Consider the following 72,089-nt stretch of genomic DNA (forward strand, 5'->3'; position numbering starts at 1 on the left):
CCAGGCAAGGGAGCCCTCTAAGTGCCTGAACGGGTGGAGCTATGGAGAAAGACTGGCCAAAGAGGCCTTCTGATTGCTGGCTACAAGAGGCTTGAAAAAAGACTCTGATGGGCCATAACCCTGCAGCGGAGACAGTCCATGTGCCTGCACACTTGGTGCTGCCAGGGTCCCCACAAGCCAAGCAGCTGTACCACCTTCACACTCAACTCTCACTGGGGCAGAGCTGCCACAGGGAAAAATAGTCTTGCGTCTATGCACACAGGGTCACTTCGGTCATGTCTGACTCTTTGTGACCCTGTAGACTGTGGCCTGCCAGGCCTCTCTGTCAGGGTGGGGGGTTCTCCAGGCAATACTGGAGCGTATTGGCCAACACTCGTTGTTATACCCTTCTAGAGCACTACACTTCCTGCTGCCCTAGCCGCCAACTCCCCTGAGTACCTGGTGCTGCCAGAACCCCTGCGACCCAAGGAGCTGTACCACCTCCACACCTGGCCCTCACAGGGGCAGACCCAAGTCCTCCAGGGCAGCCTCAGGAGCAAACCCCAGTGGACGACCCACATGCAGAGGTGGAAATAAAACCACAATTGAAAACCAGGGGCAGTGTAGCTAAGGAAGAAGACTTAAAACCATCCCACCAGTTGTACAAGCTACAGACTGAATCCACATGATCAACCAGGCAGACTCTGTGTCTATGGAATATATAAAAGGTCATTGAGAGTGCTCACAAAAGAAATCACACTAGTTCTGATAGCCATGGACATTGGAGGCAAGAACACATAGGAGTAGGACCAGATTAGAATCTGAGCTGCCCCCACAGCAGGTCCAGAGATCAGCAGTGTTGAGGGCATCCTAGGGAGGTGAGGTGGACTGTGACTCCCACCAAGGGAAAGGACCCTGACAGCAGTGACTCAAGAAAAACATTTACTATTCTTATGTTTTGACTTGTTCTGTAGATTCTTTTGGATTTTTTTTCTTTTCCCTCTCGCTCTGTTGTAGTTGTTGATTTTATTGGCACTATGAAATCTAATTAAGCTTTTGAACTTTTTTTTTTCTTTTTCTCAGTCACATTTTTTTATTGTATGCTGGGCTTTTGCAGTTCTGTGGAGTTTTCCTTTTTTTTTTTCTTTTAATTTTTTAAACCTATTTTTTCTACATTTATTCTGTTAGCTTTTCTTACTGTTCTTTTCCCCTTGAGGTTAACCACCTTTAATGTATATAAATCTTTATGTACCTCTTTAACTTTGCATATATATTCTTTTCTTTCCTCTCAACATACTTGATAGTTTTATTTTCATTGCTTTATTCCCCACTTGGCACCTTGCTTTAGTTTTGTTTTCCAGTTTGTGCTTTCGTTATTTTGTTCTTGTAGATATAATTTTTAGTTTCCTTTGTTCACCGGGTCAATCTATTATACTTTTTGTTGGACTCTTTTGTTTATGGGTGTGTAGAGGAGTATATTCAGTCTCTTTCTATTGTTGTTATAAACCTCTGCCTCTTCGTTGGACTTTTGCAGTTCTGTGGAGTTTTCCTTTTTTCTCGTTTTCTCCCGCTTTTTTATAACTTTAACTTTTAATTTTTTTAAACCTATTATATTTTGTCTACAATTATTCGTTTGCTTTTCTTACTGTTCTTTCCCCCTTGCAGTTTAACTTTAATGTATATAAATCTTCTTCATCTACCTCTATTTAACTTTGCATACCTATTCTTTCTTTCCTTTTCTCTCAACATTATTTGTTAGTTTTGTTTTCATTGCTTTATTCCCCACTTGGCACCTTGCTTTAGTTTTGTTTTTCAGTTTGTGCTTTAGTTACTTCTGGTCTTAACTGGTAAATGTAATTTTTGATTTCCTTTGTTTGCTGGGTCAATCTACTGTACTTTTTGTTGGACTGTTTTGACTTTGCTCATGGGTGTATATGAATATGCCATTATTTTAATTATTGTTTGCCTGATTTTGTAATTGCCATTTGTCTGGGGTTCATCTTTGGTTTCTCATTTTTGGATATTTGTTTTAATCTCACTTAATGCCATAACAAACCACTTGTGGAATCTTCATTCCTGACCAGAGATCAAGCCCTGAGCCCTTGGAGTGGGAGCACTGACCCCAAGACCCTAGACTACCAGAGAACTAATCCTAGACAGTATCAAATAGTGAGAACTCACACAAAGGAAACCACGTGAATACAGGACCTGGCATCATCTAACCACCAGAAGCACCTATATGAGTAGGACACCTCATCTAAACAAGAAACAAAACAAAAATAAAAACCCAATCATCAACAGTTGGATTACCACCTCATTCAGTCTTGCCCATCAGAGGAAAAACAAAAACTCAGCACAAATCTCACCCTATATGAAGCTTACACAAAGCACTGCACCAACTTTAGGAAGGCAGAAACCAAAAGGAAGAAAGAATTCAACTTTGAAGCCTGGGAAAAGGAGACCTCAAAAACAATGTTAAAAAAATAATGAAAAGCCAGAGAAATACAACACAAATGAAGGAACAAAGTAGAAACACGGAAGTCCAAATAAATGAAGAAGAAATAGGCAAACTACCTGAAAAAGAATTCAGAATAATGATAGTAAAGATGATCAAAAACCTTGAAAACAACATGGAGAAAATGCAACAATCAATTAACAAAGACCTAGGAGAATTAAAGAACAAACACACAAACACACTTACTGAAATTAAAAATACTCTAGAAGGGATCAACAGCAGAATATCTGAAGCAGAAGAAAGAATCAGTGAGCTGGAGGATAAGAATGGTGAAAATAACTTCTGAAGAACAGAATAAATTAAAAAGAATGAAAAGGACTGAGGATAGCTTCAGAGACCTTTGGGGCAATATCAAATGCACCAACATTCGAATTATAGGGGTCCCAGAAGAAAAAGAGAAACAGAAAGGGTATGAGAAAATTCTTGATGATTATAGTTGAAAATTTCCCCAACATAGAAAAGGAAATAGTCAATCAAGTCCAAGAGGCACAGAGAATCCCATACAGGATAAACTCAAGAGGAAACATGCCAAGACACATACTAATCAAACTAACAAAGACTAAACACAAAGAAAGAATACTAAAAGCAGCAATGGAGAAGCAACAAGTAACATACAAGGGAAACCCCATATGCTTAATAGCTGTTCTTTCAGTAGAAACTCTGCAGACCAGAAGGGAATGGCAGGATATATTTAAAGTACTCAAAGGGAAAAATCTACAACCAAGATTACCCTACCTGGCAAGGATCTCATTCAAAATTGATGGAGAAATAAAGAGCTTTCAGGCAAGCAAAAGTAAAGAGAATTCAGTACTGCCAAATAAGCTTTACAACAAATGTTAAAGGGACTTATATAGTCAAGAAATACAAGAGAAGGAAAAATATCTACAAAATGAATGCTGAACAATTAAGAAATGGAAATAGGAACATGTATATCAATATTACTTGAAATGTAAGTGGATTAAATGCTGCAACCAAAAGTCACAAACTGGCTGAATGGATACAAAAACAAAACTCATATATACGCTGTCTACAAGAAACCCACTTCAGACCTAAAGACACATGCAGACTGAAAGTGAGAAGATGGAAAAATATATTCCATGCAAATGGAAAGCAAAAGTAAGCTGGAGTAGCAATCCTCAGTTCAGTTCAGTTGCTCACTCGTGTCTGACTCTTTGTGACCCCATGGACTGCAGCACACCAGGCCTCCCTGTCCATCGCCAACTCCGAGAGTTTACTCAAACTCATGTCCAATGAGTCGGTGACGCCATCCAACCATCTCATCCTCTGTCGCCCCTTCTGCTCCTGCTTTCAATCTTTCCCAGCATCAGGGTCTTTTCAAATGAGTCAGTTCTTTCCATCAGGTGGCCAAGTATTGGAGTTTCAGCTTCAGCATCAGTCCTTCCAATGAATATTGAGGAATGATTTCCTTTAGGATAGACTAGTTGGATCTCCTTGCAGTCCAAGGGACTCTCAAGAGTCTTCTCCAACACCAAGTTCAACAGCATCAATTCTTTAGCACTCAGCTTTCTTTATAGCCCAACTCTCACATCCATACATGACCACTGGAAAAGCCATAGCTTTACTAGACAGATCTTTATTGGCAAAGTAACATCTCTGCTTTTTAATATGCTGTCTAGGTTGGTCGTAACTTTTCTTCCAAGCAGTGAGCATCTTTTTATTTCATGGCTGCAGTCACCATCTGCAGTGATTTTGGAGCCCCCCAAAATAGTCTGTCTCTGTTTCCACTGTTTCCACATCTATTTGTCATGAAATGATGGGACCAGATGCCATGATCTTAGTTTTCTGAATGTTGTGCTTTAAGCCAACTTTTTCACTCTCCTCTTTCACTTTCATCAAGAGGCTCTTTAGTTTTTCACTTTCTGCATAAGGGTGGTGTCATCTGCATATCTGAGGTAATTGATATTTCTCCCGGCAATCTTGACTCCAGCTTGTGCTTCATCCAGCCCAGCATTTCGCATGATGTACTCTGCATATAAGTTAAATAAGCAGGGTAACAATATACAGCCTTGACATACTCCTTTCCCTATTTGGAACCAGTCTGTTGTTCCATGTCCAGTTCTAACTGTTGCTTCTGGACCTGCATACAGGTTTCTCAAGAGGCAAGTCAGGTGGTCTGGTATTCCCATCTCTTTCAGAATTTTCCAGAGTTTGTTGTGGTCCACATAATCAAAGGCTTTAGCATAGTCAATAAAGCAGAAATAGATGTTTTTCTGGAACTCTCTTGGTTTTTCGATGATCCAGCAGATGTTGGGACTTTGATCTCTGGTTCCTCCTTTTCTAAAACGAGCTTGAACATCTGGAAGTTCACGGTTCACGTATTGCTGAAGCCTGGCTTGGAGAATTTTGAGCATTACTTTACTAGCATGTGAGTGCGATTGTGCGGTAGTTTGAGCATTCTTTGGCATTGCCTTTCTTTGGGACTGGGATGAAAAATGACCTTTCCCAGTCCTGTGGCCAGTGTTGAGTTTTGCAAATTTGCTGGCATACTGAGTGCAGCACTTTCACAGCATCATCTTTTAGGAATGGAAATAGCTCTGCTGGAATTCCATTGCCTCCACTAGCTTTGTTCATAGTGATGTTTCCTAAGGCCCACTTGACTTCGTATTCCAGAATGTCTGGCTCTAGGCTGACGATCACACTATGATTATCTGGGTTGTGAAGATCTTATTTGTATAGCTCTTCTGTGTATTCTTGCCACCTCTTCTTAATATCTTCTGCTTCTGTTAGGTCTGTACCATTTTTGTCCTTTATTGTGCCCATCTTTGCATGAAATGTTCCCTTGGTATCTCTAATGTTCTTGAAGAAATCTCTTAGTCCTTCCCATTCTATTTTTTCCTCTTATTTCTTTGCACTGATCACTGAGGAAAGCTTTCTTATCTCTCCTTGCTATTCTTTGGAAGTCTGCATTCAGATGGGTCTATCTTTCCTTTTTTCCTTTGCCTTTCGCTTCTCTTCTATTCACAGCTAGTGGTAAGGCCTCCTCAGACAACCATTTTGCCTTTTTGCATTTCTTTTTCTTGGGGATGGTCTGGATCTCTGCCTCCTGTACAATGTCATGAACCTCTGTCCATAGTTCATTAGGTATTCTGTCTATCAGATCTAGTCCCTTAAATCTATTTGTCACTTCCACTGTATAATCGTAAGGGATTTGATTTAGGTCATACCTGAATGGTCTGGTGGTTTTCCCTACTTTCTTCAATATAAGTCTGGATTTGGCAATAACACAATGGTCTCTGTTTGGTTCCGAGGCAAACCATTCAATATCACAGAAATCCAAGTCTATGGCTCGACCAGTAATGCTGAAGACGTTGAAGTTGAATGGTTCTATGAAGACCTACAAGTGCTTCTAGAATTAACACCCCCAAATGATGTCCTTTTCATTATAGGGGGCTGGAATGGAAAAGTGGACAGTCAAGAAATACCTGGAGTAACATCAAATTTGGCCTTGGAATGCAGAATGAAGCAGGGCAAAGGCTAATAGAGTTTTGCCAAGAGAACACACTGGTCATAGCAAACAGCCTCTTCCAACAACACAAGAGAAGACTCTACATATAGACATCACCAGATGGTCAATACCGAAATCAGACTGATTATATTCTTTGCAGCCAAAGATGGAGAAGCTCTATACAGTCAGCAAAAACAAGATTGGGAGCTGACTATGGCTCAGATCATGAACTCCTTATTGCTAAATTCAGCAATCCTCATATCAGACAAACTAGACCTTAAAATAAAGATTATAAGAGATAATGAAGCATACTACAAAATGATCACGGGATCATTCCAAGAGGAAGATATAACAATTGTAAATATCTATGGACCCAACATACTAGCACCTCAATACATAAGACAAACACTAACAGATATAAAAGGAGAAATTGACAGTAACACAATAATAGTAAGAGACTTTAACACTCCACTCACACCTATGGACAGTTCATCAAAACAGAAAATTAATAAAAAACCAACATGTCTTAAATGATACATTAGATGAGATTGATCTCATTGATATCTTTAGGACATTCCATCCAAATGCAGAATAAACCTTCTTCTCAAGTGCACATGGAACATTTTCCATGATAGACCACATCTTAGGTCACAAATCAAACCTCAGTAAACTTAAGAAGTGTCAAGCATCTTCTCTGACCACAATGCTATGAGACTAGGTATCAATTACAAGAAAAAAAACTGTAAGAAACACAAACACATGGAGATTAAACAATATGTTTCTAAATAACCAACAGGTTACTGAAGAAATCAAAAGGGAAATAAAAAAAAATCTCGAAAAAATGATAATGAAAACACGACAACTCAAAACCTATGGGATGTAGCAAAAGCAGGTCTAAGAGGGAAGTTTATAGCAATATAATCCCACCTAAGAAACAAGGAAAAACATCAAAGAGACAACCTAACTTCATACCTAAAACAACTGGAAAAAGAAGAACCAAAAAAACCCCAAAATTAGTAGAAGGAAAGAAATAAAGATCCGAGCAGAAGTATCTGAAAAAGAAATAAAAGAAACAATAGTAAAGATAAATAAAACTAAAAGCTAGTTATTTGAGAAGATAAACAGAACTGACAAACCTTTAGCCAGACTCATGAAGAAAAAAGAGAAGAATCAAATCAACAAAATTAGAAATGAAAAAGGAGAGGTTACAACAGACAATGCAGAAATACAAAGGATTATAAGAGACTATTATGAACAAGTATATGGCAATAAAATAGATAACCTGGAAGAAATGGAGAGATTCTTAGAAAAGTTCAATCTTCCAAGACTGAACCAAGAAGAAATAGAAATCATGAACAACCCAACTACAAGCACTGAAATTGAAGCTGTGATCAAAAATCTCCCAAAAAACAAAAGCCCAGGACCAGATGGCTTCATAGGAGAATTCTATCAAACATTTAGAGAAGAGCTAATGCCTATCCTTCTAAAACACTTTCAAAAAATTTTAGAGGAAGGAACACTTCCAGATTCATTCTATGAGGCCACCATCACCCTGACACCAAAACCAGACAAAGACAACATACAAAAAGAAAACTACAGGCCAATATCACTGATGAACATAGATGCAAAAATCTTCAACAAAATTTTAGCAAACAGAATTCAGCAACACATCAAAAAACTCATACCCCATGATCAAGTTGGGTTTAGTCCAGGAATGCAAGGATTCTTCAATATACAGAAATCAGTCAGTGTGATAAACCATATTAACAAACTGAAAGATAAAAACCGTATGATCATCTCTATAGATGCAGAAACCCTTTGACAAAATTCAGCACCCATTTATGATTTAAACTCTTCAAAACATGGGCATAGAAGGAACCTACCTCATCATAGTATCTAGGAATAAACTTAAGGAGACAACAGAAGTGTACACAGAAAAGTATAAGACATTGATGAAAGAAATCAAAGACGACATAAACAGATGGAGAGATATTCCATGTTCCTGGGTAGGAAGAATCAATATTGTGAAAATGACTATACTATCAAATGCCATCTACAGAGTCAATGCAATCCTTATCAAATTACTAATGGCATTTTTCACAGAACTAGAACAAAAAATTTCACAATTCATATGGAAACAAAAAAGACTCTGAATAGCCAAAGCAGCCTTGAGAAAGAAGAATGGAGCTGGAGCAATCAACCTTCCTGACTTCAGATTATACTACAAAGCTACAGTCATAAAGACAGTAGGGTACTGGCACAGAAACAGAAATGTAGACCAATGGAACAAGATAGAAATCCCAGAAATAAACCCATGCACCTGTGGGTACTTTATTTTTGACAAAGGAGGCAAGTATATACAATGGGGCAAAGACAGCCTCTTCAATAAATGGTGCTAGGAAAACTGGACAGCTACATGTAAAAGACTGGAGAAGGGCACTGCAACCTACTCCAGTATTTTTGCCTGGAGAATCCCATGGACAGAGGAGCCTGGTGGGCTACAGTCCATGGGGTTGCAGAGTCAGACATGACTGAAGCGACTTAGCATGCACACACTTACTTGTAAAAGAATGAAATTAGAACACTTCCTAACACCATACACAAAGATAAACTCAAAATGGATTAAAGACCTAAACGTAAGACCAGAAACTCTAAAATTCTTAGAGGAAAACAGGCAGAACACTCAATGACATAAATCAAAGCAAGATCCTCTATGACCCACCTCCCAGAGTAATGGAAATAAAAACAAAATAAACAAGTGGGACCTGATTAAACTTAAAAGTTTTTGCACAGCAAAGGAAACCATAAGCAAGGTGAAAAGACAACCCTCAGAATGGGAGAAAATAATAGCAAACAAAACAACTGACAAAGGATTAATTTTAAAAATATACAAGCAGCTCATACAATTCAATGCCAGTAAAACAAACAACCCAATCAAAAAGTGGGAAAAAGATCTAAACAGACATTTCTCTAAAGAAGACATAAAGATGGCTAACAAACACATGAAAGATGCTCAACACCGCTCATTATTAGAGGAATGCAAAACTACAATGAGATATCACCTCCCACTGGTCAGAATGGCCATCATGAAAAAGTCTACAGACAATAAATGCTGGAGAGGGTGTGGAGAAAAGGGAATGCCCTTACACTGTTGGTGGGAATGTAAATTGATGCAGCTACTATAGAAGACGGTATGGAGATTCCTTAAAAAAACAGGAATAAAAGTGCCAAATGACCCAGCAATCCTACTCCTAGGCATATACCCTGAGGAAACCAAAACTGAAAAAGACACATGTATCACGTTGTTCACTGCAGCACTACTTACAATAGGTAAAACATGGAAGCAACCTAGATGTCCATTGACAGACGAATGGATAAAGAAGTCGTGGTACATATACACAGTGGAATATTACTCAGCCATAAAAAGGAACACATTTGCGTCAGTTCTGATGAGGTAGATGAACCTAGAACCTATCATACAGAGTGAAGTGAGTCAGAAAGAGAAAGATACAGTATTGTAATGCATATTTACGGAATCTAGAAAAATGGCACTGATGAATTTATTTTCAGGGCAGCAGCGGAGAGACATAGAGAATAGACTTACGGACATGGGGAGAGGGGAGGAGAGGGTGAGATATATGGAAAGATAACATGGAAACTTACATTGCCATACATAAAATAGATAGCCAACGGGAATCTGCTGTACGGCTCAGGAAACTTAAACAGGGGCTCTGTATCAATCTAAAGGGGTGAATGGGAGGGAGATGGGAGGGAGGTTCACAAGGGAGGGGATATATGTGTATACCTATGGCTGATTGATGTTGAGGTTTGACAGAAAACAACAAAATTCTATAAAGCAATTATCCTTCAATAAAAAAAAATCAAAAAGGAAAAAAACAATGTAATAAGTTAAAGCACAATAAAAAGACTTACAATGCTATTTTTTTTAAATAAACATTTGCCTGAATCTTGAAAGCCACATTCAGTTGGAACAGAGATCAGAAGAGAAAATAGAGCAGAGGCTCTAAGGGAGTGAATGGCTAAGAGCAAAATGTTCAAGCATACTCCATTTCCTATGTTCTTTTCTAGTAGCTCCTTGGCCAGAGACCTCAGTTCTGCCATCTTCTGACTACAAGTGATGTATTCAATGAAGCTAATGAATTAAGTGAAAGAAATAATTAAGAAAATACAAAGGCAATTTTAAGATCACAAGCTATACCCTCAAGAAGTTGAACTGAACCTCGAGATAGAACTTTCAACAAAATTACAATAGGATAAGTGCAGGAATCAAATCTGTAATCTTCATTTTTCCACACCCCTATCTGAAAAGAACAGAGCAAGGGACACTGTGTGACAAGAGAAAAAAAGATCCATAATTGTTCTGCTTTGTACCAATTTATTCAACAGTGTTTAACATCCATGAAAACCAACAAAACGACCAAATAACTGGAGTGGCCATAAAGAGACATGAAGGGACATTAAATGTACTATTTTCACCACCATAGTAGATAGTCAGTAGAAGACACTCTCTAAGTCTATAAATCGTATAGATGTTTAAGTGTATTATAGAAATATATAAGGTTACTCTCACTGAGTATTAATATAAAAGTGTAAACTCCCAAAATAGTAGAAATAGAATCTAAAACATAAAACATATTAAAAAAAAAAGCCACTTATAGCAAATCTGTGAACATTCCCTGAGATGTGCACTTATGATGTGTTCACTTGTTTTTGCATTAACATTTTAATATAGATTTTACAGAAGAGTATCATTGAATTGGAAAACTCCAAAGTGATTGTTATGTGCCTAAGCAGACACAGTAACATGAACAGAGTAACACTATCTCTTCTTATTGGCTCTAAGGCTGTCATGAACACCGTATTTACAAGTATAGTAGACACCTTCTCTGAAAGGTATGGGGTCAGATGATGTGCACTTAGTTTTTCAGATTTTAGGCAGCTTGTATTATATAACATCCTCAGTGAAGTCTGTGAAATACCACCATAATCACATCATTTCCCTAAATTTCTCTATGAGAAATATACAAGACAGATGAATCAAAACTGTAGAGAACCTCAGTTCAAGTCATACTTGGCCACCAAATGAATTCTGAAATTAAAACACTATCTACAAAACCTTAAAAAACTTCTTATATCTCCAAATTGCAGATAAGGGGGCTTACGCTGTGTAAGTTCAACTTCCAGCTCTCCTTTAAGGCTGACAGGTGACATGAGATGATGTATATGGCAACTGTAAAACATGATGTAAACACAACTTCATATTACCAGTTATTTAAAAGTAAAGCCTGTTTATATTTAACATCTCAAGTACAGAAATAACATTTAAATAGATTTGTGGAGTATCAACATACAACAAAAACGAATCAAAACACAACAGAGTGCAAAACCCTCCCTCATTCCGCAAGGCTTAAAGAGCAGCTATCCAGCTGTAGTCTACTTTCCTAAATTTTTTCAGTTCCTTTTCTTCTGATTTTGACAACTGATGTATAATGTCTTCTTCCAAATCTGTGTTATTTGTATCCTGGATCTTTTCAGTGAAATTATTTTCTTCATCTGAATCATCACTTTCTTTTTCTTCTTCCATATCGACATCATTAGGATTTTCTTCAGCACTTCAACAATAACAGAATAAAATGCAATAACTATTGAAAAAAATTTCTAAATAATAACTTTGTAATTTAAGATACTTATGAAAAAAATCATATGAACAATATTAATGAAAATTCTTGTTACTGAATACACTTTTTTTTTTACACTTTTATTTTATTTGACTTAGTAATTCTATACCCTGTAAATACAGGTTAAAGCTGAAAAAGAAACACAGGGAAAGAATTTCCTGATCAATGATATCACAAACCATCCTGTTTCTCAAAACAGAGTATCTGAACACATCTAATGAACTGCCTTACCTCTTAGTCTCCTTAGACAGCAGCAATGAGTTTACAAACATGGAGCAGAGGAAAGAAGCAGATGGCAGTACATGGGCTGGAGTGCGAAGAAGCTAGAGTAAAACCGAAAAACAGGGTTTCATTTGAAAAGAGGAAATGCCAAGGCTTTTATAGACACCAGGTTCTGTTGATGAAAAACCAAAGAACTCCTACTTTTACGCAAACAACCCCTTCTCCGACCCCATGAGAAATCCTAAATTTTATGCCATTTAGTTTGAGAATTAAAGTTGCACAATATACAAATGATTATCTAAACATTATTTGTTACAGATTGATTATACAAAAATTCCAACTTTAGTTAAAGTGCTTTGCTGCATGTAACCCATGTCCATAGGTACTGTCCATTTCAGTATTATGATAGACTTCTGTGATCAACAATGACTTACTTCACTAAGTGCAGGGACGTTTTCTGTTAAGGGCAGCTGTACCAGCTCCTTCTCCAAAGTTTCATTCAACTTGTCATTCTGTTGCTGCTGCCTGTGCTTTCCCAATAAGAAATAAAATGGGGTTGTTGGAAGACTTTCTTCTGCTAATAGCTGTAAGGGTTTAAGAACAGGGAAATAGTTTCAATAAAAAAGGAGGAACTGCCTCTGATCCAAGTATTACAGTAATAAAATAACACGGATGAAAGGAATTGTAGGTATTATCTTGTATGATTCTTTCACTTCACAAGTAAAGCAACTGAGACTAGTCCATTTACTCTGAGAAAAGCCAACAGTGGACACTTAGATGACAGAACAAAATGGACATCTACCCCTACTTCTTCCCCCAGTCCTACAAAGGGGTTTTCAAAAGGGCATAAATCTACAGCAATAAAGAAACTGGGTGATGTGGAAAGTGGAAAGCAGGCTGAAGGGTGGTAACTAACCTAGTAGACCCAAGAGAACAGGATTCTAAGCTGGTGGTGGAAAAAGCTAAGCACCACCCCAATTTATGCTGTGGTGGTGCTGGTTTAGTCACTAAGTTGTGTCCAACTCTTGTGACCCCTTGACTGTAGCCTGCCAGGCTCCTCTGTCCATGGGATTCTCCAGGTAAGAATACTGGAGTGGGTTGCCATTTCCTTCTCCAAATTTATGCTGTAGAATCTCACAATGCTCAAGAATTGGTACTAATAGTACCTCTGAAAAAAGCTAAAACAAACAAACAAACAAAACAACCAAGAAAACCAGTTAGCCCAGTTAAAGTCTATTTTGAGAGCTCTCAGATTTCCAGATCTCCTCCTCAGCCTCAGCAGAAGGCTGCCAGTTATGTTCCTTGAAGAGTAAAGCAAAGTGTGTCTTTGGACTGGACAGCTTGGTGTGTGGAGCGGTGAGGGTGGCTGCACAGCTGAAGGCAGTTGTGGTCCACAGAGGGTGCTTCTCACAATGCTGGCAGTCAGGTGACATCTTTCAGGCAAGAACTTGGAAGAAGTTTATCTGGGTAATAATGACCAGTCTAAGAGAAAAAGTTCTAAAAATAATGACTTCAGAGATTTTCTACTAATAGCTCAGTCAGCTAGTGGAGACCAGAGGTCAAGTTCCATCCAGGCGAACTTTCAACTGGTGATCTTGCTCACTTTTAATTAAAAGCAGACAGCCAAGAATCATCAGACTCTGATGAAAATCTCCAAAACAGATTGAAAATAAAAAACCTAATGGAAATAAACCATACAAGAGAGACAACAAACAAACCCCAAATATGTGTGTGTGTGTATATATATATACACATTAAGATCAGATGAAAAACAAGAAGAAATCTCTCATACTATAAAAAACGGGAGAAAAAGAATCACTTTCTAAAATACTATATATTTTGCTTAATGTTTATTATCTATACCTTCCTATTAGACTGTAACACTACAAATTTAGAGACTTGACCCTTCCATTCACTGATACCCCAAATGTCTAGAGCATACAGTAATGATCAACAAAAAAATGCTGAAGAATTCAATGAATTTTCAGAGAAAATGAAGTCAGGTTACAGACAAAGTTTAACAGTATCTTCAAAGTTCTAAGACAAAATGATTTTCAACCTAGAATTCTACATAACCAACCAATCAAATGGGAGAGAATAAAAACAAGTCCAAATCTGCAATGTCTTAAATTTACTTCCCATGCACCAACAGGGAGATATTTACCAAAGCAAAGGAGGAACCAAAGCAAGAGATAAACCACAGGATCTATTACAGTAGAGGTGACTGAATCCCCAGAATGGCAGCAAATGCAGATCCTAATATGACTACTATGCAGCAGGTTTTAGGTTTATAATAGGGAAATCAGTTCCGAATAAAGCAGGTCAGAGGCTCTTGAAAATATTTCTTCAAGACTCAGAATACCTAATATGAAAATCATGAGAGGACTTACACAACTAGGATAGAGTCTGGTGGTGAATTAGGTGCCCGCAATGCAGGAGACCTGGGTGTGATCCCTGGGTCGGGAAGATCCCTGGAGAAGGGAATGGCTGCCCACTCCAGTATTCTGGCCTGGAAAATTCCATGGACGGAGGAGCCTGGTGGGCTACAGTCCATGGGGTCGCAAAGAGTTGGACATGACTGAGCGACTAACACTCTCACTTTCACTGGATGAGAATAGGCAACTGAGCAAATGAAAAGATAAGCAATCATAAACTCCAGATAAAAGAAGCTGGTCACAAAAGGAAAAACCACCTGTTTGTTACCGCATGGCTTAGTTATGAATTGTGTTAACATTTTTAAGGAGGAACAGTGATCTAAGATAAATTTAAGATTTATCTATACTGGAAAGATTAGGGACAGAATGTATGTGGGTGTATGTTGTGTATCTGGGGGGAGGGGTGTGAAAGAAATTTCAACTTTAATAGATCACAATTAGAAAATACCAAATCTAATGCCTAGTTCTGAAAAATCCAGAATTAGCAATATAAACATGTTTCTTAGAGACAGGGAGGTAAATAAAAACTTCAACTAAAAAGTTGAGAGTATCTTTGAGGGTAATGGCACTTGGTGGTGAAGTTCAAGTTTTCTCACAAAAGTCTCATAAAATTATCTGATTCTTTGGATCACAAGCACATATTACTGATATTACAAATTAAAACTACATTTTCAAAACCCCTATGACATCAAATGAAGCAAGTAGTTTCTAAGTATATAATTTAAAACTCCACTTCAGGGCAGGTAAAACATTTTGTCATAGCTGAGTTCTGAAAGATCACCTGATCTTTGCAGGGAGGCAACGTGCATGATCTGAGCTACAAGTGAGCAGAACGTACCTGTTTGCTTGTGGGTGTGAGTTTCTCTTCTGGAGACTGTGTACTGAATGTCAACAAACTCTGAAAAGAGAGGTCAGTTAGTGATGCAAAATATAAACTAGATATTAAAGTTAGACAATGATGTCAACTTTTCATGCTGATATATATATGCTCACAGAAAATGTATTTAGTAACTGCTGTGACAGTTCTAAGACAGTTCTGAAAGATCATATATTAAAAAAAAAAATCAATTGATGGATCTAATTTAAGCCACTGATTTCTTTATAGTAAATCAAATACAAAATTTAAAAACAGCCCATTCTAAAAAATACAATTCAAAATACTCTATCTTTTAGATCATATCTTTTTTACTGTCACGGAATGAATGAATACAAGAAGGAGCCTTAAAGGTGGGGGCTAATATACTCCCACCAGTAATATGACTGTACTGAGCATATTAGATGATTTGGCAGTGGGTTGAGGTAGGTAGTGAGAGAAGGGGTAATAATAAAACTATTTCACATACTAAATGACCGCCTTTTCTGAGGTGGATGGTTACCTGTGATTTTGTTAGGAAGTAAAACTGGGATCTGTTCAGCCACTGGTAAGCTTCTGAGGTGAATGATTCAGGGACATCTCGGGGAACAAACACTCCCCACAAGACTTCCTCTCTGCAGATATTCTTTTGAATATACAGTGGCCTTGGCTCGCTAGGTTTAAATACAAACACTAGAGGAAAAAAAACCAGACAATAACATTTTGCCTGCAAAGGTTAGCTCTAGCCTCAGATTGGAGGACCACATTCACCCTGGGACTTACCCCATTGAGTAAATGGCCCAGGTCATGATTATTTTAGGCTTTGATTCAACAAGTATCTATGTGAATGCCTACTATATGTCAAGCAGGTTAGAACGAGGGCTTTGAAGATGAAAAAGAGAAAGAAAAATTCTTATTTCTGAGAGCAGGGCCAACTGCAGAAAACAGACAAAACACTACAGAAGTACTTTGTCTTAAGCTCTAGAACAGAGATCTGTGGAGCTTTAAGATCACAAAGAAGGAATGATTAAAGCTCCTTGGGGGGTTGGGGGTGGTTTGAAAATCCTTCAGAGAAGTGAAATCTCTCTTGGATTTTGAAGACCAAGTAAGAGATGACATGCTGAAAAATGAGGGATGTCCTCAAGTTGGAACTCAAGGAAGAGCAGTGGTCAGGCAAGTGGCTTCTGATCTGAAGTTAAGTTTAACTCAAATTACATTAAAGATGTTAAAAAGAAAATTTAGGTGACAGATTTCTTCTATCAAAGAATGTGTGTACTTACAGTCTGAACCCACAGAAGACTGAGCGATTGCAGCAATATTCTCTGAATTGGGATCAGGTTCCATAACTCTCACATTTAATTTCGTACTCCATTCCACTGGGGGAAAAAGGGATTCACTTCTAAGAAGAGATTTACCAAAAGCTTTCTTAAAGTAGGTACTCAATATTTATTGGGACAATCAATTTTATTATTCTTAGGGAGAGGGATTTTATGCTTCCAGATAATATACAGTCAACATACTGAAATTATCTGTGGAAATCTGCACTAAGACGAGGGGCAGGAAGGAAAAAAACAGAGTATTTCTTCCACATACAATGAAATGGTTATTATTTCAGTGCAACTATGGTCTGATGCTTTTCCACTACTGCTAAATGTGGGCAAAATGTTAACCAGCATCATTGTAGAGAATATAAAAAAGTTATAAACATTCATTACTACTAAGCAACCACTATGCCTTCCAAACATACTTGAATAAGTAAAATGCCACAGAGTCCATGTTTGGTAGGAGGACTGTTAATAGGCTCCATTCAAATTTAATGCTGACAGGGCACTGCAGGTTAATGTGCATTAAGAATTAGAGAAACTTTCCACAAATTGTTATGAGGGTGGAGAATATGGGGGGCAGCAGAGTCATCCACACTGAAGACACTGGGGAAAAAAGCGAGGACAATGGAAGTTGATGTTGAAAACTAGGCAATTTATAAACACAGCTGACCTTGAATAACACGGATTTGAACTGAGCGGGTACACATATACATAGACTTTTAAAACAGCAAATGTTACAGCACTGTTCAGTCCAAGGCTGGTTGACTCCACAGAGGGCTGTCTCTAAGTTATACGTGAATTTTTGATTGTGCAGAGGGTCAATGACCCTAACTCCGCATCACTCAAGAGTCAACTATAATCAAAGTCTATTATTACAGGCATAGCACTCCAAATTTTCCTATGTGCTCTGATATCACTTTATAGCAAAAAATATCTTACATGCACAACTGAGCAGATTCCAACAGCAGAGAATGCCATTTTCAGTGACACCAAGAAGATACTTGGAACAAGTCAATCTCCCAAAGCAAAGGTGCCTAGATTAATACAAAGAAGTTAACAATTTAGTTCTACCACATGGTTACAAAGGACTGCAGACTTCCCACCCTAAATTAAAACAAGGAAGGTAACAAGTTAGTTCTACCATACTCAGTTACAAAGGACTGCTGACTTCTTGCTTTATACTAAAACAAGGAAGGTAACAAGTTAGTTCTACCACACTCAGTTGCAGAAGACTGCAGACTTTCCGCCCTAGATTAAAACAAGGAAGATAACAAGTTAGTTCTACCACACTCAGTTACAAAGGACTGCAGATTTCCTGCACAGTACTAGTTTTGTGCAATGCAGACTTTTAGATACACACATATATTTTTGTTCATAATTATCCTGCAGAAAAAGGGGGTAAGGAGCACAAAAGGAAAGGTTTATACAGCTATTTTTTTTCTTTAGGAAAACAGATTTGACGACCAATTCTTTTCTAATATGCTGTACAGTATAGTAATTGGCACATATAGAGAATATGTATGTGAAACATACCAAGTTACTTAAAACCTTTTATGCTTTTTTTTTTGCCTCAAGAGGCAGATTTGCAATATGAATTGTGAAGTTTTATAAAGTAAATTCAGAATTAGATATGTTAAAATCAGAAACAATTGCCATTCTGTCCTCAAATGCTCAAGTGACCTGAAATAAAATGGAAGATATTATTTTTAATTCCCTTGCCATTATTAAAAATAATGAAGTTTGACCATAACGTTGCTTTTATGAAGATGCAGAGAAAGTAAACACTGTCTGCATCTACTGAGGCTTATGCATGGCATCTATTACTATGTAGTACAACCAAGAAAACTAATGCACATGGCTCATAAACACAGCATTTCGTAGCTTCCCAGTATTTTGATGAGCTGCTGGCACCACTGACACACAGCATGCCTTTGGAGAAAGCATAAATTATTATTAAAGTTTATGTAGAAAGACTTGTTTGAATTTAAAAAAATCCAGTAGTTTATACTCTCCCATTTATTTACCTACCTTATTTTCCCAGCTCGTTGACAAAATGTACATTTAAGTTCCCAAGTCTCTGAATCCCATATTGTAACTATTTCTTCAAAACTAACTGCTAGCAACGAGCCATCTTCAGAGAAACAACAGTTAGTTGCTTGGTATTTATGATAACTACCCACAAAGTCACAGGTCCAGCCAACAGCCTTTTCTGTGGAAATACAGAGCACAGACATAGTATAATGCTAGATAACATTTTAGGGAATTTATTAGACACACAGATTAAAAAACAGAGAAGCAACAAAAAACTTTCCTCCCCCAAATTTAGTTACAAATCATTGACTGATATGAAATTTGTATCCTTTCCAAGAGACCTTGGCCTTCCTCTAGTGGAACAGTAAAGGGAGTAACTGCAAAAGGGAGTAACTTTTTTTTTTTTAAACTCTTCCGTCACAGAACGGAGTAATTACCACACAATTAATCAAGAATGTCATAAAATAAGTAAAGATTTTGGAAAGAAGGAATGTAAAAATTTTATTTCTCAAATCATTTGAAATTAGGCAATGGTGTACAGAATTATAGTTGAAAAAATCCTCCCAGAATGGATATAATTTTCATGAGAGTTAAACATATCAATTCTTAAACTTGTATGCTATATATGCATATACTATATTTAAGCAACTTACTGTATATATCAGAATCATCTGTTAATGTCCACACTTTGAAGTGACCATCTTTACTTGCTGTAACCAACGTGGAGTTTTCAGATTTTTCTGCATTACAGAAACAGAGAGCTGTGATGCGGTCCTCATGTGGCATGTTAACCTTTGTATTAAGAACAAACCTAGTAGGAAGGAAACCAATTTATTTTTATACCAGGACAATATGATATACTATCATTGAGTATTAAGAACTCCTTACAAGTTGCACATTTTCCAATAGAATCTTTAAGAATAGGCAACTTATATATTACCACCCAGAATGACCAACAATTGAGTGCTCTGTCACTAACAGCCAAAAGACGCAAAGAGTTCCAGCACACTACCTCTGGCCTCGTGTAACTTACATTAACATAGATGATTACGTAGTGTCAACTTACTGGTACAGAATGAGTATAAAATAGGGGTCTGTCAAAACATGATACTTGAAAGGTACTACACTGAAGTACAGGAAAACTGTAGAACACATATACCTCACTATTTTGAAGAAAAGCAAAAAAGCAAATGGCTATAAAGCTCCTCCTTGTGGCAAGAAGGTACAGAAACAACCCTATCCATTTCAAACTGCCCTGGTCAGTATTTAATAAGTCACCCAAACTACCTCCCAGAGTTTGTTTCTGCCTCGACAGAACACTGGTGTGAATGAAAGGAACTCATGATAGCACTGTTTTCTAGAGTATCAGGGCAGTGGTCCTGTCTGGCTGACAGATTTTTAAAAAGTCCAGGTTATGCGAGTGGTATGGAGGGACTGTTCCCTCACCTGTAAAATGCAACAGCAGGCTTATCTTGTGAAGATTCATAAGATAACTGGCACAGAGCACTAAGCCTCGTTCTTGACAAGCAAGGACTTGATAAAACAGCTATTACAGCCATACTATGAGAAGCTTATCTAGTCGAACTACACCACACCACACTTCCACCACCTACAACTGTCATTTTCCCAAAGAAGGTAGAATAACATCAATAAAAGAGCCAAGGAATAAAGACAGCTGCATTCTAATCCTGGATTTGCCTGGAATTAGGTGTGTCCTCGGGGGGTGTCACTTCTCCATGTTTCCTCATTTATGCAATGAAGTGACTCATAACTTGGAGGACACCAATGCTTTCTCAGAGCAGAAAGCTTAAAGGCTTTATTAGAGGAGTAACACTTCCTTCATTTCTCTTAATATAAATGCATCAAAAAGACCAATAACTGAAACCACAAGCTAAAAAGTCAAATAATTTTCTGCTCTGAAATCAAACAGCTATATAGGTAATATTACCCTTGTGTTTTCTTATTATACATCCATAGTTTCATTTGCAACTCAAGCTCAGTTTCCTTCTCTTGACGTTGTTCCACCGTTGCAAGCCAATTTCCGTAGCAGCCAAATGCAGCCTTTGTTAGCTCAATTTGGATCAGACCAGAATCATTGATATATTCTTGCTGTATAATATCTAACTGATGGGTTAAAAAAAATCCAAAATTTTTATTAATGTAAATACGTAAATGTTAAAGCATTCAAGGAATATTAATTGACCACATCATAGACACCTTCTGGAATCGACAGTAATAGGCTTTTAGACAAAAATGAACTAACCATTACTTATGATCAAAATTGCCATTAAAAAATGAAGCATATAACAAATTCAGCAGTGATAATTTTTCAATGATCTTGAATTTTAGTAATGATTATGCTCCATTTATAAATTTTAGAACAGAACCTTAGATTACAGTAATGTTTTTCTTTTTGTTTCAAATAGTTTTATATAAAATCTCAAGACTAGATTTCACATCACTAGAAACAAAGAGAGCAAAAATAAAACCTACAATTTTTAATGAGTGAAAAAAGAACAATATGTAAACAGACGAACATTTCTAATTGTTTCCTTTATTCTATTTCCTCATCTACATCTACTTACTAAAAATATATTAAGTGTCTACTATTTCCAGGCATTGTACTAGAAATGTACAAAGATCAATAAGCTTTCTTTCTTTGAGAGGTTAAAAGGTGTTGGAGGGAAAGAGATAAAATGTTAGAGAGGCTGTAATAGAAATCTATAAAGGGTACTGTGGGGCACAAAAGAACAAGTGGAAAGTCGGGACTGCATTTATCAGCATTACAGAAAGTGTTGCTCTTTAATCTACCCTGAAAATTTTACCTTCAGTATGCACATATGACACTGTTTTGCACAAAACACAGACATGTCTGTGCTCTCAATCCACATATTCTCATATCTCACCCTTGTGACTCAAAGGTAGAGATGTGTGTAACAGTTAACTAGTGTTGTCTGAAACAATACAGTAAGAGCCTACACAATAGTGCTGACTGGCTTTTACAGGCAGACTTCATCTGCACCCATGGCCTCATTAGGATCATGCTGTAAACAACTGATAATACAATGTTTAAATAACACAGGCACAGAGTCTTAAGAAGTCACAAAAAGTTACCTGACCTCAGTGGGTGCTGTAAAAACTTTCACTAGTTTTAAGATTAGCTATTGCATCAAAATCTTACATTGTATAACTGTTTATCACTTTGGAGAGAATAAAACTGCAGGTGGCCAGGTTTCCCATTCAAAACCAAAGCTTTAGTTCTTGGGTCAACCATCAAACCGGTAAAGATACTTCTGTCTGCAAAAGAAGTGATGAACAGTAGCTGAAATCAGAAAGATATTCACTTTAAAAAATGTACACCATTCCACAGCCAAAGGTCTACAGTACCTTTCACCAGGCCTTGGATTACTGCAGACGCCTCAAGGTTTCGCTGAATGATTGTTATCTCTATGGGTAAAAACAAACAGTTCAACATAAACGAGTCAAATTTCAAGGCAAAAAAAAGGTGAATTTATATTCTTCTGATATATATCAGAATATAAAGACAATTGAGTATGTTCTTGGGGTGTGACTGGAGAGTTAGGACTCTAGTTAGGACTAAACTAGGGGTGGGATGAGGGCTTTTCATCCCACCTTTCATTCCCTGTTGGAACCTCTAAGTTTTCTGCTGTGACTATGACTACATTGAAAATGTTAATTCAGAAACTTATTTGCCCTAAAAAAGATGGTTACAGTTTACTTTGAAATGAATCACTGCACTAATGGATTGTTCAGCCATGCTCTCTGCTGAAGGGAAACAAAGCAGTGGGCTGTGGAATTCACATCTCAGCTGAGTTATAACAGGATAACTAAATGCTTTGGAGGAATCACAAGACTGCCTCCATTTCTGTCAAAATCCCACACTGAGATAACAGCTCTCACACTGAGATAATGGTTATACCAAAGGAAAACCTCACAGCATTCTTACGAAAATGCCATTATATTGTAAAAACACAAACGCCCATTTCAAAACCCTTCTTTTATTCCCCCAATCATCCCACAAGAAAAAGATCTTTAAATGTAAGTGGCACAACAATAACCAAATACACTTAGCCCTACACTCTCATAAACACAACTTTGGAAACGTAGGATTCTGGTGGCATCTAAGGGCAAGAAAAGGGTGGAGAAAAGATGAGAAATGGAAGAGAAAAAAATGCTGGTTAAATCCTATGCTACTGTTAGTTTGCTATTTTCCATTCCCTACAGACGCTAGCTAATTTATGACATTACACAAAATCATATTTCCTCACGACAACAAATTCAGACTTACTGTTATCGGAATGTGAGGTACAGAACAAATCCCCAGCTGGTGACACTGAGATATGTTCAATGGTAGCTCCTAAGCGGGGGAGGAACTCCTTATTCTTCTCTGCTGCCTCACGCCACTCTACGAGGACAGACTCACGGCCACCGCTCAGCAGACTGCTGCCTTCTCATCCACCCAAAGAAATGAAAAAGAGAAAAAATAGGAAGATACAATCAATGTTGTGATTTTTCCTATGTTAGAGAAATAAACTATTTAAAAAAACAGGCAAACAAGTGTCTTTATATCTTTTAATAAACTCACAAGACAAAAGATTTAAAGATCACTGATTCAGGGATTTTTTTTCTTGCCGCTAATATGTGACTACTTTGTTGCTGACCAATTCTGCCAATAACTAGAAAAACTGGGTAACACAAACATCCTCCAGGCCCAAATGGCTTCACTAGTGAACTTTCCCAAACATTTAAAGAAATAAACCAGTTTTACTCTTTTCCAGGTAACAAGAAAGAACACTTCCCAATTTGTTTTGAAGACCAGCATACTTCAGCACCAAAACTAGTACACTATTAAGAAAAGTACAAGCCAATTCCTTAACAGGCAAAAACTACCAAATGAAAACAGCAAGTTGAATCCAATGATACACTGAAAAGACAGGACATCACTGCAGGGTAAAGTTTATTGCAGCAATGTGAGGTTATTTTAACATTTGAAAAATAAACCAATGTAATGAACTCTACTTAAATAAAAGAAAAATAAATCATCAGTATTTTATTATAGACGCAGAGAACGTAAATGATATTATTCTCGACCCATAATAAAAACTCAGTAACCAAGTAGTTAGTGAGACGTTTAAAATTTCAACAAAACAACTTTCTACAAACTTGTTGTAGAAAATCTACAACAAGTAATTCAGTGGTGAAACACTGAAAACCTTTCCCCTGGTATGGTTGGGAACACCATACCACTTTTATTCAACATTAACCTGAGGTCCTAGAGCACTGAAATAAGAAAGCCTTAAGGATCAGAATGAAGTAACAAATTAGATGCTAACAAGGCGGATGAACCTAGAATCTGTTATAGTTAAGTAAGTCAGAAGGAGAAAAACAAATATAGTGTATTAACACGTATATATGGAATCTAGAAAAAGTGATATTGATGAACTTACTTGCAGAGAAGGAAAGGAGATGCAGATGTAGATACAGAATGGACTTGTGGATACAGCGGGGGAAGGAGAGAGTGAGATGAATGGAGAAAGTAGCATCAACATATGTGCACTATCGGATGTAAGATGGATAACTGGTGAGAAGCTGCTGTGTAGCCCAGGGAGCCCAGTGTGGTGCTGTGATGACCTGGAGGGATGGGATGGGGGCAGGGAAGGGAGGCTAGGGAAGGAAGGGATGTATCTGTAATTACACCTGATTTGCATTGTTGTATGGCAGAAACCAACACAACATTGTAAAAATTAAAAAAGAAAAGAAATTAACATGTGATACAGTATTATTAACTGAAGTACAGATTTTGTTCACATCTCACAAAATTTTACACCAGTGTCCATTATTTGTTCTTGTACCTTATTCAAGACTCTACATTGTCTTTAATTGCACTGAGCGGTGTCAGCTGCATGCAAAAAATTCTGGTGAATTCTTTTCACTTTTATTCTATTACAAATATTTTGTAATTTTCCTTGTTATGGCATCTTAGATATACTCCTCATTCAAAAGTGGACATTTAATTTCCCAATATATGGGGCTTTTTAAAGTAGCTTTGCTATTCATTTCTCATTTGAAAGATTCTCTGCAGTCACCCTCTGTGTTTTTTAGTCCTCTAACTTGATGAGGCTTTCAATGGCTAAGTCAAAGATCTCTCTTGGTAAAGGTCACACTGCACTTGAAGAAAACATGTGGGTTATTTTCAAATACCTTTTGATATTGATTAACATAATTCCACAGTAAAAAGAGAACAGACTGTATAATATCAATACTTTATGACTACAAAATTTCTGCACCTGGTCTTATGTCTCTGGATATATCTCCTAGTTTATAGTCTATGGGAACTTGAATAAAATTTGTATCCTACTGCTGTGTGAAAATTGTATTAATTTTAATTACATCAAATTGGTTCATAGTGCTTTTCAGGTCTACTATATTCTTGTACTCCTCTGTACATTCATTCTAATAATTTCTGAGAGTTTGATAATGAAACTCTAACTAAAAATCTTAATTTATTGACTTAAAACAGACAATTGTAATATATATGGTGACATTACATGTAACTTTGTTTCGTATTTTCCAGGTCTCCTGTCAATGTGTTATCTTATTTTCATAATTTAAAAAAAACCACAAAAATTAGATGCTCACAGACAGCACGACTGGGTTCAAAGTGGAGCCAAAACAGTTTATACAGTTAATATTTGCCCTAACTCATAAACGGTTCTAAAAACTGTTTGCACAGACAACTAATTTCTTTCTTCAATTAACTCATACATATTCAGGGTCAATTCTAACATTTCACTGACAACCATGTACTATATTACTTCTTGTTTACAAACATTCATGTGATTTAAAAAAATGACATCAAGAATTCAACTCTCTATTAGCCAAGATGATCTGCAGTACCTCCTGCATGAAAGCCCTGGTTCACAGTACAGGCACCTGGTATTCGTTTTTTGAGTGCCAACTAATCTAACTATGCCTTCTTCCCTAAACCCCTCCTGAAAAGGCCGATCCTGAATGTTCCAGGGCTTAAGGATAAGTAAGGCCATCAAGAAAGCTATCGGCAAGATGGGTAAGGACAACAAAAGAGAAAAGTCACAATGACAATATTTATCAGTTGATCTTGGTCCTGATTTGAGCAGGGGCCACAGCAAAGAAAAACAAACTGAGTAGGAAGGGCAAAAGAAACCACTTTGGGTCAGGAAAGAATAAAGACACTGCCTGGAACATCACAGATGCATATATACAAAATGCCACAAACACCCTCATTTGTATTCTGGGGGCTGGAGCGGGGGTGCAGTTAAAGACAAGACAGCCTATGTTTTTCATCCACAGGGTTAACACCCTCTTCATTTTCCTTTTGTGTCACAGCTGTACTCCTGCTGTACTACTTTAAGTGTATGAGGTGAGGTCCCACGCTTCCATATACCACTCCCCAAACCCCAAAATGAAAAGCACAAGTGGGCTGAGGATACCTTCTACCTCCCAAGGCTCCAGTGAGTTAAACCCAAGAAACTCTGTAGGAATCCAGAGCACATGGTACTAAGACTTGTCCTGGCCATCTCTAGGAAGACTTGCAGGAAGAAAATCCACTTTCTCCAGGTACATCAACTTCTGGAGCATCGAGCACCCCCTCCCCTGCATTGTTCGGAACCAGCCAAAATATAACGACATAATTTTCAGTACATAGGTGTTCAGTTCAATTCAGTCGCTCAGTCGTGTTCGACTCTTTGCAACCCCATGAACTGCAGTACGCCAGCAGGGATGCTAAAGTAACCAAAGACAAAATGTACCCCAAATTTCTGTTGAAGGTCATCCTATTTCCAAGGGGGTATTTTTACTCATTATAGCCACTCTCACGCAGCTTAAATGGAACGAAGGACTGAATTAACTTCAAACAGTGAATGTGGTGATCTTATAGGTGAAAAAAGAAACTTTTGAACTAGATCTAGGTCCAAATTGAGCTTACTAGCCATGTGACCTTTTAAGCAAGTTAGTTCTCAACTATAAAGCTCATTTATGTCATCTGTAAAATGAGAATAAAGGTGCCTATTATTTTTGGAGTCAACGATTAAATGAGATAATGGATGTGAAGCATCAGCAGTCACTTTCTCTTGATAAACTATAGTTATGGACAACAAGCACTTGACAATGTGCACATACATTAAAACAAAAAAGTAATATAATTTAAATAGGTTTATATTAACAAGGGCCTTTATGACAGGTGTACACTTTGATACTGTGAAGGGCTTTGAAACCTTAAGCAAATGGTATTGTGCAATAAGCATTGTGCTAACTGTGCCTAAAACATGGGTAATATATGAGTGCTTAAAATTCATTTGGCCCAGGCAATTCTAAATCTTTCAAACTATAAATACAGTGAATTAAAATACTTGGTTCACACATTTCAAAAGTTCATTTTAATTATTAAATCTGCACTTACCTGTCACTGAAAAAGCCAAATCCATAACCAAATCATGATGCCAATGTAAACATGTATATGTATATTTCTTTTCATCATCAAAATTCCTCCTGTTGGAGAAAACCAAAATTCTTATATGTTTATCAAGCTCACTAGTTTAAATGTGCAAAAAGAACACTTTCTATCTCTAAACCAGACACTTCTGCAAACAACAGGCCATCATAGTATCCGACTAGTTCCATATTCACTGTTGTTACTCTTTCCATTTTACTTAAAGGCTGACAAAAAGCTCTCTTATAGATATAATGCACTTTTTCACTCCTAGCGCCCAGGGTGGAAATCTTAAAATAGTCAGTCTGTGCAACGAAGAGTACAGTAATGTAAGAAAGGGAGGACGCCAGCAAAACCTCAAATCTACTATGAGCTGCTGCTTTTCGGTTCTGTCCTTCTCCCTGCACCCCGGTATACCCCTACTGTGCAGAACTAATCCAGAAGAAATAAGTGACCGTCAAGCTCTCCAAGAGTAAACTGACCAGAGACGGATTTTGCCATCCTTGTGCCCAGTTGCTATGCAATCCTCCTTTGGGTGACAGGCTACACATGTAAAGTTGTTCCTAGCGTGTTTCTTATTTCTTGATGATGATAAGGTAAACCTAGAAGAAAAAAATTTTACCTTGATTATTAAACACTTGGTGGGTGTGATACGGTTAGGTAAAAAGGAGGTCCATTCTTATCAAGCCAAACTGGTGAGCTCTCAGAGTGCACTGAACATAAATGTATGATTTTTAAGAAAAACTGTGACCAGGAATCATGAATTGTGTTTTATAAACATTTATTATTACACAATATAAACTTCATGTGAATAACATTCTACCATAATAACGTATCTATGGAGGCCACTGAGAGTGAAGTAAAGAATGACAGTCCTTTTTGTGGTTTTCTACCTGGCCAAAGTTTGTTAAAATTTCTTGTTTAAGCTAAGTTTTTAGTATTACGTATGGATATGCCTAAGACATTATATCTGAGACAACTGGATAATTTGTTCAAAGATGTCAGATCATTATCATACTGCAAAGGAAAACAAATGTTAATCTTAGGCAGGGTTAAAGAGGACAGCGTCATTTGAAGAGTGACTTCTCATGCTTAGCACTGTGTTGCTGTGTGCTGCGCTCAGTCCTGTCTGACTCTTAGCAATCCCACAGACTGTAGCCCACCAGGCTCCTCTGTCCATGGGATTTTCCAGACAAGAATACTGGAGTGGGTTGCCATTTCCTTCTCCAGGGAAACTTCCCAATCCAAGGATCAAACTCACGTCTCTAGTATCTCTTGCACTGGCCGACAGATTCTTTACCAATGTGCCACCTGGGAAGTCCCATGCTTAGCACTAGCCTCTTTAAATATATTATCTCATTCATCCTTACAACTCTATTCAGTTCAGTTGCTCAGTTGTGTCTGACTCTGCGACCCCATGGACTGCAGCACGCCAGGATGCTCTGTCCATCACAAATACCAGGAGCTTACTCGACTCATGTCCATTGAGTTGGTGATGACATCCAACCATCTCATCCTTTGTCGCCCCCTTCTCCTCCCGCATTCAATCAATTCCAGCATCAGTCTTTTCCAATGAGTCAGTTCTTCGTATCAGGTGGACTTCAGCTTCAGCATCGGTCCTTCCAATGAATATTCAGGACTGACCTCCTTTAGGATAGATGGGTTTGATCTCCTTGCAGTCCAAGGGTCTCTCGAGAGTATTCTCCAACACCACAGTTCAAAAGCATCAATTCTTCAGCACTCAGCTTTCTTTATAGTCCAACTCTCACATCCATACAAGACTACCAGAAAAACCATAGCTTTGACTAGATGGACCTTTGTCAGCAAAGTAATGTCTCTGCTTTTTAATATGTGGTCTAGATTGGTCACAGCTTTTATTCCAAGGAGCAAGTGTTTTTGAATTTGATGGCTGCAGTCACCATCTGCAGTGATTTTGGAGTCCCCAAAAATAAAGTCTGTCACTATTTCCACTGTTTCCCCATCTATTTGCCATGAAATGATGGGACAGGATGCCATGATCTTAGTTTTCTGAATGTTGAGCTTTAAGCTAACTTCTTCACTTTCCTCTTTCACTTTCATCAAGAGGCTCTTTAGTTCTTCTTCACTTTCTGCCATAAGGTGGTGTCATCTGCATATCTGAGGTTATTGATATTTCTTCCAGCAATCTTGATTCCAGCTTGTGCTACATCCAGCCTGGCATTTCACATGATGTACTCTGCATGTAAGTTAAATAAGCAGGGTGACAATAACCTTGTCGTACTCCTTTCCCGATTTGGAACCAGTCTGTTGTTCTATTGCTTTTGAACTGTGGTGTTGGAGAAGACTCTTGAGAGTCCCTTGGACTGCAAGGAGATCCAACCAGTCCACCCTAAAGGAGATCAGTCCTGGGTGTTCATCAGAAGGACTGATGTTGAAGCTGAAACTCCAATACTTGGGCCACCTCATGAGAAGAGTTGACTCATTGGAAAAGACTCTGATGCTGGGAAGGATTGGGGGCAGGAGGAGAAGGGGACGACAGAGGATGAGATGGCTGGATGGCATCACCGACTCGAAGGACATGAGTTTGGGTAAACTCCAGGAGTTGGTGATGGACAGGGAGGCCTGGCGTGCTACAATTCATGGGGTTGCAAAGAGTCGGACATGACTGAGCGACTGAACTGAACTGACTGTTGTTCTATGTCCAGTTCTAACTGTTGCTTCCTGATCTGAATACACATTTCTCAGGAGGCAAATAAGGTGGTCTGGTATTCCCATCTTTTGAAGAATTTTCCACAGTTTGTTGTGATCCACACAGTCAAAGGCTTTAGCATAGTCAATAAAGCAAAAACAGATGTTTTTCTGAAACTCGCGTGCTTTTTCGATGATCCAACGGATGTTGGCAATCTGATCTCGGGTTCCTCTGTCTTTTCTAAATCCAGCTTGAACATCTGGATGTTCATGGTTCACATTCTGTTGAAGCCTGGCCTGGAGAATTTTGAGCATTACTTTGCCAGCGTGTGAGATGAGCGCAACTGTGCGGTACTCTGAACATTCTCTGGCATTGCTTTTCTTTGGGATTGGAATCAAAACTGACCTTTTCCAGTCCTGTGGCCACTGTTGAGTTTTCCAAATTTGCTGGCATATTGAGTGTAGCACTTTCACAGCATCATCTTTTAGGATTTGAAATAGCTCAATTGGAATTCCATCACCTCCACGAGCTTTGTTCGTAGTGATGCCCACTTGACTACGCATTCCAGGATGTCTGGCTCTTGGTGAGTGATCACACCATCGTGATTATCTGGGTCATGAACATCCTTTTTGTGTAGTTCTTCTGTGTATTCTTGCCACCTCTTCTTAATATCTTCTGCTTCTGTTAGGTCCATACCATTTCTGTCCTTTATTGTGCCCATCTTTGCATGAAATGTTCCCTTGGTATCTCTAATTTTCTTGAAGAGATCTCTAGTCTCTCCCATTCTATTGTTTGCCTCTATTTCTTCGCAATGATCACTGAGGAAGGCTTTCTAATCTCTCCTTGCTATTCCTTGGAACTCTGCATTCAAATGGGTGTATCTTTCCTTTTTTCCTTTGCCTCTAGCTTCTCTTCTTTTCTCAGCTATTTGTAAGGCCTCCTCAGACAACCATTTTGCCATTTTGCATTTCTTTTTCTTGGGGATGGTCTTGATCACTGCCTCCTGTACACTGTCACGAACCTCCATTCATAGTTCTTCAGGCACTCTATCAGATCTAAACCCTCGAATCTGTTTGTCACTTCCACTGTATAACTGTAAGGTATTTGATTTAGGTTATACCTGAAGAGTCTAATGGTTTTCCCTACTTTCTTCAACTTAAGTCTGAATTTTGCAATAAGGAGTTCATGATCCCCATTTAATGGTATCATCCCCATTTAAAATGTATGTTAATCTGAAGTGCAAGGAGGTTCAATGAACTAATTTGAATCATGTTAAGCCCAGATATCCGAAAGCTTATATTCATTCCTACAGCCATAAAATGAATGAGGATCATCTAGAAAAGACTTTGGAAACCACATCCCAATTCTGACGGCAGAATCTATGTGTGGATGGGGTTTTAGGGAGACAAGCTACCTAGGATTTTGTGCCTAATAATTTTAACTCACTGTGGATTAAAAATTCTACCTTTATATCTTGTGGTTTCGTAATTTTAACATGGTATAGAAATATTTTTGGGTCACAGGATGAATAAAATTAAGATGAACTCTTGAGTAAATAAAATAAAGCTATCAAAAAGGAATTCTTACCTTGTTGTTGTTTTCTTTTTGAAAAAATAAACAGACAAGTAGAAGTCCCGTACTGCAGCAACATACTCCCCCTGGTATTGCAAAGAGAAGATAACATTCATAAAAACAGTTAATACCCTTTAAAAACAAACATTCTCATCACAACAGTTAACACAGCAACAAAACTGTGTTGCTGATTAAGACTATATTAATGTGAAACGCTATATTACAGTTTAACAATAGAAAGGAAAGGACGTGCAGTTGCTTAGTCAACTCTTTGTGACCCCATGGACTGTACCCCACCAGGCTCCTCTGTCCATGGGGATTCTCCAGGCAAGAATACTGGAGTGGGTTTCCATGCCCTCCTCCAGGGGATCTTTCCAACCCAGGTCTCACACAGTGCAGGCAGATTCTTTACCATCTCAGCCACCAGGGAAGCCCAAGAATATTGGAGTGGGTAGCCTATTCCTTCTCCAGGGGAACTTCCCAAACCAGGAATTGAGCCGGAGTCTCCTGCGTTGCAGGCGGATTCTTTACCAGCATGATTATTGTATGGAAAGGATACTCCTACTTTTACAATAATCAGAAAATTAAAGATGAATGTAGGTCCTATATCCTATAACTAGACTCTCAAACTTTAAGTATAATGATTAAAACTTTTTCTACTATGGCATAATTTATACACAGTAAAGTGCAATGTCTGACATGTATATAACCATGTAACTACCACCACAATCAAGATTTAGGCCATTTTCTTCGCCTCAGGAGGGCTCCTTTTTTCTTTATTCCAGTCAATCCCCAATGCCCCTACCCCTGCCAGCTATCACCATAGCTTACCTCTCAGCCTGTTCTATAACAGAATGGTAAATATTAGGTTGATGCAAAAGTAATTGTGGTTTTGCATTGTTGAACTTTGCCATTTGATATTGGAATACATTCTTAAATAAATGTGGCTATGTTATACATCATTTTAATGCATATTTCTCACTTTTTGTTTTTTGCTAATGACTTACTGCTTGCTGTTTATACTTATTTTTAGACTATAGAAATGGTATTAAACGAAAAGCAAATTTACGTGATTCTCTTATTTGAGTTCAAAATGGGTCATAAAGCAGCAGAGACAACTCACAATATCAACAACGCATCTGGCCCACGAACGACTACTGAATGTACAGTGCAGTGGTTGTTAAAGAAGTTTTGCAAAGATGAGAGCCTTGAAGTTGAGGAGGGTAGTAGCTGGCCATTGGAAGCTGACGATGACCAACTGAGAGCCATCATCAAAGCTGATCCTCTTATAACTACATAAGAAGTTGCCAAAGAACTCAATGTCAACCATTCTATGGTCGTTCGGTGTTTGAAGCAAATTGGAAAGGTGAAAAAGGTCAATGAGTAGGTGTCTCATGAGCTGACCAAAAAGGAAAAAAAAAATATAGATATATATATATACTTTTTATTCTATGTAACAACGAACCATTTCTTGATCTGTGACATACGAGGAAAAGTGGATTGTATACGACAACCAGCAATGACCAGCTCTGTGGGTGGACAGAGAAGAAGATCTAAAGCACTTCCCAAAGTCAAAATTGTATCAGAAAAAGGTCATGGCCACTGTTTGGTGGTCTGCTTCCTGTCTGATCCACTACAACTTTCTGAATCCCAGTAAAACCATTACATCTGAGGAGTATGCTCAGCAAGTTGATGAGATGCAGTAAAAACTGCAATAACTGCAGTTGGCATTGGTCAACAGAAAGGGCCCAATTCTCCCCCAAGACAATGCTTGACTGCACATCACACAAACAACACTTTAAAAAATGAATGATTTAGGCTATCAAGTTTTGCCTCATCCACTATATTCACCTGACCTCTTGCCAACTGACTACCACTTCTTCTGGCATCTCAACAATGTTTTGCAGGGAAAATGCTCCACAACTAGCAGGAGGCAGAAAATGCTTTCCATGAGTTTGATGAATCTTGAAGCATGGATTTTTATGATACAGGAATAAGCAAACTTATTTCTCGTTGGCAAAAATGTGTTGATTGCAGTGGTCCCTATTTTGATTAATAAAGATGTATTTCAGCCTAATTATAATGATTTAAAATTCATGGTCTGAAATCGCAATTACTTTTGCACCAATCTAATACATCCCAATGGTAGCTCAATATCACCTTTCTGAGATTCACCCATGCTCTTATATGTATCACTAGTTCCTTTTCATTGTGAAGCAGCACCCAGTGAATGCATATGTATTACAAATCATTTATTCTCTTACTGATGCACACTTTCTCGTACATGTCATTTTGTGGCCATGCTTTCATGTTGCTACCTATAAGCAGGACTGCTGGGTCACAGTAAAGGCACATGTTTAACTTCAGCCCATATTTAGCCACCACTCAGTACTGTCACTATCTGTTCTAGTGGACGTGAAGTAGTATCTCATTGTGCTTTTAATTTGTATTTAACTGATGACTATGATGCTGAAGAGTAATGACGTTTATAACGTTAAAAGTGTTTTCTCTAAGAAATTAACCCTTTTCAGAACAAAGCCAAAATAATGTTACAAAACTTAAGACTAAAGAAACAAGCCATCACAATGATATCTAGGGGCTTTCTATGGTACTTGATTTGATAGCTAAATAAATTATGGTATGAACATCATACAGTTACTGTTTCAGATAAAAATTTAAGTATACCCATGCTGCAATGCTAAGTGAAGAAAAAAAGAGATAAAGCCCTCAGATAATTATTCAGTTTGGGAAGTTATTTTATACATATTTAAGAAAAAGTCTAGAAAAAGATTCCTCAAATATTATCGCTTGTGAGATTTCATTTCTTTACTTTCCTGTAAAGGCATATTATTTATAGACACGGAGGTCATATTTTCAAAAGACACATATCTATAAGCAAAGGATTTAAGTGGCTTTTACGTGGTATAGGCTAAGAAGTACAGAAAAAAATGTCACACCATTGATTTTTCTAAACAATTACAGAGTTTATAAGAACAGTAAGACACAATATACAAAATGAGAATGGCCCTAAAAAAATCTATACCACAAACATATGCTAAAGCCACAAGACAGTTAGTTACTAACAAAGGCACTGTAACTCAAGGCAATATTAAATGACTATAACATAAAATATTCAGAGGAAAGACTGCAGGAAAGAGATTTTATGTGCACAAAAGAAAACCAACAAAGCAAATTTTACCTCATTTCCAAAGGCAATGCACTTGGGTGACTGGTTGACGTAATCCAAAACAAAGGAGAGCTCCTTAGCTTCTATTTCTTGACTTGATGATTTTGGTAGTTTCACTGAAGCCAGCTGAAAGACATCTAGCCAAAGGCAGCTATATTAACAGAAAGCCTCTCCAGAGAAAGCATGTGCGTTTGTTCATATAAAACCGTTTATTAGAACTCCAGAGCTCACTTGATGCCAAGATCATAATTCTAGGCTATCTGAACAAGCTGTACTCTTCACTTGAATATACAAGTTTTAACAAAATTCTAATCTCACAACTGATTTATGTATACACACAAACATCATATATGTAGAAATAGGAAACAATTTCTTTCACTGGTGCATTTTGCTTTCCAAAGTGCTGAGACGAGCTTTAACATGGAGACAGAATATGATATAGTGGTGAAATGAGCAGCCACAAGCAACAAATCATCTGCGAGTTTTCAGAAATGCTATGGACTTGCCACACATACACACAATAAATCTTTTCTATAAATTGGCATGCTTTTCTCTTTGCATTCTGTTAAAATAGCTTCTCCTTAAGAGGCAACAGTTATATTTCACTACACTATTTCTTCCTTATCCTCTACCAGGGAAGGCCCCCGACTTTATAACGAATACAGAATTCTGTAACACATTGATCTACTATTTTCTTGTTTTCCAGTCGTTCTTACAGCCTTTTCAGTCATCTCAAACTTTATACGCCTAAATCCTAAACATGTATTTTCTTTTCTAAAGTTAAGTCTTCCCCAACACTGCCCACTTCAACTGAGGAATCATGGGGTGAGTATGGGGAGTGGCTACCAAACTAAGTGATGAGCAAAGCCACCTAGGAAGATACAAAAAATGCTCATTCCTAGACCAAATCTCAGACCCAGTGTATCGGAGTTTAGAAACATGAATTTTTTAATAAGTATACAGATTAAGAATTAACACAGACATTAGGAATTCACATATTTATCTACAGGGAGACCCTAAATACTGAAAAGTGCTATTTTAAACAGTCACCTGATAAGGCAACAATCATTTTAAGAAATATATTACCATTTCCAGAACATTTTTTGAAATGTCCCTTAGAGATGGGTTTATAGGCCACATAAGAAAAGTCATAGCTTTTTATTCTTTCATGTCACATTTTTGATAGATAAAAATATTACTCCTTAACATGGTTGGTACCAAATGACTTCTAGCTAAAAAGGATTTCGCTTTCACAGTTGTGACTATTCTCAAGTTACTTAAAAGTCCATGATATTAATAATCTGCAAACTGTTTCAACAAAAGAAACAACAACCCCCCTCCTAAATCCCCAAAATCTAACTATTAACATCCCCCTGAAAACAAACCAAAAATCCCCCCAAAACTTCCAAACCACCCCACCATGGAAAGGATTACTTAGTTAATGAGTTGTGAGCCAATCTAGCTGACCACCCAGTAATAAATTTAAAGCTGCTCTGTACTTTGAATTCTGAATACAGCTCAATTTTAAGGAGGACAAACACAGGTTGCACTAGGATTCTTGAAGTCTGAGATTAGAAAAATGTTTTGGATATATTCTTTATATCAATGTTGGGGTATTAAACTTACTGCTAAAGGATAATTACTTGAAACCACTGAAGATATTCTAGATTTCCTAAAATGCTCGGAAACATGGCAATTTCAGTGAATAATGTTCCAATGGTAACTAAAATATAAAAATAATTTAGCCACTCTCTTAGTTGCTAATAATTTGTTTTCTATACCATTTCTTCCAGATTCAAGGTCAACAAATGGGTGTGTCTGAGGATGAGTAAAATGATAGTGATGCTTAAAAATGACATTTAGTGCAGTAGCAAGACACACCTAGCTCAAAATAGCTTTAAAAATTAGAGTTAGGTTGTCCATTATCACAACCTATTTTAAATAATCATTCCCTCATCAATACTTCAGAAAGTAATACAAACCCTCCCCCAAATGACTGCAATAATGATGAAACCAATTTAAACACCAGCTCCAAAAACTGTTGACGACTTCAGACTAAAATGAAAATGTTAAATTTGAGACACTGTAAAAGAAAAAAAAAAAAGCCACTCAAAGCTATAAAATCAAAATAAATTTACTATACCTGGTTTTTCTTTATTTATCGTAACAAAGACAGAATCCTCAGCACAGGAAAGAGTAAAGAGGGCATGAACTTCACATCCAACTCTGAAGGTCTGAAAGATAAAGAGCACCATATTATTTATTCTGTCCACCTCCTGCAAAAGTTTCATAACAGGAGGGATTTTTTTAATCCATTTTGCTCACTGCTATATTGCCAACATCAGAAGAGAACTTGGCCTAGGGAGACACTCAGTATGTATTTACTGAATAACCTTTTAAGTGACTATCTCTAGATCTACCTGGTTCTTTTCAATGGGGGCATAGTATTCTATTGAATGAATATCCAATTTAAACTCAAGATTAAATTTAATTTTTTTCTACCATGAACAATGTTTAATGTTTTAAGAACCATATGTACCTGCTGTTATTTCAATAAGAGACTCCTAAAGGTGAGATTGCTGGAGCAAAGGGACTCGTTTTCAGTTTCACATACTGACTATATACAAAAATGTCTATTTCTCTATATTTTATCACTATATATTTTCAATTTGTAATTTGTCTAAACTGACAGGGAAAAATGCTGTAATATTCCCTAATTTACATTTAACTATCAACAAGGTTAAGAACCTTTTCACATTTATTGGCTATTTCTTTTTAGTGTGTTACATCAGTTCAGTTCAGTCGCTCAGTCGTGTCTGACTCTTTGCGATCCCATGAACCGTAGCACGCCAGGCCTCCCTGTCCATCACCAACTCCTGGAGTTCACCCAAACCCATGTCCATCGAGTCAGTGATGCCATCCAGCCATCTCATCCTCTGTCATCCCCTTCTCCTCCTGCCCTCAATCTTTCCCAGCATCAGGGTCTTTTCAAATGAGTCAGTTCTTCGCATGAGGTGGCCAAAGTACTGGAGTTTCAGCTTCAACACCAGTCCTTCCAATGAACACCCAGGACAGATCTCCTTTAGGATGGACTGGTTGGATCTCCTTGCAGTCCAAGGGACTCTCAAGAGTCTTCTCGAACAACACAGTTCAAAAGCATCAATTCTGTGCACAGCTTTCTTTATAGTCCAACTCTCACATCCACACACGACCACTGGAAAAACCATAGCCTTGACTAGACGGACCTTTGTCGGCAAAGTAATGTCTCTGCTTTTTAATATGCTGTCTAGGTTGGTCATAATTTTCCTTCCAAGGAGTAAGCATCTTTTAATTTCATGGCTACAATCACCATCTGCAGTGATTTTGGAGTCCAGAAAAATAAAATCAGCCACCGTTTCCCCATCTATTTGCCATGAAGCGATGGGACCAGATGACATGATCTTAGTTTTCTGAATGTTGACACAGTCCTGCTCTATACCAACTTTTTTTTCTCGTGGGGTCACTAGTTTTTCCTTATTGCTTTTTGGTAATTTTGTGTATCACTGATAGTATCTCTTGTAAATATGTTCTTTCACTGCTCATTTTTTGGTTAAAAAAGTTTAAAATTTTATATAGTCAAATTTATCTTTTAAGATGAGTGAATTTCATGACATTGTAGGAAGGCTATCTAAAAGATGAGACCTTAGGGAAGTAACAAAATACATCTGTCTTATGTTGCTGTTCCTCTTCACATAATGAAAATGGAAACTCAATCCACGTACCTTTATCAAAATGCCATCTGTATAGTCCCACAGTTTAATCGTGCCATCAAAGGAACAAGAATACAGCTAAAAGGGTAAAAATAGTACAAAACTGATTAAGAAAAAGAACTACAATAAGATTATCAAGTAACTTAAACGCTGATACGGAAGGCATTGCCTATTCATTAATCCATTATTAGCTTTAAAGACGTGAAGTCATTTATACTGTTTTTGCAAAATAAAAAATCTTATCACAGCTCTCTGTGGAAATGAGACCTATCAAATTTTAATTAAAAGAAGGAAAAAAGTCAACCCTCTACCTTCAAGAGGGAGATGATAAGGTACTGAGTAATAAAAAACCCTTGAGAGCTTATGACTATTATCGCAGAGCCCAGTTCTTTAACAGCAGAACTACTTTTATCTTGCACGGGTATCAAAGGAATGTAGGGTGTAACAGTCAATTTCTACACTTATCTCATTGCAGACCTGTAACCAACAGTCTGTGGACCAAACTTTGGTAACACAAGAATGCCTTAGTAACATGTTTTTATTTCTGTTTCAGTGGACTGAGTTTTACTAAGGTTACACTGAACTTCTGTGTGTGCTATTATTGTGAAAACAATTTACAAGAAAGATGGTGGAGAAGGACATGGAACTCATCTCATAAACAATGTAGTTCTAGGCTGTGACCCTACTTTAATAATTAAAAATTAGTGAAAAATATCCTAAATCAGAAAATCAAAATAGATTATTTCCTTGATTGTCATCTAGAAAGCTTCTCAGCCAAATCAATTTAAATTATTCTGGCAACAGTAACGCCAATATTAAAATACTCAATTGTGAATTGTTTAACACCTGTAGATGGTTGTTGGGATTGAGCTGGATTCCAGTCACCAGATTTCTGTGCCCTTGCAATATATGCACACATTCTTCTGTAGCTGTGCTATAAACTTTAATAAAGTCTCCAGAGACACAGAAGATATACCTGGAAATAAGAGAGAAAAACAAGATTCACATTCTCCACACAGTATAATCTATTGTCCATGAAAAATTAAAACATGCAATGGAGATTTCATTCAAAATAAAAGTCCAAGAACTGTATACTCAAATTGTGCTGCTCACACCTATCTAAGACCATTTAGTTCATTAACTCTCAAAAGTAGATCAACGATGCCAAAATCACATCTTTGACGTATGCCAGGGGCAGAGGCTATATGGAATCATCCTGCAAAAACGGCTGACCTAACCAAGTTGCCTGCTCACTAACGGATGCAGAGACTGTCATGCGCTATCAGTTACTATTCTGTGGTGGTGTGGCTAACAGCAGTCTTTCCTTGTCCTCCAATACTTCATCACTCATTGCAGACACCAGTTTACAAGTACGAAGTCAAAGATTCTCTCTACTCAGTGAGGTCTCTCATATAGCAAAGTATAAAGACTTTATGGCAGTTCTTTTTCTTACTGCCAAAATCCTGATTTTGCCTTTGTTTTTCTAGATTTGTGACTTTCTTCCATATAGCAGAGGCTACTAAATTATTAATTGTGCTTAATCTGGGGTAATATTTGACTTTTTTTCATAGTAGGTATAACCATAAGACAAAGCTTAGAACTGCAAATATTCTAGTATCTATCAAATAGAAGATGTCTGTTCTGTGCCTATTAGATCTAACACTGTACACGTCTAACATGGTGCTTCCTCATATACTATAGAAGGTAAAAACCACAGAATCCTTAGACTGGACCTCTCTCTACCCTGTGATCCCAAATCATCTGATCTGAGTATTTCTGAATTGTGTTGAAATTCCTCATTTATCTAAATATCCATCTCCCTTACGTAGCCATAAACTCCTGTAGGGCAGAGGCCTTACTTATATTTGATTTCCAATGTCCAATCCAGTCTGTCAAACAGAACTTGCCCAATCTTCAAAGGTTTTATAAACTATTTAGATAAAAATGAACCAGTGAAAGAATTATTACCAAGTAATCAAAGGGTAAATCTTCTATGCTGACTAGGGCTACTACTACCCTATTTTATCATTTCTAAGACACTTGAGTTTTCACACATACATCTCTGAAATCAAGATGGCTCTTACAAGTGCTGTGACCAGGGGACACAGTTGTGTTCAACTGTTTAATAACATCAACGAAGAACAAGCAATGAAGCAACCGAGGTCTATGGCTGCCCCTTCTGGCTGGTTCCTCCTCTCCATTCCCTTGAGCACCCAGGTTCTCACCATCTTCAGCCCAGACCACCCTTTTAAGGGCTCCCTTCAGTGTCCAGGTGTGGCCCTTCAATTCACTTTTCTTAGTCATACCAGACTAATTTTTACAAACTTGACCATATTACTTTCTTAAATAAAGACTAAAAGTTTTTTCACTGCTTTCAGAATATGATCCAAATTCCTAAGTTTGACTCCAATCTGACTAGAACTTTTTCACTTGAACAGTAGGCCAAGCGGTTCAAAATTCCAACAAACTGCCCAATCGCCCCCCACCCCCATCAGCATCAACAGGTCCTTTAGGCAGTATTTCCTTGAGATGATGGTGGGTGAGAGGGTACTGAAAACACACTTTAGCTGATTTTGATACTCTTCGCTAGAGGAAAGTCATTTCCTCTCTCCTTGCTCCTCAGCAGAGAATAAAGGGTTTAACTGTCAATATTTGAATACAATCCCCTACAGGAAACAGTCCATGCTTTTGCACATTTTGCTATCCATGGAGAATGAGAACATTTTCTATGTCTTTACCATTCAGCTCAGGTGTCTTTCTACTGGAAACCTTCCCTCATTTTGTTCCAATCAGTGCCTGTCTTAACCTGCTTCTACAGGGTGTGGGGCTCAGCTCTACTCCAGCATTTTCCACACAGTGTTATGAGACCTTCTCTACCAGACTATGAGCTCCTTGAGGGGAGAAATTGTGTTTACTTATTACAAAAATTAATGGAAGTAGTGTAGTAGAAAAGAATGCATTTTAAAGAAGTCAAACCCAGATGGGTTCGAATGTCAGCTTTTATCCATGTATAGGCTGCATGATGTTGGAGAACTTACTTAATCTCTCTAAACCTCACTGTTCTCTACTCACGGGGTTATTATAAGGATTACTATAAGGGCACAGTGAAACAATGTGTGCAAGTACAAGCTTTGCACAGACAGCTAACACTCAATAAATACTTCTGTAAAACGAGGATAACAATACCTAAACCATGCAGATAGGAACGCACATAAAGCACCACCACAGTGCCTGTCACAGAGGACTCAAGTCATCTTTGTTGATAAAGTGTTGAAGAAATTAATGATGTTTTCCAGCAGGAAACAGGATTTGTATGAGGTTCTGAAGAATGTATGATTTAAGGGTGGGAAAAGAAAAATGATGCTACTAAAATTCCACGATTCTGTTGTTTCATTTACTATTTCAGCTTTTTTGATAAACTCTTTGAAGCAGAATACAACATTTCCTTATTCCTCTTTGTACAAGTTAGCCAACTCCTTGTAGTAGCTTTTAGATAATATTCAAGTCCTCAGTGATTTCATTATAACCCTGTTAATTTGCTAGAAAACTGGCTTTAATTACTAGCTTATATATATATACATGAAAAAAAGTATCACTAAATCTTGACCAAGTTTCTATCTTGAATTTCTATCTCAACACCTGCTACATCCACATTTATTTTCAAAGTACTTTAAACTCAAGAGGCCCAGTGTGAACCCAACATCTCTTCCTTGTTAATCCTATTTGCTAAAGCACTCCAAAACTCTGTCTTTTCTCTTCACCTTCAATAGTATCTTAATTTTGGCCTAAGTCGTCTCTTGCTTGGATGCCTGCATCAGCCTTCGAAGGCCTGTTCTATAACCTGCTAGACTCTTCTCCCACCACTTCCCTTCACCCTACGCTGCAAATATACTGACCTCACAGCCATGACAACCCTCCGCCTATTCCAATTTAAGCTGTTTGCTTTGCTTCATCTCCCCGCCTTCCAATATATCACAGAAGGAGCAAACTCCTACTTGTTTTGCAAGATCCTACTGCCAAAGGGAAACTTTCTCACTGTGTAACTCCCTCTTCTATGTCAGCACTGTACCTTGAGTATGCTTTCCTACCCTCTCTCATCTCTCCACCATGTATTATACAGCCTTATACAGTTTTCAGATTCATATTCTGAAACACAATCTTCTGTTACCCTCCCCCCACCTGAGTGTACCTTATCTGCTGCTAAGTCGCTTCAGTTGTGTCTGACTCTGTGCGACCCTGTAGACGGCAGCCGACCCTGTAGACGGCAGCCCACCAGGCTCCCCCGTCCCTGGGATTCTCCAGGCAAGAACACTGGAGTGGGTTGCCATTTCCTTCTCCAATGCATGAAAGTGAAAAGTGAAAGTGAAGTCGCTCAGTTGTGTCCGACTCTTAGCGACCCCATGGACTTGCAGCCTACCAGGCTCCTCCGTCCATGGGATTTTCCAGGCGAGAGTACTGGAGTGGGTTGCCACTGCCTTCTCCAATACCTTATCTAGAGAACTAAAAAAATACACTCTCTTTGGACCAAACAACCAAGAACTGATTCTATGTTTCCTTTCTAAATTCACATCCCCCAGCTCTCTCCATACACCATTTCTACTAGCTAACTGTACCACAGTTCTCATGCTTATACTGTGCCCCCATCCCGAATGCCTTCCATCTATATGTTCTAGTCAAACTACCATCCATTTGCTATAGTTCAGTCGGTCAAGTCATATCCAGCTCTTTGCGACCCCATGGACTGCAGCAAGGCAGGCTTCCCTGTTGTTCACCATCTCCCAGAGTTTGTTCCATCCCTGTCTAGCCTCAACATCACTTCCTCATCAACCTTCTCCAGGCTTTCGGTCTGAAACACTGTTTCTTACGGGCTTCCAAAGTGACACTATGTTACTGGTTATCTTCTTTTCCTCATTAGGTTTGAAATTCTTGAAGGTAGGATCAATCCTGGAATTATCTTAGTTTTCAAAATCTCAGTTTGTTACAAACACTTAGCTGGTAAACACTTAAAAATTAACTGCATGACTGCTGCTGCTAAGTCGCTTCAGTCTGTTGGACCCTGTGCGACCCCACAGATGGCAGCCCACCAGGCTCCACCGTCCCTGGGATTTTCCAGGCAAGAACACTGCATGACTAAGGAAGTAAAAAACATTAGATCCCAATATAATGACCAAGTTGTACAAATAGTACACTGGAGGAAGAAACTGGATATAAGTCCAAAGTGGCAGAACTTTGGCAATCTCTTGAAGCCTCAGTTTCCTCCTGATTCACAAGTTGAGTATCAACAAAGCCCTTTTTATTGTAAAGACCAAAAGATCTTTTTTTTTTTTTGCCTCTAAGGAAATTTATAGAAATTTAAGTCATGCATGCATTCAATAACCATTGCCATACACCCATAAGATATGGTGGCAATACAAACTTCCATAAGATACTCTCTCTGCTTTTCCAAGACAGAAAGGGTGTTTGGTAAGTGTCTATTCCTGGGTGACTTGGAAACCTTCTTTTTATATTGTGTCATTTCTAGATGATGTTCACAATATAGCAATGATGGTAAGAGCTGACACATATTGAGCCATTCAACGACAAGCATTGTTTGACATACTCTATATATACTTTGGCCACCTGATGTGAAGAGCCATTGGAAAAGACCCTAATGCTGGGCAAGATTGAGGGCAGGAGGAGAGGCGGGGTGACAGTGGATGAGATGGCTGGATGGCATCATCAACTCAAACGACATGAGTTTGAGCAAATTCCAGGAGACAGTGAAAGACAGGAAAGCCTTGGTGTGCTGCAGTCCATGGGGCCGCAAAGAGTCGGACACGAGTGATGGACTGAACAATATGTATTAAGGCATTTAATCCTCTTAACAACCGTATGAAATGAACTACTAAATAGTATTCCCGTTTATAGATGAGGCAACTGAGGCAAAGAGTAAGAACCTCGCGAAGGGCACACAATAGATGAACTGGGCTTAGTTACGCTTCCAGCTGGACTGACCTCCTGAGCAAGGGCATCAGGGCTTATGCATGTATTTATCTCACACAGAATCTAATATCAGTTTTTACGCAGAGCTCCAAAAAGGCTGCCAAAACTCATTTTTTAGGTGATAGGGAAGTGCAAAGAAATCGGAACCTGCAATCGTTCAGTAACCTAAGTCACGATTCGGTCCGAAAGAAGTCACGATTCGGTCCGAAAGGCTGTTTACTCGTGGTTTTCCGAGAGCGGCGTACACATCTGTGCCTGAACCATTTTCCAGCCTCTCCAATGCCGAGCCGATTCTAGACACAAGGGTCAGCCCGGGGGCCCCCTCAACCTATCCGCAGGTCCGGGAAGGCGGGAAGCGAGCGCGCCCCATCCCGCGGTGCCTCTGGATTAAGGGGTTTCTGATTCCTCTTCCAGCACACGGACACCTGCTCCCTCTCGCGCGCGCCCCTTCCCCGAGCCGGAAGCGCCGGCTGGCCTGTCCAGATGTGCCCGGCAGTTCTCGCCCCCCACCACCCAGGGACTCACGCCCCTCAGCCGGGCCGGCAATTACCCACGGCCTCATACTTAGAATCCGCAGAGAACACCGCTCTCCTGAAGTTCAACTCGCTGCCGCCACAACGAACCACGCGGACTCCGGATTCCTCCACCATCTTCGCGCACGCGCAAGGACTCTCTATCGCTAGTCCCGCCCAGAGCTTCCTCAACGGAAGCCGGTTGGTGGGGAGTTTGTCCCGGCCCAGAGGCCGCCACGCGGGGGCGTTCTAGGACTCAGTCTCTATGGTAGGTGTCTGTGGTAAGACCCAGCGCCTGAGCGGCCATCTTTGGCTTGGGCAATGTCAAATTAGGACACGTGTAAAAGGTACCAGAGAAACAGAGACATATACACGATGTATTTATAGTAGATTCCTCTAAACTCTTGTTTATTATAGATACATTTCTCTCCTGCCTTGTTAGCCCGACTCTATAGTTTCTTCCGCCAGAAGGGAAAGGAGGCCCAAAGTGTCAAGTGACCTGCAGTCTCTCCCCAAACCCCTCCAATCTTCGCCTTTCTCTTACCTCTGATTTGGGCGCTGCAAGATGACGCCAGCGTTTCGAGCCAACGACTTGCTCGGTCGCGCAAATTGAGTTCTTGGGTGGAAAGGTAGCGTTCTATATTTTGCACAGCTGTTAGGACCTCTCGTTAGTCGTCCTGTAGTCGTGTTCCTCTGAGCATACGTTCCTGCAGAACCCTCATAGCTCCAAGAGCCTGGCTTTTTCGTTTGGACACCTGGCTCCTACTCCATCTCTCCCACGTTCATTGGATCTTCTCGGCTCTACCCTGGCTACGGGCTTTAGCCTGTCCCCTGGTTGCTGCTGTTTCGCGCGCGTTTCTGTGGTTTTAGCTTCCCCAGTAGTCAACCGAATCCCTGAACTCTGAGAATGTTTATGCCTCCATCCCCATTCCCTTTTGTAAGCTTATATGTTACATATTCGTGGTCCCTATATATTAGGGGGTGCTTCTCTTCATTCATTCATTGTTTCATTCATTCAATAAACATTTACGAATCTCCTCTGTAACTCTCTTAAGTGTAAAGAGCCACGGACACCTTAACTATAACAGGAACAGGAACAGTAACTGCCTTGATTGTGTAGAAAATTACCACATCCTTCCAGTCTTTCTGGAGGCAAATAATTACTGAGAGCCTTCAAACGTGAGACACAATTCAAGACAGATGTAATCCCTGCCCTGTTACATTATATGGGAGAAAGACAAAAAGGTTTAACAAACGAAAAGATCACAGATTGTATACTGAAGAAAATAACATAGGAATATAAGAGAGAGAATAGTTTTCTCTGAGGAGGTTTAGACTTGACCTGATGAATATGTGTTAAGGTTGTGTAGTTTAAAAGGTAATATTTTAACAATTCAATGGTAATACAAATTTGGTATAAAATCAGTGCAGAAATAGAATGGTTCCTGTTGATCCTCTCTTCACATGGACATCACCAGATGGTCAACACCGAAATCAGATTGATTATATTCTTTGCAGCCAAAGATGGAGAAGCTTTAAACAGTTGGCAAAATCAAGACCGGGAGCTGACTTTGGCTCAGATCATGAACTCCTTATTGACAAATTCAGACTTAAATTGAAGAAAGTAGGGAAAACCACTAGACCATTCAGGTATGACCTAAATCAAATCCTTTATAATTATACAGGGCCATGCTCAGTAAATCTTTAATCCATTTTTCTGTTGATGGCTGGAGCTGTGTTCCCTTCCCGCTACGTACCTGGGGCAAACTATGGTGGAGATAATGAAGATAATGGCGACCTCCTTCAAAAAATCCCTTGCATGCGCTGCTACACTCAGTGCCCCCAACCCTGCAGCAGGCCACCACCGACCTACGCCTCCACTGGACACTCACAGGCAAGTCTGGGTCAGTCTCTTGTGGGGTCACTGCTCCTTTCTCCTGGGTCCTGGTGCACAAGGTTCTGTTTGTGCCCTCCAAGAGTTTGCTTCCCAGTCCTGTGTAAGGTCTGGCAGCTCTATAGTGGGGTTAATGGTGACTTCCTCCAAGAAGGCTTATGCCATACCCAAGTCTGCTGCACCCAGAGCCCCTCTTCCTGTAGCAGACCACTGCTGACCCGTACCTCCACAGGAGACGCTCAAACACAATTCTGTGTCCGTCTCTCTGGGGTCCCTGGGTCCTGGTGCACACGAGGTTTGTTTGAGCCCGCCGCTTGCTCTGGCACTGTGCAGCCGGCAATGAAGGACTGACATGAATTGTCCTAACTTTTTTTAATCTATCTTGTTTTTCTTGCTTTTATGAACCTCACTGTGGGTATGGTCCTCCTAGCATTCCAGATGATTCTAGATCTGTACCTTTTCTTATGTTGCTTCTATCCAAAATACCTTCTTATTTTCATTCTAAAAACAGAAATCCTTTTCAAGAGTTTTAAACCTTCTCAGTTCTCTTCTATGAATATTCTCATTTATCTTCATACTTTCTAATCTGAGCAGGTAAACTTTTATTTATGGCTTATTGCAATTTAATTGTATAGTAGCTTGAGTTGTCTCAAGTTAATACTTGACTTGTCTGTGTTTTGGTGTTAACAGATGTATGATCTTAGAGGTCAAGACAGTATATTTTCCTTTTGGATATCATAATGCAGTATTTCCTGCATTGTGGGTTCCTAATTACCATTTATTGGTTGATGATTTATTAGTATGTAAATTATCTTGGAACCAACCTTATATTCCTAAGGTATTTAATATTATTTGCATAACAGAGATCTGAGCTGATGGTGACTTCAGAACTAGGTATGAAAATTGATTTTTAAAAAATGACTTCAAAAATACAAATATACCACATGGTGGCACCAAAGACACATCATTATTTTTGCAGACTTTGTATTTTACTTCTGTCTACCAGAAATTACAATTACCCTATTAGCACATATAAAAATATTTTTAATATCTAGCTGATATTTAAGCTCAATAGAGTGTTATGGGATGAGCATTTCTTAGTATAGAAACATTCAAAAAGATCTTTGTATCTTGTATTTATTTACAAAAGATGTCTTTAAGTTCTAGAACTCTTCTATACTGTTTTGAAATCAGATTTCTCTTCCTTCACCATCTTATCCCTCTTTACCCTAAAATTTTATGAGCATTAGAGGCTGTTCTTTGACATTTGGGTTTTGGGGTGGGGGTCATTGGTGGCTCACAGGATATTATATTCTGTAGAATGTGGACCTATACAAATTCCAGCTGTTGATGGTACATGCAGTTCTTTTGCAGACAGGCTTCTTAGGCATGTTGCCTAAGTTTAATTTCCATGTGTAAAGTCATACTTAAAGTATGTAAACTGAAACAGATGTTAGTACTCTGAGAATGCATTTGGTACACGGAAGAACAGTTCCCTAGCCTCTCATTCCACCCCCCCACTTTATTTTGAAATCCCTTTTGAACAGAAAAGGGCATCTGGAGAGCCATCTAGTGTCTTTGACCCCATTAGTGAGTAGCAGTTTATTGCTGGGAAACTGTGGCACCAAATAAATGTTGGATTTTGCTTTAAACTCCTTCCATGAAAACCATATGATTTCCTCTCCTTCTCTGTAAGTTTTGCTTATTCTTTACTTAGAAAGATATTCACTAATAATACAAGTTTTCTTAAACCCAAACTGAATCTTACTGCATTATCATTTAGTAATAACTCAGAACTTTTATTTTCCTAAAGGTTGGCAGTATTAAAGGCAGATTTTTGTGTAACACCTATGTACCTTTTCATTGCTGTGGTATTTAAGTATTTAAAAGTACTCTAATATCTGGTTTATGTTGATGATTGCTTATAGAGTTCTAGCCACACAGAATCTGTGCTTCTAATTGTTTTCCCCCAAAGGGTAGTTATTAGTTATTAAATGCTTTTTTTTTTGTTTGTAATTTATTTCTTCTTCCCCCACTCCCATTTCTCTTTTCAAAGATAATTGTTAAGGGCCTACCTCAGGTTTGTGTGTGTGTGTGTTAGTCACTTAGTCATGTCGGACTCTTTGCAACCCCGTGGACTGTAACCCACCAGGCTCCTCTGTCTATGGGATTCTCTAGGCAAGATTACTGGAATGGATGAAGAGAGAGATGGGAGGGAGGTTCAAAGGGAGGGGATATATGTATACCTATGGCTGATTTATGTTGAGCTTTGACAGAAAACAACAAAATTCTGTAAAGCAATTATTCGTCAATAAAAAAACAAACTAAAAAAAAAAAAATGCTGGAGTGGTTTGCTATTTCCTTCTCCGTGGGACCTTTCCAACCCAGGGATAGAACCTGGGTCTCCTGCATTGCAGGTGGATTATTTACAACTGAGGTACCAGGGAAGCACCCTGGGAGGCTTAAACAGGATTAAGACAGATCCTTTTCTTAAGGAACATTCAATATAACAGGAAAGAAGCACAGATTAGTGGTGCTGGGAAAAGTGGTCATCTATGTGTAAAAGAATTAAACTAGGATACTTTCTAATACCGTACACAAAAATAAACTGAAAATGGATTAAAAACCTAAACATAAGACCAGAAACTATAAAACTCTTAGAGGAAAACACAGGCAGAACACTCTCCGACATAAATCACAGCAGGATGCTCTATGACCCACCTCCCAGAGTAGTGGAAATAAAAGCAAAAATAAACAAATGGGACCTAATTAAACTTGAAAGCTTTTGCACAACAAAGGAAACTATAAGGTGAGAAGACAGCTCTCAGAATGGGAGAAAATAATAGCAACAAAACAACTAACAATTAATCTCCAAAATATACAAGTGGCTTATGCAGCTCAATACCAGAAAAATGAACACACCAATCAAAATGTGGGCAAAAGAACTAAACAGACATTTCTCCAAAGAAGACATACAGATCGCTAATAAACACATGAAAAGATGCTCAGGATCACTCATTATTAGAGAAATGCAAATCAAAATCACAACGAGATGTCATTTCACACCAGTCAGAATGGCCATTCATCAAAAAGTCTACAAACAATAAATGCTGCAGATGGTGTGGAGGGAAGGGAACCCTCTTATACTGTTGGTGGGAATGCAAACTTGTACAGCCACTATGGAGAACAGTGTGGAGATTCCTTAGAAAACTGGGAATAGAACTGCCATACGACCCAGCAATCCCACTGCTGGGCATACACCCCAAGGAAACCAAAACTGAGACACATGTACCCCAACGTTCATTGCAGTACTATTTACAGTAGCTAGGACGTGGAAGCAACCTAGATGTCCATTGACAGATGAATGGATAAGGAAGTCATGGTACATATACACAATGGAATATTACTCAGCTATAAAAAAAAGTGCATTTGAGTCAGTTCTAATGAGGTGGATGAAACTGGAGCCTATAATACCAAGTGAAATCAGTCAGAAAGAAAGACAAATACTGTATATTAACATATATGTGGAATTTAGAAAGATGGTTCCAGCGATTCTACATGCAGGACATCAAAGGAGACACAGATGTAAGGAACAGACTTTTGGACTCCGTGGGAGAAGGCGAGGGTGGGATGATTTGGAGAATAGCATTGAAACATGTATATTACCATATGTGAACTAGATGAGTGTAAGTTTGATGCATGAAGCAGGGCACCCAAAGCCAGTGCTCTGGGACAACCCAGAGGGATATGGTTTGAAGGGAGATGGGGATGGGTCAGGATTGGGGGGGCACATGCATACCTGTGGCCAATGCATGTTGATGTATGGCGAAAACCATTACAATATTGTAAAGTAATTATCCTCTCATTAAAATAAATTAATTAATTAAAAAATTTTCTGACCACATAGAAGAGCCAAAAACATATAGGGGAAACAAAGACGACTTTATAGAGGAGATGTTATTGGAGGTAAGTGTTGAATGATAGAAGGGAATTTCTCTAGGCAGTGAAGGGTAAAGCAGATTTTTGAGGCAGCAGAATGGAATGAGCACTAGTGTGATGGGTTTGTGGACATAAGAACTCATTTGGTTTTCTTTCAGATACATGGAAGGATAGGTGGTGAGAAAGAATAGAAAGGAAAGGAGATTCCCTGGGGTTCAGTGGTTAGGACTCTGTCCTTCCACTCACTGGCAGATGCCTGGGTTTAATCCCTAGTCGGGGTACTCTATAAGCCCCATGGTATGGCCAAACAAAACAGCACCAAAATCCAAAAAAAAAGCCCCAAAGTGCCTGCACTACTTGGTGCTACCCCCTTCCCCTCACAAAAAAAGAGAATTGAAAGGAAGAGTGAGACTAGATTTATCTATACTTAAAGGTTTGGAAATATAAATGCAAAATTTTTAAAAATAAAAATTAAAGATTATAATTGTAAAATTTTGATATGTGTTTTGATTTATGAAAAGTTTTGATTCATGTTATTTTAAGGTGATAATAATATATGACTTTTTTGCATAGTAAATATTTAATAGGTTTCATAACAGCTGATGTTCTTAAAGTTAGTGAGTTACCTTCTATGTGAACCAGTAAAATACATCATTGACTAAAAATTTATGCAATTCCATGTATATTCATATATTTTTGCTTTGTTAAGTAAAATAAAAAAGCATCATTAAATTTGTCATTGTATTTAATCAAGTCCATAGATACTTAGCTTCTAGATTAAAGAGTGAAGCTTTAGTGAAAAGTGTGTATAATGTATTTGTATAATTATAATGCAGAAAAGTGTTAGTCGCTCACTTTTGTCTGACCCTTTGTGACCCCATGGACTGTAGCCTGCCAAACTCCTCTGTCCATGAAATTCTCCAGGCAAGAAAACTGGCGTGGTTGCCATACCCTTCTCCAGAGGATTTTCCCAACCCAGGGATCAAACCCCAGTATCCTGCATTGCAAGCGGATTCTTTACCATCTGAGCCACCAGGGAAGTCTATTCTTATGAAACATATGTATAATTATATTTTTGTGTTGGTAATTGATAATTTAGCCTTTATTAATGGCCAACTTAGATGGCTAAATGATAGCTGTCATGTATATTAAATGTAACAGAAATAATTCTCTGGATAGTGTTTTCCTCACAAAAACAAATTCAAAATGAATGTGGAGAAACTTATATTCAAAAAATAAATGCTATGCTATTTTTGTTGAGCTAGCTTTTAGAATCATTGAGAGGTGTTTCAGGAGCTCTGTGTTTCTTTGATACATAATGCTATTTTACTATTTCTATAAAAATAAGTTAAATTTTCCTAATTCTGGTTTTAGTATTTGTTTTATTCTCAAATATACTTCTTTTGGTCTTGCCATTATAGTCTATAGTTGCATGGAAATAAATGATGTTATTTATTGGGATGTCTGTGGATATTGGAATCTGCCTTGAAAGTATTTTATGTACACTATTTTTCTACTGGAACAGCATAAAACATACTTTTAATTTAAGAGGGAATCATTCATATTGCTCTCTTACATTTAATGCCTGATATTGAACTTACTCTTTTTTAAGCCTGAATTATAGTTCTAAAACAAATAGATTCTTAGTACTTTATTTTCCATTTTGAAGTTTCCCTCAAACTGTGGTTAGGGAGTGGACAGAAAACTATTATGACATTCTTTATGTTTTCTAGTCTGTTTGAGAGACCATAAACGGTAAAACTTCAGTAGTTTCATTTATGGAAGTCAGTTGAAAAAATAATTGCCTAATAATTTAGTCACAAATTCAGTCTTATAAAGGGGTGTTATAGAGATGGTATTTTTATTTTAATATTAAAACAATTCTATTTTCTGAGTGAAGTTAATAGTTTTTAAGGAATTAAGTTGTAGTTTTAATCTGAATTTTTCCAGTTACTTAGGGTTTCCCACTTCACCTCCCAATTAGTAGAATGTAAATCTCATTTCTAGATCTTCTAGAGAAAGAATTAAGGAGGAACTAAAGATAATTTCCTTGTTTCATTAACCCCTTGCACAATATTGTAAGATTAACAGTGCTAACTGAGCAATTAAACTTGCATTTCTGATTGACTGGCATTGAGGGAGTATTAAAAAAATCAATAAAATGTAACGTTATTTCTATAATTCTGTGAGCAGAATCTATCTTGTGTCATTTTGTGTGTAATTTTCTGTTGAAACAAAGAAATACTGGTGACTTTCAGAAAGAAGTTTTACTAAACAAGAATAAATGCCATGAAGTGAAAATTTTATAAACACAGCATCAGGTAAGAGTGGATTCATGCTGCTTTTCAAGTGAAAGACTGTAGTCATAAAAAATTAAGCTTCTGAAGTACTCAGACCATGGATATCCTCAGTTATTTCATTTTCCTTTGATTGTTTCCAACCTGGGCTTCTACAATCAAAGTCAAGAGGACCAGTTGAATAAACAATCCAGTTTATTACATCAAAACATCTGAATGAATTACAAATATTCCTGGATAACTCAGGATAATATGATCAAATGATTATGTCTGGATTTACATGGAGTACCTTTCATCCCTATATTCCACTGTGGTTCAGATCTACATGAGATCAAACGAATAGCAGAGATGGTGATTGTTTCTTGTATGGCTTCTATCTAGTGTTTAGAAAGATGATTCAAAGTAAGACCAGTGATAAAAAGATAAATTAGTGTATATCTGAATAATTTTTATTGTATTCCAATGCCTATTGATATAAAAATTCCTATTTACTTTTTGAGATGTAATTGACATGTAACATTGTGTACATTTAGAATGCACAGTATGATTGGATACATTTATATTATATTCCAATTTAAAGAATGACTATTAAGAGTTACTGTGGTCACTGAATTTTGTACTCTGGGTTTCTTTCCTTCTTAGGCTTTATATCCTTTATATCAGACCAGTATTAAGAATAGATAGCCACAGAATTTTTTAAGAACAGCTTCATTAATGTATAATAGACAAATAAAGTATATATATTTAAGGTATACAACTTGATGTTTTGATAGTCACACATGTGTTTTTGAGTCAAATTTGAATAAAATGTGCCAAGTCTATTTACATAATAATGCTATGTACTTTGTTTTGACATCACACCATTGAGAGGCAAAAAGCAAAACTGTGCACATGTCCACACACTCTAGTTTGTAATACAATAGGCAGCACATGAATGTCTGTGAGACTGAGTTAATTTTCCTTGAGTTTCAGCTTTAGCTGTTGCCTCTTATTTCAAATAAGTATTAGTATTACTTTTACTCAGATTTGTATTCACTCACCTTTATCCTTCACTCAGAAAGAACGTTGGCTTCCTCGCTTGAAATCAATCCCTTGTGCTAAATAATTGACTAGAAAATAAGCACATTTTTTACAATCCCAGACATTAGAGTGGATTTCATCTTGATCAGCAAATTGAGCACACGGTGGCCAGGTAAGCAGAACCAGTCTTGAACAGTCTTAACATACTCTACTTTCTCCATCCAAAATACTGTGTCCATCCTTAGTGAAAGATCTTTAATCTGCCATAACAGGATTTGGAGTTTATGTTGCTGTTACTAGAAAGGCAACTCTTAATATTTTTTTTCCTCCAGAAAATGAAAAACAGAACTCATTTCCTGACTATATGTCTAAAGCAAAGAAAATGGAGCCGGTCTTTGTTCAGTGCAATAGTGCTAGTAAAGAAGTGTTGCCTTGCTGCAGTATTCCTGCAAGATAATTTATTTGTTGCTTTAGAAAGAAATTCTGTTTCCTTTAGAATTATGTCTCTGGGTAGGTGATTCATAAGCAGAGGACCTGGAAGTGGATTCAGTCTCTTGAGCCTATTTGCATTCTTAATTGTACACAGCTGCTGAGTTAATGGAAGATTTTAGACTTTTCAAAAGCAGAAAAAATTCTTACCTTCTTCAGTTAAAATGTTAGATCATGGTCCATTAAACCAATACCAAGCAACATAATACCTTAGAAAACTAAGTTTTGGAGAAGGTGACTATCCCTTTCAATATATGGTGAACCTCTTTTTAGGTATTTGAATTGGCTTTTAGTACATAATGATACAGAACAGCTGTAGCTATTTTGATATAAAATATAAATAAATATAAATATTCCACTTCACCTCCTTATTCTTACACTTTTCAGGCTCAAGGCAAAGGATTTAAAAACTTTTCAGTTTCTTCTCATCATACATTTCCTACAATTATTTGCCTTTTTAACTAAATAAACCTTTATAAAGAACCTTTTACAGAGATGGAGTTTGAAAGCTGCATGATCAGTTGTGTCCAACTTTTCGACCCCATGCACTGTAGCCCATCAGGCTCATTTGAAAACTTATTTGAAGCAAAATAACCTAAAAATAATTGAAAAATATAATCATTTTCTTGACAATTTAGTGTAATCTTAAAGCATCTTCCTATAGTATAGCTATTAATAAATTTTCAAATGCATTTTCTTATGGGGAAGAACTTGGCCAGCACAGACAATACAAGTTAAGACATGTTCAATAGACATTTGGGTTGAAGCAGGCAAACCAATTATAATTCTTTTCTCTTTGGGTTTGCAGGAAGTTATCCAGTTTCTTTAACTCCAATAAATTATAGCTCCATCTTTCATGCTTTTGTGATGATTTGTCTATGGGCTCTTTGTCTGAATAATATTGAGATGTTACATCATCATTGATGAATTTCCCACACCTTAGAAACTGTGTTAACAAATTAATAGTTTTTTCTTGGCAACTTGTATTCAAATAACATCATGCACAAGTGATTTTTAATATATAAGCAATTCAGTATAAATCCAGTATAAACCAGTTTTTTCCTAGTCACATGGCTAGAGGTCAGAGTTGGATCAATCGTGTTTGATTATGGAACTTTTTCTGTACTGAAATTTTCTTCCAGTGTCTCAAGGAGTATATTTTCTTGTGATGCTTAAGGAGGGGAATGAACTTGATTTTAGACTAAGGAAAAATGCAAGGATAGTATTGTAATTTGTGGCAGGAAATAGGCACTAAAACTAATTTTTAAGATTTTAGCAATATGTGCTTTTTTGATGGCCTTGGATATTTCTAAACATAGTCACCTATTAGTAGTATCTGAGATAAAATTATTTCAACAGTGCAGTCTACCATGTCTTCATTTTATTTGTGAAATATATTGTTACCAAAAAGTACAGTATTTTAGGAGAATTCTGTCTTTTTAGAAGTATAGCTTAAAAATTACAATGAGATTGAAATTAAAATTGGCAATTTCCAACACATTATTTTTCATGGATTTTATTTGTTACATTGAACTTTATTCTTTAATTAGTAAATCATTTTTTAAAAGATATAATGTTAACACTTAGAAATATGAAAATTAATTACTTTTTGTGAATATACTTTGATCTTAGCTGAAATAAGTTATCTGCATATTTTCCCTTAATCATTGTATGATATGGTTGCAAATGCTCTAGAAAGAACTAAGCTACACATATTCATTGCTTTGAAAATAAATTAAGAATTTAAAATGATGCAACAAATTAATTTATTAGTCCAAAAAATAGTTCCTAAAGGGCCATATGTTGACTAAGTTTTGGTAGTAGTTTTAGAAGTTATCAAAAAAACCTTGGGACAGCAGAGATTTTTGACTCAAATGCACTATAGTTCTACATTAGGTTCATGCTTATGGATACTCAGATGGTTTTATATGCACTATGAGCATGAAATCATGTGCAAGTGTTTGTCTGTTTTAATTTAGCACAGTAGTATGTTACATGTCTCTGCTTTATAATTAAACAGCTTCTTTTGGGTTTCTATTTCCTGCCTATTGCCTCCCCACTGGCCAATATATAGGAGGTTCTATAGAGTGCAAAAATCTTAAGTTCTGTGACACCAAACTTTGTTAAAGGGTAATTTAATAGCAAACTAATATCCTATGTCATTTTTTTGGTGTGTGTTTCTTTTTATTCATTTCTATTCAATTAATTTGAATATTTTCTAGTTAGTAATAAATATATTGATAAAAATGGCTAATACTTATAGAGAAACTTCTTGTATGTCAGTAGATTTATTTTGCTGGATTATCTGATTTATTTCTCACAGTTAACCTATAAAATAGATACAGTTATTATCATTTTATGGGCAAGAAAACTGAGACACACAGATATTAAATAATTCATCCAAAAGTGTATACTTAGCAAATGGCAGAACCAGTATTTGTATCCAGACGGTCTGTCTCCAGAGACTTTGCTTAGGCTCTGTAATTAGGAACAAATTAAAAGGAAGTAAATATTTGATAATGAAATTAGTGTGAATCACCTGTGTTCTTAGGCACAAAACATAAACAAGAAAAGCAAGTAATTTGGCTTAAAATAAAATAGTTTGTGAAAAGAAGAACACCCAAGTTCTGCATTTCTTTTTAGAATTTCTTTTGGATAAAAAAGGCAGTACATACATGTAAATGAAAAACCATTTCATTTTGTTAAACAAAAATTGCAAATAACTATAATCCATCTAAAAACACTATTAGTACAAATACTGTATCTCTGTAGAGCTTCTCAAGTGGCTCAGTGCTATAGAATCTGCCTGCCAATATGGGAGACACGGGTTTGATCTCTGGGTTGGGAAGAAACTCTGGAGAGAAAATGGCAACCCTCTCTGGTATTCTTGCCTGGAAAATCCCATGGACAGAGGAGCCTGGTGGGCTACAGTCCATGGGGTTGCCAAGAGTCAGACACAACTGAGCACACATGTACATATCTCTTTAGATAGTCTATGTGTATATACTTTATATATTATTAACATTTTACAAATACAGAACCTTGCCATATATGTTTTATAATATGCAGTATTTTCTCAAACATTTCATTATGTCAGAACAGCTCAGACTGATATGTAAACTTGGATAACTTAGGATAATGTGGTTAACTGATTATGTTAATCTTTAACTGGAGTGCCTTTCATTACTGCATACCACTGTGGTTCTATTCTACATGAGGTCAAGATGGTGATTGTATCTTATATGGAAGATAATTAGATGAATTTTTATATCTACTATACCTCTATTAACTAATTAGATTGTTGCAATTTTATTATAGCAAAAAGTGTGATTAATTACTAAAATGATATATATCTGAAAACATCTGAAAAATGCAAAACATTTTAATATAATTAAATTGTTATAAAACTTTATGCAGATATGCAGATGACACCACCGTTATGGCAGAAAGCAAAGAGGAGCTCAAGAGCCTTTTGATGAAAGTGAAAGAGGAGAGTGAAAAAGTTGGCTTAAAATTGAGTACTCAAAAAACTAAGATCATGGCATCTGGTCCCATCACTTCATGGAAAATAGATGGAGAAACACTGGAAACAGTGACAGACTTTATTGTTTTAGGCTCCAAAATCACTGCAGTTAGATGGTTGCTGCAGCCATGAAATTAAAAGACACTTGCTCCATGGAGGACAAGCTGTGACCAGCCTAGAAGCATATTAATAAGGAGAGAAATTACTTTGCTGGCAAAGGTCCATCTAGTCAAAGCTGTGGTTTTTCCAGTAGTCATGTATGAATGTGAGAAGTGGACCATAAAAAGACTGAGTGCCAAAAACTGATGCTTTAGAACTGTGGTGTTGGAGAAGGCTCTTGAGAGTCCTTTGGAATACAAGGAGATGAAGCCAGTCCATCCTAAAGGAAATCAGTCCTGAATATTCATTGGAAGGACTGATGCTGCAGCTGCAGCTCCATTACTTTGGCCACCTGATGCAAGGAGCTGACTCATTGGAAAAGACCCTGATGCTGGGTTTCACCAAACCATTCAATATCGCGGTAATCCAAGTTCATGCCCCAACCAGTAACGCTGAAGAAGCTGAAGTTGAAAGGTTCTATGAAGACCTACAAGACCTTTTAGAAGTAACACCCAAAAGAGATGTCCTTTTCATTATAGTGGACAGGAATGCAAAAGTAGGAAGTCAGGAAACACTTGGCCTAACAGACAAATTTGGCCTTGGAGTACACAATGAAGCAGGGCAAAGGCTAATAGAGTTTTGCCAAGAGAACACACTGGTCATAACAAACACCCTCTTCCAACAACAACAAGAGAAGACTCTACACATGGACATCACCAGATGGTCAACACCGAAATCAGACTGATTATATTCTTTGCAGCCAAAGATGGAGAAGCTCTATACAGTCAGAAAAAACAAGACCGAGAGCAGACTGTGGCTCAGATCATGAACTCCTTATTGCCAAATTCAGACTTAAATTGAAGAAAGTAGGGAAAACCACTAGACGATTCAGGTATGACCTAAATCAAATCCCTTATGATTATACAATGGAAGTGACAAATAGATTTAAGGGACTAGATCTGAGAGACAGTGTGCCTGATGAACTAAGGATGGAGGTTTGTGACATTGTACAGGAGACAGGGATCAAGAACATCCTCATGGAAAAGAAATGCAAAAAAGCAAAATGGCTGTCTGAGGAGGCATTACAAATAGCTGTGAAAAGAAGAGAAGCAAAAGGCAAAGGAGAAAAGGAAAGATATTCCCATCTGAATGCAGAGTTCCAAAGAATAGCAAAGAGATAAGAAAGCCTTCCTCGGCGATCAATGCAAAGAAATAGAGGAAAACAACAGAATGGGAAAGACTAGAGATCTCTTCAAGAAAATTAGAGATACCAAGGGAACATTTCATGCAAAGATGGGCTTGATAAAGGACAGAAATGGTATGGACCTAACAGAAGCAGAAGATATTAAGAAGAGGTGGCAAGAATACACAGAAGAACTGTACAAAAAAGATCTTCACGACCCAGATAATCACGATGGTGTGATCACTCAGCTAGAGCCAGACATCCTGGAATGTGAAGTCAAGTGGGCCTTAGAAAGCATCACTACGAACAAAGCTAGTGGAGGTGATGGAATTTCAATTGAACTATTTCAAAACCTCAAAGATGATGCTGTGAAAGTGCTGCACTCAATATGCCAGTGAATCTGGAAACCTCAGCAGTGGCCACAGGACTGGAAAAGGTCAGTTTTCATTCCAATACTAAAGAAAGGCAATGCAAAAGAATGCTCAAACTACCACAAAATTGCACTCATCTCACACGCTAGTAAAGTAATGCTCAAAATTCTCCAAGCCAGACTTCAGCAATATGTGAACCGTGAACATCCAGATGTTCAATCTGGTTTTAGGAAAGGCAGAGGAACCAGAGATCAAACTGCCAATATCTGCTGGATCATCGAAAAAGCAAGAGATTTCCAGAAAAACATCTCTTTCTGTTTCATGGACTATGCCAAAGCCTTTGACTGTGTGGATCACAATAAACTGTGGAAAATTCTGAAAGAGATGGGAATACCAGACCATCTGACCTGTCTCTTGAGAAACCTGTATGCAGGTCAGGAAGCAACAGTTAGAACTGGACATGGCACAACAGACTGGTTCCAAATAGGAAAAGGAGTACATCAAGGCTGCATATTTGTCAACCTGCTTATCTAACTTACATGCAGAGTACATCATAAGAAACGCTGGGCTGGAAGAAACACAAGCTGGAATCAAGACTGCCTGGAGAAATATCAATAACCTCAGATATGCAGATGACACCACCCTTATGGCAGAAAGTGAAGAAGAACTAATGAGCCTCTTGATGAAAGTGAAAGAGGAGAGTGAAAAAGTTGGCTTAAAGCTCAATGTTCAGAAAACTAAGATCATGGCATCTGGTCCCATCACTCCATGGGAAATAGATGGGGAAACAGTGTCAGACTTTATTTTTTGGGGCTCCAAAATCACTGCAGATGGTGATTGCTGCCATGAAATTAAAAGACGCTTACTCCTTGGAAGGAAGGTTAGACCAACCTAGATAGCATATTTAAAAGCAGAGACATTACTTTGCCAACAAACGTCTGTCTAGTCAAGGCTATGGTTTTTCCAGTGGTCATGTATGGATGTGAGAGTTGGACGGTGAAGAAAGCTGAGCGCCGCAGAATTGATGCTTTTAAACTGTGGTGTTGGAGAAGACTCTTGAGAGTCCCTTGGACTGCAAGAAGATCGAACCAGCCCATCCTAAAGGAGATCAGTCCTGGGTGTTCATTGGAAGGACTGATGCTGAAGCTGAAACTCCAATATTTTGGCCATCTCGTGCAAAGAGTTGACTCATTGGTAAAGACCCTAATGCTGGGAAGGATTGGGGGCTTAAGGAGAAGGGGACAACAGAGGATGAGATGGTTGGATTGCATCACTGACTCGATGGACATGAGTTTGGGTAAACTCCGGGAGTTGGTGATGGACAGGGAGGCCTGGCATGCTGTGATTCATGGGGTCTCAAAAAGTCGGACACGACTGAGCACCTGAACTGAATTGAACTGATGCTGGGAAAGATTGAAGGCAGGCAGAGAAAGGGACGACAGAGGTTGAGATTGTTGGATGGCGTCACCAAGTCAATGGACATGAATTTGAGTAAGTTCTGAGAGATGGTGAAGGACAGGAAGCCTGGTGTGCTGCAGTCCATGGAGTCACAAAGAGCTGGACATGACTGAGTGACTGAACAACAACAGAAAGTATTATAAAAGTTTTATAACAATCACATACACAATTTGGGGATATTTATTTTATTCCAAAGAGTTCTTTCACCCAAATTATTGTATCTACTAGCTTGCTTTCCATCTTGCTTTAGAAATTATGTGCTAATTATGGACCTTGTATCTATGAGACATAGTTGTGGAGAAAGAGGGGGGAAAAAAGCCCATTTCTTTCTACTATACTAGTGCTTTCCAGATTTACTGCATGTACCCTAGTGGGGTACTCAACCAAAGAAAGAAAATTTTAGAAAGGTGCAAACTGAGAATGAGAGCGGTTTAAATAATCTGAGATTACACACTAGCTTTTTCATCTAGTATACTTACTATTGGGCTTTCCTCGTGGCTCAGTGGTAAAGAATCCTCCTGCCACTGAAGAAGACACAGGCTCAATCCCTGGGTCAGGAAATCCCCTGGAGAAGGAAATGGCAACACACTCCAATTTTCTTGCCTGCGAAATCCCATGGACAGAGCAGCCTGGCAGCCTATACTTGATGGGTTGCAAATGAGTCAGACAGAATTTAGTGACTAAACAACAGCAACAACATTTATCATTAAGAACGTATCTATAAATTTCTTAAATTTTAAAAAGTTTAGTAAAGCTTCCCTGATGGCTCAGATGGTGAAGAATCTGCCTGCAATGCCGGAGACCCGGGTTCTATCCCTGGGTTGAGGAAGATCCCCTGAAGAAGGGAATAGCAACCCACTCCAGTATTCTTGCCTGAAGGATTCCATGGACAGAAGAGCCTGGCAAGCTACAGCGCATAGGGTAGAAAAGAGTCAGACATGCCTGAGCTACTAACACACACAAAGCTGATACCAGGAAGAAACTGGGACCAAATGGTAATAAAGTATCCTATAGCAGGACAAAATATCATAAAGAGATATTTGAGTATATTTCTCACTCAGATATCCTAATTCCTATCTAGTAGGTGTTTTGTATATATTCTTTGTTACTAGTATATTCTAAATACCAACAAAACAGCAACAAAAACATGTAGCTGCCACTTTTCATGCAAAGTTGTGAAATTAACCAATAGCCTCTTAAGATGGGCATTCTATACTACCTTCGTTCAACTTTTACTTAGAGATGTGTACTATCAGCTATTATTTCCCTAAAACTGTTGATTAAAGCAAATAATTTAGTAGTGACAAGGAATTCCAAGTTGCACATGGCATCTCTAAGATTAAAAACCAAAGGAGAACTTTTGGAGCTTATTGATGCTTTTATTGTGTGTGTGATGAAGAACAAGTATTCACCTAGAAGTGGTTTTGGAAAATAGAGAAGAAGAGACTAAAGTCTGGTCTACAAATTGTAATATAAAATTGGAACCATTAATTGATGAAAATTCTTTCATTGCTTTCCAGCTTATATCTACATTATGCTTTTCTCTATAAATTCATTTCATTTTAATTCATTATGTAAAAATTATCATTGTTCATAGAGTCATGAAAAGTGTGGAAAAATCTTAAGTGATGTTAAAAAGTTCAGAAAAGTATGACATAGAACTTGTCAGCATCTTAGGCACTTTTGCATAGTTTCTCATCTTTTATTTAAATTAAATTATTTTTGTAGTGTTAATGTGGAAGTAGTTTTATTGACTTTGAAATTCTTTTTAGATGATCATGCTTATAGTGACTCAAATTTCCCTGGTGTCTTTTAATTTAAAGAGCTTTGTGGAACCGTCAATAACAAGCTTTGTACTCAAAGAGAATAACAAATTCTGGAGCTGCTATAAACCATCTCATGAAAAGACGAACCTAAAATGAGCGACTAAAATAAAGTGTGTAAATCAAGACTAGTTACTGTTCAGTGTAGTTTAGAGTAAGTTCAGCGTCATGTACAAAATGTGACTATCTGGGATGGGAACCATTTTTAATTAGGTAGAATTAGCTTTCTGTGAGCTTCATCTCATTTTATTGAACACCTTTCCCCCTACCACCTTGACTCTCAATCTTTGTGCCTTTATAAGCCTGTAAAAGAGGAAAATGTTTTATGAGTCTCTGACTTTGTCATGTGATTAGTTTGCTGAGTTTGGTTTGTTATAACAGAATACCTTTGACTAGGTGGCTTAAACAGCAAACCTGTATATCTCACAGTTTCGGAGGCTGAAATTTGAGATCAGTGTGCCAGCATGGTTGGGTTCTTGGGTGAAGGTCCTCTTCCTGGTTTGCGGACAACCACCTTCTCATTGTATTTTCATATGGCAGAGACCAGAGAGGGGAACCAAGTGATCTTGTCTCTCTTTATGGGGGCACCAATCCCATCATGTGGGTTTCACACTCATGATCTAATTACCTCCTAATGGCTCCATCTCCAAATAATATCATATTGGGGATTAGGAGTTTCAACATAAATTAATAAAGTTTGGGGCGGGAGCATGATCATCTCATCCATTTCACAACCCTTCCAAGCTTATTTGTATTTTAAAGGAGAGCATTTGTATGAAGAACCTTAAAGGAATTCTTTTTTAGAAGCTTCTTGATATTCCTTAGTCTTATCACATAAATATTTCTCTAGAGAATCATCTTCTACAGCTACTTTAAAGTCAACATCATCCAGGAACAACTTAACTTTTCTGCAAGAGGGATAAACCTTTGGAAAAAAAAGTACAGTAATGATTAGTAGCAATTATAAGGATTGATTGCTTATCAATCTTAGCTTTGTTAAGGATTGCTTATTGGTTGCTTGTGATTGGGAGGTGTGCCCAAGAGGAGGCCTAACATAGTTTCTGATTAATATAGTTCAGCAGAGGGAACTTGCCTACTCAGCATGGGGAAATGTAAAAAATATGGCTGAGAAGGAGTGAAAATTAAGTGGTCAGAATGTCTTTTCATGCATGAACAGCAGGCAGGCAGTGTGGAGCTAGTGTGTCGTGAAGGCCTTGCATGGTTTGAAGAGTCAAATAATATTTCTTGCCACTGTAACTGAGAAATGTTGAGGGAATTTTTGCATAAAGTTCATTTCTTTTGGGATTCTAGGAATGGCAGACCAAAGAGAAGCTATAAGAATGGAGGCGTAAGAACTAGTTATTAAAAGAAACACTTATCACTTTATGACTAATGTTTTTTTTGTAGATTAGGAGTTTGTTTGCATCACTGTTGTCCAGGGGAATCCAACTTCAAATCTCCTTGCTATAAACAACATTCCTTAAGCCATGAACCCATCCCATCAACCATCAGACATTATACAGATACTGCTTTGACAATGACTCACATTCCCATCTGGGTAGAAATGAAAGTCTTGTAAAATTTAAGCAGATAGTTAGACTAGAAAGATAGGTCTCTGTAGTTCTAGCCAGTGTTTAAGCTGATAAAAATAGTTTAAAAATGAATTAATGGGACTGTGTAAAATCTTTAAAATATGAAAATTTTCATTTACTATAAAAGAGGATGTTGTCTAATCCTATTTTGTTATTAGTTTTATTTCAATTTACAATTAATGTTATGAATAAACATCAATGTTGCCAGACCCAAGACTGGAAAATCATAGTACCTTTACACACAAGGGGTGAAGTCCCAGCTAGAACCAACTTCTTTTTGTATTTTTATGTAAAAAAATTTGGAAGATTTAAAAAATGTGTCCCAAATGTGGGAGACTGTGAATTCCAGGGGCACACATATGGTGCTAAATTGGCATTGCTAACTGGGAGCAAATTGGACTTATTTTAGTCTATTCTTACAATTAAATTTTTCATTTGTGGTAGAGTTCTGTGTAGCAAACAGGAGTAATAGTATACAGTACCCCACTTCCTTTTTTTTTTTTTTAATAGATGTGGCATGTCTTAAATTAATTCCCCTTGCTTGATGACAGTACTCTCAAGGTAGGTGCTTAAGCTGTTCAGGTGAGCAAGTAATTTATGACCAGACCAAATACAACGAGAGGATGCTAAACGAAGCTTCTGAGCAGGGCTAGAAAATAGTTGCTGCTTCAAATGCTTCCCAGCAGATTGGGCCACATGAAAAGTGAGATTTATTGTTACTGATGACTCCTACTAACACTGCAGTGAGTTCTCACTCTGTCTTACCCCTTCCTTCCCTCCACTCTGCTGCACAGCTTGGTCCAAGCTGTTTACAGTCTGGAGGAGATGGGAGGGAGGGGGACTACTCTCCTGGTGGTGAACTAGGATGGTTTGCTTCTTTTTTTTTTTTTTTAATTAATTTATTTATTTTAGTTGGGGGCTAATTACTTTACAATATTGTAATAATAGTTTTTGTAATAGTTTGCTTCTTTAGATCAGGACATGTGGAAGCACATTGGTCCTGCAAAGATGAAGGACCAAAGAAGACACAGTCTTTACCACTAGAGGTAGCAAACCCTGATTTCATTTTTTAAGAGTTAAAGAAGAGGGAGAGATAAACATTTGATATGAATGTTGAAGTTTGAGACAACCAAGAGCACAGGAGAACAATACCTGGACTGTTGAGGATATGGTCAAAGTCAGTATGACATTTTTGAGGAATTATTTCCTGAATTTTTACACAGATTTCTAGTTCTGTTGGAATTCAAAGATCTATCAACAGAGTTATAAACAAACTCTGTCTTGGTACTGCATTGGTTTTTCACATTTGCAAATTTTTCTTTCCAGGTTTATGTGGAATTTTGAGTGGTTGAATCAAGCTCAGTGCCTAACTTTTAAGACATCTTACAACCTGATACATAAAAGTAAAAGTGGTTCTGTACTTTCCAATATTAAATTTTCTCAAATTATTTTATTTTTAAAATGGGAATACAGGAATATTATAATAGAAAAAGTTTCTAGAAAAAGTTCCTGACATGACAAGGAAATTTTTAATAAAGATTAAACTAATATCTCAGCTGAGCATTAATAACTTACATAGACTAGTTACCTAATGGGGACACCATTTCAACATGATGTCAAACAGTAACATTGAGATGTACAATTAATGTGAGGAAAACATATCTGCTTAAATGGAAAAATTAGTGACCTATTAGCAGTAGCATCAACAACAAGTTATATCACCCCAATCACCCTAGTTCTGCTTTTTGTGACCCCAAACAATCAGCCTTTGTCTAAGGAGCTACCAAACTTGTTACTTTTATGAAATGAGAGGAAACAGTTTCTCATTTTAAGTTTGTCATCATCAGTGGGATGATAGCCACAAGTCAGGGATGTTCTCCATAACTCTCACAGTCATGCAGCCTAGGAACTTTTTCAGCTCTAAACTGAATGTCCTGCAGAGCATGTCTGTCAGATATTGTATATAGAACACAGGAAGTGTCCTACCATCCTACCTCCATTTCAGATCTAAACCTCAATCTATCTTAAAAGATCCAACCAAATTTGAGTCTTAGAGCATTTGTTACTTTCAAAGTAGTTTTTAAAAAAATCTTTGAAAATAGCAACCACCAATTTTCCTAATGAGTTACCTTATAAGCCAACTTTAATAAACTCACATTTAAACTAAACAGACTGGACCAAAAGGAAAACTTTATTACTTTAAGAAATTAGCTTCTATTAATACAGTGAGTATCTTACCCCCAGGTGATGGTTTCAGAGCATGGCAATAGTTCAGTTTTAATGAATTCCAAAAATCAATTACCAGTGCTTTATTAATTTGTTATAAATGGCTCAATTTGCTAATTAAATCCAGGAAATGGCTTCCAAGTACTTAACACCTAATCTTTTGGTTTTTTTATTTTCTTGTATTCATTTAGAATGTAAAGAAAAGACTGCAGTTGGAAACTGGTTATTTACATCATTAAACAATCTTGGATATAGGTGAGCATAGTCCATACCAGATGCTCTTGTGACCTTTGAGAGCAAGGCAGGCAACAGTAAGTATTTGGATAGCTTATTATCCCAACATTTTATTCCTGATTTTTCTGTCTGTAGCCCTTACCTCATAACCTTATTTCCCCCCTTCCTCTATTCTCACCCCATGGTCCTGCTTTGCTAGGCAGCAGCAGCTGGATTTGACTTTATTCACATTAATTCTAACTTGTCTTCTGTTCTCTTCTTTTGGGGTCTTTTCTCCATTAAGACACGTGGACAGTCAAGTTTACCTTTACTCTTTGATCCGGCAGAAATTTTGCTCAAATTTGGTAGTTTCAATCATCTTGGCGTTTTAATTAAAAATAAATATTTTATTTACTAGATCTGTTTTTGTCCTTCTGCAAACCATTTTGGTGACTCTTGAGTCATACCGCATAGTTACATTCTGCTCTGACTATACATATTTTAGCTTGAAGGACCAAGCCATCTGGGTATGTGCTATTGTGGTCTGTGCTGGTGAGTTCCTAGGCCTGGGGTTGCTAAGGTGGTGAACCTATAGTTAAGCACAGAGTGATCCTCTGGGGACACATTTTACAACATTATACTTTATTTAGGCAATGTTTTGGGCTGAAATTTATAGATTTGGGGCATGCCCGGAGAGCCAGGAGGTCTATAAGAGTTCACATCTGTCCCATGGCTCTGTCAACATGTTCATTAGAATAGATAGACCAGTTTGCCTCCACTGATGAAGGTGTTTTCACAATTCAAAATATTTCACAGTATTTCCAGGTTTCATGAAATTTAATGAGAGACAAAATGTGTTGATGAAATCTAGCTTCTTAATGCAATAATATCTTCTCTTCAGTTTTCAGATATATTTAGAATTACTAAAAACTCATTAATGTTGGCAGGTCATTAGAAGTTAAAATTTCCCATTGCCGTGATCTTCAGTTTAGATTAGAATAGCAGTTGTTTTCATTAATGATCCAGTTAATGATCACAGTATCTATGTGTTTAAGGTATGAGGATAGGAGCTCTAGCTGATTGTATTTTCTTCTCCTGAAGAATAAGCACTAATGTCACAGACGCTTTACAAATTTTGAGCAGATTGTACTTGGTTGTAAGGCCAAATTGTGTTTTTCCAACCTAAAATAATAGAGTTTTATAAATATTGGACTGACAGTAAAGATTTGGGAATTCTAAAGACACCAGATCAGATAAATTCTCTAAGGGAGAAGGTAAGAAATCTTGGAAAAAATTCCTAGAATCTTTGCCAATTTGTCCATAATGATTTCATTGAAAAGTTTATTTTTATAGTATGATGAATAAAATGTTTCCATATTTGAGCTTCCATATTTCTCTCAGCATGTTACTTCCCAAAAGTAATTTACTAAAAACTCTTTTAAAATAACATAAAACTATCATAGATTTAAGGGACTAGATCTGACAAACAGAGTGCCTGATGAACTATGGACAGAGGTTCGTGACATTGTACAGGAGACAGGGATCAAGACAGTCCCCAAGAAAATGAATTGTAAAAAAAGCAAAGTGGCTATCTGAGGAGGCCTTACAAATAGCTGTGAAAAGAAGAGAAGCCAAAAGCAAAGGAGAAAAGGAAAGATATACCCATTTGAATGCAGACTTCCAAAAAGTAGCAAGGAGAGATAAGAAAGCCTTCCCCAGTGATCAGTGCAAAGAAATAGAGGAAAACAATAGAATGGGAAAGACTAGAGATCTCTTCAAGAAAATTAGAGATATCAAGGGCACATTTCATGCAAAGATGGACTCAATAAAGGACAGAAATGGTATGGACCTAACAGAAGCAGAAGATATTAAAAGAGGTGGCAAGAATACACAGAAGAACTGTACAAAAAAGGTCATCATAACCCAGATAGTCATGATGGTGTGAACATTCACCTAGAGCCAGACATCCCGGAATGTGAAGTCAAGTGGGCCTTAGGAAGCATCACTACGAAAAGAAAAAGGAAGCATCTCTACGAACAAAGCTAGTGGAGGTGATGAAATTCCAGTTGAGCTATTTCAGTCCTAAAAGATGATGCTGTGAAAGTGCTACACTCAATATGCCAGCAAATTTGGAACATGCAGCAGTGGCCACAGGACTGGAAAAGGTCAGTTTTCATTCCAATCCCTAAGAAAGGTAATGCTAAAGAATGCTCAAACTACCGCACAACTGCACTCATCTCACACGCTAGTAAAGTAATGCTCAAAATTCTCCAAGCCAGGCTTCAGCAGTATGTGAACCATGAACTTCCAGATGTTCAAGCTGGTTTTAGAAAAGGCAGAGGAACCAGAGATCAAATTGCCAACATCTGTTGGATCATTGAAAAAGCACGAGAGTACCAGAAATACATCTATTTCTGCTTTATTGATGACGCTAAAGCTTTGTGTGGATCACGGTAAACTGTGGAAAAATCTGAAAGAGATGGGAATACCAGACCACCTGACCTGCCTCTTGAGAAATCTGTATGCAGGTCAGGAAGCAACAATTCAAATTGGACATGGAACAACAGACTGGTTCCAAATAGGAAAAGGAGTACATCAAGGCTGTATATTGTCACCTTGCTTATTTAACTGATATGCAGAGTACATCATGAGAAACGCTGGGCTGGAGGAAGCACAAGCTGGAACCAAGATTTCCGGGAGAACTATCAATAACCTCCGATATGCAGATGACACCACCCTTATGGCAGAAAGTGAAGAAGAACTAAAGAGCCTCTTGATGAAAGTGAAAGAGGAGAGTGAAAAAGTTGGCTTAAAGCTCAACATTCAGAAAACAAAGATCATGGCATCCAGTCCCATCACTTCATGGCAAATAGATGGGGAAACAGTGGAAACAGTGGCTGACTTTTTTGGGGGGGGCTCCAAAATCACTGCAGATGGTGACTGCAGCCATGAAATTAAAAGACACTTGCTCCTTGGAAAGAAAGTTATGACCAACCTAGACAGCATATTAAAAAGCAGAGACATTACTTTGCCAACAAAGGTCCATCTAGTCAAGGCTATGGTTTTTCCAGTGGTCATGTATGGATGTGAGAGTTGGACTATAAAGAAAGCTGAGTGCGAAGAATTGATGCTTTTGAACTGTGGTGTTGGAGAAGCCTCTTGAGAGTCCCTTGGACTGCAAGGAGATCCAACCAGTCCATCAGGAAAGGAAATCAGTCCTGAATATTCATTGGAAGGACTGATGCTGAAACTGAAACTCCAATATTTTGGCCACCTGATGTGAAGAGCTGACTCATTTGAAAAGACCCTGATGCTGGGAATGATTGAAGGCAGGAGGAGAAGGAGACGACAGAGGATGAGATGGTTGGATGGTATCACCGGTTCAATGGACGTGAGTTTGAGTAAGCTCCAGGAGTTGGTGATGGACAGGGAGATCTGGTGTGCTGTAGTCCATGGGGTCGCAAAGAGTTGGACAGGACTGAGCAACTGAACTGAACTGAACTGATCATAGAATCATAGAATATTAGAGCCAGAAGATATCTAATTTACAATATTTGATTACAACTATTCCATATAGCTTAAGATAAGATATTAGGAATTTTCAGTAGTTCTTCCATTAATATTTCCTGGGATCAGATTGCCCAAGGCACTGGGGGATAATCTTATACTCTGTTTATTAGTACCAGTGCCTAGAACATAAAATGTCCTTTAAAATGTCTGTAGAATGGATGAATGAGAGAATGAATGGAAGGTAGGATGTATATACCAGATAGACTGAAGTGCTAGTCTCTGTTTAGCATTACTCTTACTTAATGATATGAAAATGAAGGGAGCATAATTACCTTTCAGTTTGTGAATGTACTAGGTTCCTAGTTCTTAATTTAGTTTTCTTCCTCCTTTAACCTTCTATACCTATAATCTATTGTTTACAGAATGGTGACTTTTATCTTTTTATTATTATTATTTTTATTTGGAATATAGTTGCTTTACAATGTTCTAGTAGTTTCTGCTGTACAGAAAAGTAAATCTGTCATATACATATATCCCCTCTTCCTTGGATTTCCTTCCCATTTAGGTCACCACACAGCATTGAGTAGAGTTTCCATGCTATACAGTCAGTTCTCATTAGTTAGCTATTTTATATAAAATAGTATTAGTTATCTTTTTTATACATAGTAGTGTATAGATGCCAGTCTCAGTCTCCCAATCAATCCCCAAACCCCCTTCCCCCCTGGTATTCATACATTTATTCTGTAGAAAACAGTGACTTTTAAAAAATGTAAATGATATAATGTCACACTTCTGTTTTGAATTCTTCTAATTTTCATTGTAGTTAGTACAAAATTCAGCCATTTATCATGACCTACAAATACATATTAGTCTGATCCTTACTCAAACATATCCAATCTCTTCTTCCATGGCTCTTTTCCGCTTGCTCTGCACACTGGTCACATTGTCCCTTTTTCTGTTTGTAGCTGGTTTCCACCTCAGGACTGTTACCCTTTCCTGGAAGGCAGACTTTGCATACCTGGCTTCTCTCCAGTATATAGTTTTCACCAAAAGTCATCATGGTAAAGAGGTCTGTCTTGACCACTCACCCATTCCCTGAACCTCCTCTAGCACTTCCTGCCAGGTCACTCTATTTTCATAGAGCAGTGATTACTTTATGATATTATCTCCTGGGACAACCATCTTTACTGCTGTGTCCTCACTGTCTAGAACAGGAGCTGGCTCAGGCTGAATGCTGCTTTTTTTTAAGTTGTTTAAATGCTGTTGTTTTTTTTTTTAAGTTGACATATAATCAACATGTATGGATATGAGAGTTGGACTATAAAGAAAGCTGAGTGCTAAGAATTGATGCTTTTGAACTGTGGTATTGGAGAAGACTCTTGAGAGTCCCTTGGACAGCAAGGAGATCCAACCAGTCCATCCTAAAGGAAATCAGTCCTGAATATTTATTGGAAGGACTGATGCTGAAGATGAAACTCCAATACTTTGGCTACCTTATGTGAAGAACTGACTCCTTGGAAAAGACCCTGATGCTGGGAAAGATTGAAGGCAGGAAGAGAAGGGGATGACAGAGGATGAGATGGTTGGATGGTATCACCGACTCAATGGACATGAATTTGAGTAAGCTCTGGGAGTTAGTGATGGACAGGGAGGCCTGGTGTGCTGCAGTCCATGGGGTCTCAAAGAGTCAGACATGACTGAGCAACTGAACTGAACTGAATAATCAACGTATAACATTATATTAGTTTCAGATGAATGTCCCACATGCT

At 37.8% G+C, this 72,089-nt stretch overlaps 1 protein-coding gene and 1 long non-coding RNA gene across 6 annotated transcripts; one reads left to right on the top strand and one right to left on the bottom strand.

The window, feature by feature from the left end:
- Positions 1-10,339: 10,339 nt before the first annotated feature.
- Positions 10,340-44,835, bottom strand: WDR75 (WD repeat domain 75). 4 transcript variants are annotated; one of them, XM_081579381.1, is made up of 22 exons: positions 44,736-44,835; positions 39,036-39,165; positions 38,202-38,267; positions 36,584-36,674; positions 34,453-34,577; positions 31,269-31,339; positions 27,496-27,615; positions 26,984-27,072; positions 22,835-22,993; positions 21,913-21,972; positions 21,707-21,822; positions 20,474-20,649; positions 19,179-19,336; positions 18,523-18,703; positions 17,434-17,528; positions 16,450-16,545; positions 15,693-15,862; positions 15,155-15,214; positions 12,316-12,465; positions 11,891-11,982; positions 11,419-11,593; positions 10,340-11,211 (listed from the first exon to the last, which is right to left on the bottom strand). In XM_081579381.1, the coding sequence occupies exons 1-22, from the start codon at positions 44,819-44,821 to the stop codon at positions 11,173-11,175; spliced, it is 2,505 nt and encodes an 834-aa protein (XP_081435507.1). In that variant the 5' UTR covers positions 44,822-44,835; the 3' UTR covers positions 10,340-11,172. The 4 variants fall into 4 exon arrangements, with proteins under 4 accessions (XP_081435507.1, XP_081435508.1, XP_081435509.1 ...); XM_081579382.1 differs by having other exon boundaries at positions 22,835-22,989; positions 26,980-27,072; XM_081579383.1 differs by lacking the exon at positions 10,340-11,211 and having other exon boundaries at positions 11,253-11,593.
- A 1,366-nt stretch (positions 44,836-46,201) lies between these two features.
- Positions 46,202-59,157, top strand: LOC145541838 (uncharacterized). 2 transcript variants are annotated; one of them, XR_014079338.1, is made up of 3 exons: positions 46,202-46,577; positions 53,871-54,005; positions 57,740-59,157. It is a non-coding gene; the product is annotated as an uncharacterized LOC145541838 (long non-coding RNA). The 2 variants fall into 2 exon arrangements; XR_014079339.1 differs by lacking the exon at positions 46,202-46,577 and adding an exon at positions 51,441-52,837.
- Positions 59,158-72,089: the final 12,932 nt, after the last annotated feature.

Source organism: Giraffa tippelskirchi, chromosome 3, assembly GCF_054371585.1.
Source record: "Giraffa tippelskirchi isolate mGirTip1 chromosome 3, T2T-mGirTip1v1.2.pri, whole genome shotgun sequence".
NCBI classification, from domain to species: Eukaryota; Metazoa; Chordata; class Mammalia; order Artiodactyla; family Giraffidae; genus Giraffa; species Giraffa tippelskirchi.

Coding starts and splice junctions, on each gene's coding strand:
- WDR75 (XM_081579381.1), bottom strand. CDS start 44,821: ATGGTGGAGGAATCCGGAGTCCGCGTGGTTCGTTGTGGCGGCAGCGAG. Junction 16,546..17,433: donor GAATCTGCTCAGTTGTGCAT/GTAAGATATTTT, acceptor TTTTTCCCCCAG/TGGAATGGAGTACGAAATTA. Junction 15,215..15,692: donor ACTTCCTAACAAAATCACAG/GTAACCATCCAC, acceptor CTCTCTTTTCAG/AGTTTGTTGACATTCAGTAC.